Source organism: Cryptomeria japonica, chromosome 7 (assembly GCF_030272615.1).
Source record: "Cryptomeria japonica chromosome 7, Sugi_1.0, whole genome shotgun sequence".
In the NCBI taxonomy this organism is placed as follows: Eukaryota; Viridiplantae; Streptophyta; class Pinopsida; order Cupressales; family Cupressaceae; genus Cryptomeria; species Cryptomeria japonica.
Window position 1 is genome coordinate 150,328,953 of NC_081411.1, and position 72,089 is coordinate 150,401,041.

General features: G+C 35.1%; 1 protein-coding gene across 1 annotated transcript; it reads left to right on the plus strand.

Moving 5' to 3' along the window:
- The first annotated feature begins 17,665 nt into the window (after nucleotides 1–17,665).
- On the plus strand, nucleotides 17,666–21,077 carry LOC131047212 (uncharacterized). The gene is made up of 2 exons (XM_059208348.1): nucleotides 17,666–17,710; nucleotides 17,796–21,077. Exons 1-2 carry the CDS (start codon nucleotides 17,666–17,668, stop codon nucleotides 21,075–21,077), a joined length of 3,327 nt encoding a protein of 1,108 aa, XP_059064331.1.
- The last annotated feature ends 51,012 nt before the right edge of the window (nucleotides 21,078–72,089 follow it).

The window sequence follows — 72,089 nt, forward strand, 5'->3', positions numbered from 1 at the left end:
ATAATTATTACCCCCTATTACAATAGCAGAGACATGTTGAGCAAATTGATAGGTGGAATGGACTCTTCACAAGAAAACTTGCTTTTGAACTCCAGGGGGATGAGAAAAAGAGAATGTTTGTTGAAGCAATGGAATTTGTGAGCATATATGGCAACTTCTTTATTCAATTTCCTAGTTTTACTTACCTACGGGTAGGTGGTTTGAGGTTGAACCATTCAAGCTGCATAGGTATGCTTTTGACAACTATGTACTTAGAGAGGTGAGTAGGTAGCTGACTTACATTGATATAAGACTAGGAACAAAGGGCGAGTCTGGAGTTGTATTCCCTGTTGAACTCAGATACTATAGCTGCAAATCCATATGAGATGCCCTGAACCTAGAATTAGAATTTAAGAGGATGAACCTGCAACCATATATGGCAAGGTGAAAGTTTGAGAGTAGGGGTTATGCCATTGAAAACCTAAATATAGGTAGTCATTTTTGTCATGAGGCTCAGTTGGAGGATTACTGGGAGAACTGCAGTGATGAGTATGAGGTAAGGAGAAGATTTTGGTCAAGGTTAACTCTACAACAAATAATTACCATGAAGCTTCCAATTAATATATCTAGAGTATTAGAAAATGATGTTTTAGATCCTGCATTAGACACAAAGATTCAAGGAAAACCAATTCTAGAAATTGATTGGAATAAAAAAGAAGACAATATTCAAACTAGAACCTTCAATATTGTGAGAAGAACAAAAATATGGATGAGAAGCCAAAAGTTTAAGGAGGGACCTCACATGTCCTCGCATGAACTAAGAATTGATTCACACATTGTGACTCAATCTCCCATTTCTTCCACTAATGAAATTGTTAATGTTGCAAGTGTTTCAAGGCCTATTGTTGAAAAAATCCAACCTAGGAGATCAAAGAGGTCGCCATCGGGTATCACAGTTGCTTGAGTAACTTGGTCTAGGAGTAAAAAAAAGAATAGGGAGCCCATTATGAAATAGGTCATTGTAAACCTAGACCCTAGTGAAGAGATTGAGGGAACAGTGGGTCCACAAGATCTTGATGAGCCTGAGATGCAAGAAATAGATATGAGCAAGGAAGAGGAAGTCTAAGAAGATCCCATGAATACCTTGGTCATTGTCACTCCACCAAATGTAAAAACAACTCCTCCACCTAAAGAACCTGCAAACAAACCATGATGGTTGGAAGCTACTGTCTGAAAGGAACGGAGTGTGGTACCAGTTACAATCCCAATGGAGGACATGGTGAGCAGGCGTCTGGGAAAAGCATCAAACCCAAAGAAACTCAAAACACGGGCAATGCTCAAAGTAGATGAAGCAATAGGTCATTGGATGATCAAAATAGCAAAACCAATTCTAGCAAAAGATGCAAACAAAGCTACTGAGGAGGATTTTAGAGTGGAAAAGATAGATTTGGGGGTTGATTCATGCACTGTGGATGTTAGGAATTTGGAATCATCCATGAAAAGGATGATTTCAAGAACATGGAATGATGAAAAAGATAAAAGAGAACAGAAGCAAGTTGTTACTTAGATGGCTGATTATATCAATGCCATCCATAATCCAAACCCCCAACCATTGTCAAAGATACCGATATCATTTGACCCTAAATCTTCAGCCAACTAGAAAATGTTAGACCAGGTTCAAAGGAACATAGTAGTTACAAAAATGTTCAATAAATGGTTGGACCTTATTATGCAATAGGGATTAAATTATATTATTAATTTGGTGAAAGTTTATAAAGATGCTGAAACTATGAGCAAGGAACTAGAGTTGGAAATAGTGGCCTGGGAGAAAGAAAGGATCAAAATGGTGGTAGTCCTTGCACAAATGAATGATATATAAAAATATGGGGTGATGAAATTCATGGCTAAAAAACTAGTAGAGAATCTGGATGACAATGTATTATATGTGTCAAAGAAGAATGTGGAGTGGTGCAACTCGATCATCAAGCAAGGTCATGAAGAATCCACCATATTTCTCAGAGGATTGACAGACTTGATTGATACGATGCAGAAGGATCTCAAGTGCATTGACATCCAACTCATGAAGGATGGTGCCAAGACAATTGAGGAAGCTATGGACATGACCAAGATATTTCAGGAGAGGATTCAATTTATTCAGATGATGAAATCTTTGACCACGGATGAATTCTCAAAGGTGGCAAGGATAGAATCGATGCTCATTGTCTATTTTGACCATTTGGAGGTTCAGAAGGAAAAAGTAGCACAACTAAACATGGACAAAGAGGTGTGGAAGCAGAGAATCCAACACTTTGGTCTTCCTTATTTTCAAGTCATCCTGAACTTCTCAGCAGTGCACCTAGAATGGTGTGGTTTTGTGGCAAAATAAGGACAGATCTGTAACCTCTTTTGCCATAGTGGAAGCTTAGTTAATCCAAGGATGAGGTGTCAGCCTCACAATGGCTATTGATTTAGTTTTCTTTCATGTTGTTATAAATGGTTTCTTTAACATTGATCAAAAGTAAAATGTAATTTGTTTATGTAAAAACTATGAGCCTGGGTGCTACTTAAGCTGAAAAGCTTGTCTTTGTATGGGTTACAAAAAACTATGATTTTCAGGAGCAATAGATAATATTTTGGTTCTCATATGAATTGTCTAAAAATACAATGGTTGATTATCAATGAAGTGCTATGTTATGCAATCTTTGAATCTATGTGTTTGAAGATTAATAATCTTTCTTGAGAAAGTTGTTATGGGCATGATATAATTCTATGATCAGTTATCTCTATATTTTCCTCAATTCATGGTTATCATTAGTTGTTAGAATATTTGCACGTATTGATTTGCTTGAACCCCCTTTCCCTATGAGGCATGAGAGAGTATCGATCAACTTTCAGTATTGTTGAGCCTCTGCTGTGGTTTGAATTTATATAGTCAGCATGTTTTTAAATCAGAGTCTGTGAACTCTATTTAAAATTCTTTTGGAAAACTTTCTATGTTCTTAGTTTGAAGGCATTTATTTGTATTGATAGATGAATGTTAGAGCCTTTCAATGCTTTCTAGTAAAAAGTATTAGCATTTTATTTGTATAGTAAATTCATTGCAAATCATACGAGGATCTGCCCTCTAATGCAGAGGTTGAATTTTGATCAATTCATCCAACTGTTGGTAGTTTGTTTCCTTTTATAAATGGAAAAATAGAGTTATATTTTTATTTGTGGAAGATAATTGTTAGGATTTCAAGAAAGGGACAAATCTGTTTACCAACATATTTTTAGTGACTCTACTGGGGAGTCGAGTTATAAGACTGGTTGCCTAGGTACAAGACTGGAGTCAAAGAGATACACTAGGTCCCAAAGAAGGGAGGGCGTAGTTGATTCTGTCTTTCAAGAGTTACAAAACTTGAATTTTCAACCCACTTTTTCACCTCAAAGAAGAGGAAGAAATATGCCTCCTTCCTCATCACCATCATCTCCCGTGTCCTCAGTTTGCCAAGCTCTAACCTTGCATGCTATTTCTTCAACAAATATAATTAACCTGACTCCACTCAATATCATACTTCCAATGGCAGTAAATAATCCTTGGGGGGCTACTATAGGCCCACTAAACTTAGGTTTAAATCTAAATCCCTTACCCTAAGGTGCTAGGGATCACTTGCCAAAATTTAGTTGGGATGGAAAAATCACCATTGATGAGCACCTAAATGCATTCAATGGGGCATGTGGGATAATAGCGATTCAACACGAACATGTCACTATAAGATTGTTTCTCCAAACACTAACTAGAGTAGCAAAAAATTGGTTTTATCACTTACCAAATAGTGTGATAACATCTTGGCAAGATCTAAAAACACAATTTGAGGCAAGATTCAAAGTGGTTGAAGATGAACATTCTCTTCTCGCTGAATTGGCCAAGTTAAAGAAAAAAATTCTTGAGTCTATGAGGGACTTTGTAGCAAAATTTGATAAGATTGTGCACAAAATTCCAGTCAATAAAAAACCCTTAGATGATAATCTTAAGTGTTTCTTTATCAATTCTATGCCTTTAGAAATAGGTTTCCTAATTCACAGGCAAAGAGTTGCAGATTTAAATGTTGCCAAAACACTTGGAGTTGAGTTGGAAGATGATCTAATCACAATAGGTAAATGGAAAAGAGAAGTACAGACACCAATTGCCCAATCTTCTACTTCTTCTAACCCTGTAATCCAATGACTAATGAGTGATGTGATTACTCTTAAAAGACAATTTCCTAAAGCCATTACCTCATACCCATCTCCCTATCAAGATGTACCTAGGAGGAATAGAAACCACTCTTTGGGCTATGAAAACAAGAATATGCAATTACCTCCTGATCAGCAAACATTAGCAATTGAAGCACCTCCACCTAAAGAGAAAATGTTTATTTTTCATCTCACTAATGAATATGATGGTAGTTCCTATCCTATGATGGTGCATTACACGAATTCTAAAGATACCTTGAATGAGTGGGGTGAAGAAGAATATTTAAAGCAACTCGACGACTGTAAAATCCATTTTCTTGAGTACGAGTCTGATTCAGAAAGAGGAGGTGATATTTTGGTTACTTTAGAAGATCCTTCATGGGTTGTACTCACAAGAAATCAACAAAATGTAAAACCTCAGGGTGCTTCTTCATCGTCTGTTGTGGCTTTCAAAGGTAAGGGAATTGACCCAAAATTTCATAACAACATTTGATAAAAAATTGCAAGAATCCTCATTTTTAAGGTCCATTGAAAAAGAAAGTTCATTTGATATTATAGAATTTTGCAAATATTCTCAAATTCAAATTACACCTGCCAAGTACCTTAAGCTAAATCCTAAAGAACTAGATAGGCTTGTATAGTTTGTAGAAGGGAATAATGTACAATGGGCCAATGGAACACAGCAGTAAGTAAATGCCATATTACCCTCACATAGAAATGAATTGGTTCATCTTTTGGTTTATGAAAAGATACTTGAAATAATGGCTCTTCAAATAGATGAATCTATACCTCCCCTTGAGTCAAAACTAGAACCCTTTTACATATCAATATTCATAGATGGTCATAGGTTGAATAATTGTATTATAGATTCAAGTGCATCCGACAATATAATGCCTTCTACAATAGCCAAAGCATTAGGGCTATCCTTGACCAAAACCTTTGGAAGATGTTATTCTATGGATTCAAAACAAATTCCTCTACTAAGTCAAATTAAGGATGCTCAAGTAGTTTTTGCTTCTCACTCGGATAAAAGAATCAAGTTGACTATTCTAATAGTTGACATCCTAGCTAGCTATGGCATGTTGCTAAGTCATACTTTTTGTAGGGATTTAGGTGGTGAAATTAAAATGGATTGGTCTCAAGCCACAATTCCTGTTGGTAAACAATGAGTCATTATGCAGCCTGAACCAAAGTCTAAATTCACTGTTTTCCCATTCGATGACCCAAGAGCTCAAATTTTGTATCATGATTGTCAATTTGGAAACTACATGATTTTGTCTAGTAATGGGGTAGTTGAAGATTCATCCCAACCTAAGGGGGAAGAAAGCCTATGGTTAATAGAGTTTGATGGTAGTTGTGCAGCGTCAGGTTCTAGTGCAAGGGTAGTGTTAATCCTACCTTCCGACAATCATATTCCTTTTTATTTAAAATTAGAATTAAAAATATACCAACAATACGACTGAGTATGAGGCTTTATTGTTAGGATTAGCTGAAGCTAATAGATTGGGAGTGAAACTCCTATGGGTTGGAGGAGATGCTGAACTAATTGTAAAACACATTAGAGGGTTGTTTAGTGTTAAAAATGAAAGGTTGAAACACTATCAGAATAGAGTTTGGGACGAAATTGAAGATTTAGATGCATTTTCCATTGAAGCAATGCCCAGGGAACTAAATTCAAAAGTAGATTCATTAGCAGTCTCAGCTTCATTGCTTGTCCCACATCCTGAATTCATTGATATATCGGCCCAGTGTCGTAGACAACTCTAATTTTTGGTAGGTATTTGAAAGTGATAAACAAATCAATAATTTTATTCAAAGTGTAAACACATTTTCTACCATGTATTTTGAAGGTTTAGATGCAGAGTGCAAAGAATTTCTACCAGAATGAGCCAAGGAGTTGCCTGATGAAATCATGCAGTTGAAAGGAAACAAGATCCCTAAAGGGTTGGTTTCATTGGAACATTTGTTTGATTGATGCCTACAAGAACAATAAAAGTGACAAGTCCCTAGAGGTTCAAGATATTGGAGGTTATGAAAAGGTCAACATCAGTACTGAGAATAAACCTAAATATATCAATCTAGGAAATTGTTGTACGCCTGTAGAAAAGGAGAGGTTCATTAGTCTCCTATTGGAGTTCAAGGACATGTTTTCTTGGTGCTATGACGATCTTAAAAATTTCAGAGAAGGAAAATTCTAGCATCGGATTCCCCTAAAACCTAGAGTAAGCCCTTTCTAGCAAAAGCTTAGAAACTTCAACCCAAAAGTAACTGAGGCTATTTTCCAAGAAGTAGATAAGATGTTAAAAGCTAGGATTATATACCCTATCAATCATTCTGCATGGATAGCTAATATTGTATCTGTTAAAAAGAAAGATGGAGAAATAAGGATTTGTGTAGATTTTAGAAATCTAAACTAAGCTAGCCTAAAAGACAACTATCCATTACCAGCCATGGACCACATTCTACAAACAGTTTAAGGGTAAGAGATGATGTCCATGCTTGATGGATTTTTGGGATATAATCAGATTAGTGTTTAGGAAGATGATCAACATAAAACCACGTTTATTACTCCCTAGGGTACATTGGCATATAACCAAATGACCTTTGATTTGATTAACGTAGGAGCGAAATTTCAACATGCTATGGATTTATCCTTTGGTCACTTAAATGATAAAATCATTGTTGTATATCTAGATGACTTAATAGTATTCTCAAAAAGAAGAAAGCATCACCTGTGGGACCTGAGACAAGTGTTGTAGATGTGCCGCGAGCATGGGGTATCCTTAAACTCGAAGAAATCAGTGCTTGGGATCACAAAGGGTAGGTTGCTTGGTCATATTGTTTCTAAGGAAGAGGTGAAAATAGATCCTGAGAGGGTAAGATCAATTCAATAGCTAACTTTACCATCAAGTAGGAATGTCGTTAGATCCTTCTTCAGACAGGTAAATTTTCTAAGGAGGTTCATCCCATACTTTGCGGACAGTACTAGGTATATCATGAATTTGATGAGTGAAAAAAAACCTTTCAAATAGAATGAGGAAGAGAAGAAAGTGTTTGCCTCAATAAAGAATGCTATTGGTCAGGCACCTGTTCTACTTAATCCTAATTTTAGTAAAGATTTTGTTATCTACTATTATGCCTCAGAGCACACTATGCCAAGGATTTTATTACAAAAGAACGAGGATAATGATGAAGTCCCATTATCATTCATGAGTGTACCACTAAAAAAGAATGAATTGAAGTATTCAATAATGGAAAAGAAAGCATATGTGGTTGTGAAGGTAGTAAAGAAATTCAAGTATTATATTCTTCATTCCCACGTTGTTGTCTATGTGCCTCATTCAGTAGTCAAGAGCATATTGACACAACAAGACATAGGAATGAATGATAAAGCCTCTTGGGTGCCAAAAATTTAGGAGTTCAATTTAGACATTAAGCCCACAAAGTTGGTAAGAGGGTAGGATTTATGCGAGTTGATTGCTGAGAGTAAGGAGGAAGTGATAGAGGAACTGCCCTTAGTCCTGTTTGTTTGTCTTCAAGATTCCTATTTTGCAAATGTATCTTATTATTTGACATATGGAGATTGCCCAGAATATCTTTCTTCAAAAGAGAAGAGGAACTTGAGGCTAAAAGCTACTAAGTATGTCATTTTCAATGATGTATTATATAAGAGGGGATTGGATGGAACCTTCTTGCGTTGTGTTGATAAATCGCTCCAAGAGTCTCTGTTGAAAACATTTCATGACAAAGCTTGTGGCGGCCATTTCTCTTCAATGGTGACTGCCTACAAGATCTTAAGGAACTGTTATTATTGGCTAGGAATGTTCAGGGATGCATATGCATGGATGGCCAAGTGTGAAAAATGTAAGTTGTTCACAGGTAAGTCACAGCTCACCGCATTACCACTCTGACCCGTGGTTGTAGATGAACCCTTCAAGTAATGGGGTTTGGATTTCAATGGTCCCTTGACACCTACCTCTAGTGCAGGACATACCCATATATTGACAGCTATAGACTATTTTACTAAATAGGCTGAGGCCATTCTGGTATGAAAGACATCCTCAGAGGTTGTTTATAATTTTCTGAAAGAGAACATCCTGGTTCGATTTGTGGTCCCACTAAAAATTGTGGTTGACAACGCTACTAATTTCTCTTTTGCCAAAATTTCTTTATTTTTCTATGACCATGGAATCTTCCTTGCTCACTCTTTTGATTATTATCATCAGGGAAATGGTCAATTTGAATCTAGTAATAAAGGCCTCATTAATATCATGAAAAAATTAGTGAGTGAAAACTTTAAGTATTGGCATAAAAAACTGTATGAAGCCCTTTGGGCTGACCGTACATCGCCAAAGAGGGCTATTGGGATATCTCTGTTTGAACTAGTCTATGGTGTAGGTGCTCAGGCAGCACTTCCTTTGGAACTGGCAACCACTAAATTACAAACTATCTTTGAAGATGCTTATTTATAGAATTCCCTAGAAAAGCAGATTATGCACTTGTTGAAAATTAATCAAGAAAGTGCTAAACTAGTGGACTAGATAATAGAGCACCAGATGAGGGTGAAGAAGATATTCGACAAGCAATAAATGTCGCAAAAGTTCATGCTGGGCAATCAGGTACTCCTCTGGCACAGAAGAAGAGAACCCAAAGGAGCACATGCCAAGTTCGAATCGATCTGGAAAGGACCATTCTTGATTCATGACGTAAAAGGACTGAATTCATTCAAACTTGCATATCTGGATGGTACTGTTCTTCCTCTAACCTATAATGGTCAAGATTTGAAATTATATCAACTATAAATGAGAGTCCCTCATGGTTTTGTATATAGTGTTTGGTTGATTTGTATTTTCGTGTCTTTTCTATTTTTTGTTTCTATTTGAGTCCTTAAATAAAGTCTACTTGTGAAACCAGAGGTTCTGGAGTTCATTTCTAGTTCCTTCATAGTTCTAGTCCCCAGTCAAAGCGGATGTTAGTTCCCCCTTGCAATTTTCTCTTTTAAATGTTCATACTCGCGGGTTGCCTTTTTGTGCCTTTACTTTCGTCGGGTCATTTGTTTTCCTTCGTACTTGAACCGTTGAACTCTTTCAAAAAAAAAAATTCAAAAGGTTCAAGGTTCAAAGCACATTTAGAAGAGAGTCATTTGTGGTCTTTGTCATTGTGTGAACAAGTGTGCTTTTTTTTATGTCTTGAAGTTTTGAACCCGTGAACTTTTTGTCAAATGGTTCAAGGTTTGAAATGCCTTTTGTGAGTCGCGGCAATGTATCGTTGTATAACGAGCATGGGTCCATATATTTTAAGTTGGTTTGTGGTCTTGAACCTTGAACCAAATATCAAGCGGTACAAATGGTTCAAGATTCTTGTTTAATAGTCATTGTTGTCGCTCGTTCTTGGTATTGTTGTGTGTCACTCACCCACTGTTGTATTTCCTAAATGAACTTGAACTGTTGAACTTTTTGTCAAATGGTTCAAGGTTCATGAGTTCATTTCAAAACTAACTCTAAGGCTTTTTGATGAAAATGAAAGAAGCACGACAAGAAGGAATATTCCCTTATTCGACAATTTAAAATTCTAAATATGGAAAGTAATCATGAGTGCATCAATTACTTGTACGGAAGTGATGGATAATTAAGAAGGTGTCCGATTTTAGTCATTTCACCATTACTTCGCACACTTGGGTAAATCATAATGAAGTGTGTGGATTTATAGATATTTTCTCGCTTAATTGAAGGAAATGTATGAATTTATTTCCATAGTTGAGAGGATTGCAGCTACCATACTTGAGCAAATTGGAGGCACTGAAGGTAAAACCAACTCTAATTTCTTGAGGAATTTCCAATTTTCATGGTGGTAACAGGCAAGTTTAGATGATTCTTCCTAAGCTGTGTTTCTTTAAGTTTTGAAGATTTATCAGTATAGAAAGAAAATCTCTAAATTGTTGGAGTAGAATTTTGCCTTGTTTTAGAATTTCTTGGTTAGAAGTATAGATAGGAAGTATGAGGCCAATATTGTTGAAGCTTGGTTAGAAGTATATTTAGGGGATTTCTTAAAAAGAGCCAAGAACTCTCAAACCGGTTCATTGATGAAAAAAATAGTGAAAAGCAGTCTCATGGAAGCTGTTGTGTTCCCGCTTGTCGCACTGTGTCTGGATTTGGTGATGGCCTACATGAACAGATCTGATAGAGAGAACAAATGCATCTAAAATAGTAATGGTGAGCTGCTAGTCAATATCAATAGAGAAACGGTAATGGCGGCAAAGGGAATTCTGCACAAGAAAAAGTATGAGGATTGGACCATTGGGAATTCGTATGCCTATTTCTCAGAAAAGAAGAGTAAGTATAGGAGTATGATTGCTAGGAATTGGCTCCTAAAAATTCAGAAAGGAGGGTCATGGCTACCAAAGCCCATGACTAGAGAGCACTTCATCACAAAAGTGTGAGATATTTTGATACTTTTGAACAGAGAAGGGAAACTCACATTCTTTCTACTGGGAGGATTGGATGTACTTTTTCATTAAGGTGGTTTTATTTGGTGATAGGTATCTCAATTGGTCTCAGGTAATTGCAGAAGGACTTCATGAAGGTTTGAGCAATTTTGTGGGAATGTCAGCTTTTTATATGTCATCTTATCTTTTCTACATACTGGCTTGTATAAGGGATTGGCCTGGTTTGCCTAATGAACCCTGGATAGTTGGAATGAGAGTGTATAATTATTACCCCCTATTACAACAACAAAGACATGTTGAGAAAATTGATAGGTGGAATGGAGTCTTCACGGGAAAACTTGCTTTTGAACTCTAGGGGGATGTGAACAAGAGAATGTTTGTTGAACCAATGGAATTCATGACCATATATGGTAGCTTATTTATTCAATTTCCTAGGTTTACTTACCTATGGGTAGGTGGTTTTGAGGGCCAACCATTCAAGCTACTTGGGTATACTTTTGACAACTATGTACTTATAGAGGTGAGTAGGAAGTTGACTTACATTGATAAAAGACTAGGAACAAAGGGCAAGTCTGGAGTTGTATTCCCTATTGAACTAGGATACTATAGATGCAAATCTATATGAGATGCCCTAAACCTAGAATTAGAATTTAAGAGGATGAACCTGCAACCATATGTGGCAAGGAGAAAGTTTGACAGTATGGTTTATTCCATTGAAAACCTAAATGTAGGTAGTCATTTTTGTCATGAGCCTCAGTTGGAGGATTACTAGGAGAATTGCAATGATGAGTATGAGGTAAGGAGAAGATTCTGGTCAAGGTTCACTCTGCAGCAAATAATTACAATGAAGCTTCCAATTAATATATCTTGAGTATCAGAAGATACAGGAGAGGATGTTTTAGATCCTGCATTTGACATAGAGGTTCAAGGAAAACCAATTCCAAAAATTGATTGGAAACCTTAAATGTTGTGAGAAGAATAGAAATATGGTTAAGAAGCCAAAAGTTTAAGGAGGGACCTCACATGTCCTCACATGAACTAAGAATTGATTCACACATTGTGAATCAATCTCCCATTTCTTCCACTAACGAAATTGTTAATGTTGTAGGTGTTTCAAGTCCTATTGTTGAAAAAATCCAACCTAGGAGATCAAGGAGGTCGCCATCGGGTCTCACAATTGCTCGAGTAACTTGGTCCAGGAGTAAAAAGAAGAATAGGGAGCCCATTCTAAAACAAGTCATTGTAGACCTAAACCCTAGTGAATAGATTAAGGGAATAATGGATCCACAGGATCTGGATGAGCCTGAGATGCAATAAATGGATATGAGCAAGGAAGAGGAAGTCCGACAAGATCCCATAAATACCTTGGTCATTGTCACTCCACCAGATATACAAACAACTCCTCCACCTAAAGAACCTACAAATGCACACGATGGTTGGAAGCTACTGTCGGAAAGGAATGAAGTGTGGTGCTGGTTACAATCCCAATGGAGGATATGGTGTGCAGGTGTTTGGGAAAGGCATCAAAGCCGAAGAAACTCAAAACGCAGGAAATGCTCGAAGTAGATGAAGAAACAAGTCACTAGACGACTAAAATAGCCAAACCAATTCCAGAAAAAGATGCAAAAAAAGCTACTGAGGAGGATTTTGCAGTGGAAAAGATAGATTTGGGGGTTGCTTCACGCACTGTGGATGTTAGGTATTTGGAATCATCCACAAAAAGGATAATTTCAAGAATATGGAAGGATGAAAAAGACAAAAGATAACTAAAGCAAGTTGTTACTCAGATGGTTGAGTATATCAATTCCATCCATAATCCAAACCCTCAACAATTTTCACAGATACTGGTATCATTCGACTCTAAATCTCTAGCCAACTAGAAAATTTTAGACCAGGTTCAAAGGAATAGAGTAGTTACAGAAATGTTTAGTAAATGGTTGGACCTTATTATGCAACATAGATAAGATTATATTGTTAATCTGTTGAAAGTTTATAAAGATGCTGAAATTGTGAGCAAGGAACTAGAACTAGAAACGGTGGCTTGGGAGAAAGAAAGGATCAAATGGGTGGCAGTCCTTGCACAAATGATATACAAAAATATGGGGTGATGAAATTCTTGGCCAGAAAATTGACAAAGAATCTAAATGATAATGTATTGTATGTGTCAAACAAGAACGTGGAGTGGTGCAACTTGATCATCAAGAAAGGTCATGAAGAATCCACCAAATTGGTCAGAGGATTAACAGACTTGATCAAGATGATGCAGATAAATCTCAAGTGCATTGACATCCAACTCATGAAGGATGGCACCAAGATAATTAAGGAAGCTGTGGACATGACCAAGATCTTTTAGGAAATGATTCAATTCATTCAAATGATGAAACCTTTGACCAAAGATGACTTCTCAAAGGTGACAAGGATAGAATCGATGCTCATAGTCTTTTCTGACCATTTGGAGGTTCACAAGGCAAAAGTAGCATAGGTAAACATGGACAAAGAGGTGCGGAAGTAGAGAATCCAACACATTGGTCTTCCTTATTTTCAACTCATCTTGAACTTCTCAGCAACACACCTGGAATGGCGTGGTTCTGTGGCAAAGCAGGGTAGATCCATAACCTCTTCTGCCATAGTGGAAGCTTAGTTAATCCAAGGATGAGGTGTCAGCCTCATAGTGGGTGTTGATTTAGTTATCTTTCCTATTGTTATAAATGGTTTCGTTAACTTTGATCAAAAGTAAAATGTAATTTGATTATGTAAAAACTATGAGCTTGGGGGCTACTTAAGCTGAAAAGCTTGTCTTTGTATGGGTTCCGAAAAACTGTGATTTTTAGGAGTAGCAGATAATATTTTGGTTCTCATACAAATTGTTTGAAAATACAATGGTTGATTATCAATGAAGTGCTATGTTATGCAATCTTTGAATCTGTGTGTTTGAAGATTAATAATCTTTCTTGAGAAAGTTGTTATGGGCATGCTATAATTCTATGATAAGTTATCTCTGTATTTTCCTCAATTGATGGTTATCATTAGTTGTTAGAAGACTCGCACGTATTAATTTTCTTGATCCCCCTTGCCCTGTGAGGCATGAGATAGTATCGATCAACCTTCAGTATTGTTGAGCCTCTATTGTGCTTTGAATTTATATAGTGAGCATGTTTGTATATTAGAGTCTGTGAACTCTCATTAAAATTCTTTTGGAAAAATTTCTATGTTCTTAGTTTGAAGGAATTTATTTGTGTTGATAGATGAATGTTGAAGCCTTTCAATGGTTTATGGTAAAAATTATTAGCATTTCATTTGTATAGTAAATTCATTTCAAATCATACAAGGAGCTTCCCTCTAATGTAGAGGTTGAATTTTGATCAATTCATCCAACTGTTGGTACTTTGTTTCCTTTTATGAAGGGCAAAACAAAGTTATATTTTTGTTTGAGGAAGATAATTGTTAGGATTTCAAGAAAGGGACAAATCTATTTACCAACACAATGCAACCACTTATCAAACTCTTCATTACTCATCTTAGCATGGCTTTTCTAACTGCGATCATTCAAAAATTCCACGATATTAAAATCTCTGCCAATAAATTGATCAACATTGGGAAGTTCTTTGGCCATCTAGTCCAAAAGCTCACATATCTCTTTTGCATTATTATTGGCATAAATGAGCAAAAACTAATAGGGTAGCCATTAATGAAGGTCAAGGCCCACACACAACTATGTGAGGGATTCTCACCATTCATAATAACAAGCTTTCTCATCCAAGAATAAAAACCTAAAATTGTGCACCACCTTACCATCTTTATGAAGTGTATGAAAAAAAGTGGCAGTTTTCTAAACACTAGAGAGAGCAGAAGTAAGGAGAGGGGCCACTAAGTTTGACTTCTTGAAGGAAGATAACATTAGGTTTCCACTCAGCAATATTGTACTTGATGCTATACTTACAATGGGGAAGATAAATCCCTCTAATGTTCCTAGAAATAATTTTGCAATTCATGCTTGAATTGATGAGGAAATGTTTTGAGGAGCAGAAGAGTTACTTTAAGGCACAACGAATTCAAACAATTCCTTCCTTTTTCTTACTACCTTCCAACCATCCAAATACATGGCATCCTTATAAGATGACACAACAACCACGATTTCTTTATTAAAGTTTTCAGAAGAGCGATAGACATAACCTGGTTTTTAGAAGAAGGTGAATCCTTTGGGCCAAAGTGTTGATAAGGGGGTTGCACTGCTCGCGAATTGCAGGGACTGGGTGTTGTAGGTTGCACACACTTGTTCTTCATGATTGGAAAGTCTCTTATCAACTGGCCACCTTGACAACAAAAGAAACATGCATTAGGCTTATTTAACTAGACTAATCACTAGTAGAACTCAAACCTAGGACCAATTAGATTAATATTTCCTAGGCAGTTGGTTATTCAAGTCTATTTCAATATAGGCTCAAGAATGTACCCTTAAACTAGTAAATTTGTTTATGTTGTTCTTGCACAAGATAACTCTTTTGAGTTGAGAAACTAATTCCTTCAAAAATATTCTAAAGGAAAGGTTTAGAAAAGGAAGTTCAATCCACATTGGATATTGAGCTCTTGAGAGACCTTCGTGATGGAAGTCTAAGGTTCAAGCATGGAGATAGTATATTTGACAACATATTACCCAAGTCCCATATTGTAAAACAACTTGTGCGTTCTCTAGGGATTTAAAAGTACATGATACTTATCCTTTCCCTAAGTGTCTCAAGTTTTGAATCTTCCATCCCCTATTCTCCCAATTCAATTTAGCTCATCTTTAAAAATCGGCTTGCAAAGGAATTCCTCTTAAAAAAACAAGATTACAAATCTATGTTGGCAGTCATCTATAGAATCAATAACTTCATTGGGAAACATAAAGGCTAAAGTTTTACCTTCACTCTCACAATTTGAAACAACCATGGCCTTGGGCTTTCTTTTTCAACATCTCCTTCTTTGCACACATTTTGTTGGCTTCCAACATTCTCTCTCGTCATTGAACCGCAACCATCACTCTCTTTAGCATTACCCTTGTTCATTTCTAAGTATTCTCTAAATTTAATTTACCCCATCTATATAAATCGACTTCCATATGAATTCCTCTTAAAAACACAAGATTACAAATCTATGCCGACAATCATCTATAGAATCAATAACTTCATTAGGGAACATAAAGGCTAAATTTTTATTTTGAAACAACCATGGCCTTGCCATCTTTCTCAACATCTCCTTCTTTGCACACATTTTGCTAGCTTCTTGCATTCTCTCCGTTCATCGAACCACACCCATTAGTCTCTTTAGCATTACCCCTGATCATCTTTGAGTTATCCATCAAACCCTTGTCATGGTCTCCTCCGAAAAATCATTATTTTTATACTAGAAAATAAAATTATATGCTCGTATGTTGTGATTTTGAATACTTTATCATTTTATATGTTATACTTATTTAACATGATGACCTTTTATTTTTTCTTCCCTCTTTTAATTCCTTATTTCTTTGTTAAGTATAAAGATGATACAAGTACTAGAGACTAACTATTCCTTCTAAAATTGACCCAAACCTAAGACTAAGTACTCCATCTAATGTTGACCCAAACCTAACTTACGTTAAAGTTCCTTTAGAACTTCCATACACTTTTCCTTATATTTTTATATTTAACCATAAACAAACTTCAAAACCTTTGAAATTTCGTTCACCTGCCTTCCACAACTTTCAAAATTGACTGCTCCACATCAAACGGTGGGAGTCTATTCCCACACTTGAGGAGTAACATCGCATCCTTGATGTACCACCTCAAACTTCGTTCCACGTGTTTTGATGGCTTATTTTCGTCAAGAAAACAAGCCGTAGGAACCGTGTTTAAAGAAAATAATCCATATAATTTTTCGTTAACATTGGATCCAACTATAACAATGTCAACAAAACTATGTAAGTTCAAAGTGCAATTAAATTATATCCAACTATAACAATGTCATCAAAACTGTGTAAGTTCAAAGTGCAATTAAATTATTGAGTTATATTTTGATAATTTTTGATATAATGTGAATGATGAAAAATACAATCAACATTCCAAATCATTCCAAATCATTCCAAATCCAAACGATTCGTTAAGGATTTTAATTTTAGCCGAAACGACGCAACCTTCCTCCCAAAATCTGCAGTTGGCAGTTATATAACTTCAATCTCCCTCTGCAAAACACATAATTCTCGCAAATTTACAGAGTGCCATCTTTTGAAGATCTATTTTCTGTAAAGCAGTTCTCCAGAATTACATTCGGGTATGTGTCTTGAATTCCATCTGCATTATAAATTTTTCAGGGTATCAAAATAGAATATACATTTGCTGAACATAAGTCTTAATCTGTCATGGCTATAGAGATGATCATATCTTCGTCTTGATGACGGATAGATCTTTCATTTTCTGAACACAATCTGTTGTGGCTATGCATTTTCTGAAAATAATCTGACATGGCTATAGAGATGATAAAATCTTCATGGGTGACGGTGAATATTGATATGTATTAGGGTTAGGGTTAGTGTTCTCCTGATGGTAATGGCGTGCCTATTCTAGAAAGACGTAGGTTTTGTATCTCAAAACAATATAAGGTAAATGGGAATGGAATACTCTTGTGAATGGATGTGATCAAATTGTTGCCTTGCTTGTTTATCATATGAATTATAAACAAACTGGAGTTCTGCTTTGTCTTCTATTGCAGATTAGATTTTATCTGAGCCATTTTCCAGGGTTCATTTGTAATGTTTAAACAATTTTGACAGTTCGCTATCATAGTTGAGCTTCTAGATTAAATTGTGCGTTTGAGACCACATTCTGTTATCCATCATCAAGATCAATATATTGATGCAATCTAATCTAGAAACACAAGATTGTGAAAATCTGATATCATTAATTACAAGATTGTGAAAATCTGATATCATTAATTGGTTCTTTTATAACAGGGTTATAAAATATCACAGGAGACAAAAAGACATAAGTTTTGTGACAAGGTTATAACAACATGGCAAGAGGAAAGGGAAATAAAGGGAAAGGAAATACCAAACAGGTAAGAGTTTAACCTTAATTACTGAAAGAAATGTATAGGATACCATGAAAAGTAATAAGTCTACAATGATATAACGTATTTGCAGGGTCAACCAGCACCGACAAAAGTAAATACAAGTGATGATAGAGGTGATGAGGTGAAAAATTTAAAGAGCCTGAATCAAAGTTTACTCATTACAATCACCAGTGAAAGAAAACAAATAGATGAGTTGAAAAATGCATTGCAAATGAGTGATGACGCCTCTAAGAAGTTACTTGTGGAAGCCAGAAGTCTGTGGGATTCTTGTGAGGAAGCCATGAAAAGCACAATTGAAGAGCTAAAGAATGAGCTTAGTCAAACAAGAATATTGAATGACAGTCATGAAAAAATATGCACTCAATTAACTCAAGAAAAAAATGAGCTGGAAAATAAGTTGAAAGAATGCAATGATGAGAGTAAAGAATTACAATCTCTCAAAAATGAGCTTAATCAAACAAGAATATTGAGCTCGAGTCACGAAAACTTATGTACTCAATTGGCACAAGAAAAAGATGAGCTGGAAAATAAGTTGAAAGAATGCAAGAATGAGATTCAGGGATTACAATCGCTGAAAAATGAGCTCAATCAAACAAGAATATTGTGTGAGAATTATGAAAATTTATGCTCTCAATTAGAACAGGAAAAAAATATGTTAGAAAATAAGGTGAAGGAATGCAACGATATGATTGAGGAACTACGAGGAAATATGAATGAAGATATATGCTTATCGGATATGCAAACAGAAATTGTAAAGCTACAAAATAAGCTTGACTCTGTAATTAATGAAAAAAAAGTGTTGAACCATAAACACGAGGAATTGTGCGCCAAACACAGAAATGATAAAAATGAGTTGAGAAAATGCAATGAAGGGGCTAAGAAATTGAAAGCAAAGATGGTCGAGGATCAGAAATTGTGGGATTCTTGTAGAGTAAATTTAGAAGGAAAAATTACAGAGCAGCAAAATGAGATTGATGAAGCTAGAAAATTGAGCAAGAAACATGAAGACTTGTGCAGTCAGTTAATGCAAGAGAAAATTAAAATGGAAGAAGATTTGAAAAAAATAAATGATAGTTCTAAGAAATTGAATGCAAAGATGACTGAAGATGAGAAGATGTGGGATTTTTGTATGAAAAATTTGGAAGGCAGGGCTGTAGGGCTGCAAAATCAGCTTAACGAAATTCAAGTATTGAGCCAAGGACATGAAGAAATGTGCACAAAGCTAAGACAAGAAAAAAATGATTTGGAAAACAAGTTGAAAGAGTTTAATGATATAAATAAGGAATTAGAAAACAAAATTATTGAATTTGATGCTTGTAAGGTAGAGTTGAAAGGAAGAGTTGCAGAGTTGCAAGATGAGCTTAATGAAACAAGAAACTTATGCCAGGAAAATGAAAATTTGAGCACAGAATTAAGACAAGAAAATACTGAGCTGGGAAATAAGTTAAAAGAATCCAATGATGAGTCTAACGAATTGAAGGCAAAACTTACTGAAGATGGTTGCTTGTGGAGTTTGTGTAAGGCAGAGTTAGAAGGCACAGTTGCAAGGCTGCAAAATGAGCTCAATGAAATAAGATTGAAGCATGAAGAATTCTACATTCAACTAAGAGATGAAAAAATACTTTTGGAAGAAAAGTTAAAAGAGTTTGATGATGAAACTAAGGAATTGAAGACAACAATGACTGAAAATAGGTGCTTGTGGGATTCATCTAAGGCAGAGTTGGAAAGCACAATTGCAGAGCTGCAAAATGAGCTCAATGAAACAAGACTGAAACATGATACATACTACATTCATCTAAGAGATGAAAAAGAACACTTGGAAGAAAAGTTGAAAGGGTACGAGTATCAGAATAAAGAATTGCATGTAAAAATGATTGAAAATGCCTCTGTCTGGAATACTTGTAAGGCCAATTTGGAAAAAGCAATTGTAGAGCTGCAAAATGAGCTTAATGAATCAAGAATTTTGTCTCAGAAGAACCAAGTATCTTGCAATGAAATAAGTAAAGAAAAAAATGAATTGGAAAATAAGCTGATAGAATCAATTAATGAGACTAAAGAATTGAAGGAAAACCTGGCTGAAGATGGATGCTTATGGGAGATTTGTAAGGAAGAATTTGAAGACAAAGTTGCAAAATCAGAGAATGAGGTCGAGGAAGCAAGAATGTTTAGCAAGAAACATGAAAAATTGTGGTCTCAGTCAAGAGAAGAAAACAATGAGTTTGAAAATAAGGTGAAGCAATGCAATGATATGATTGAGGAATTACAAGGAAAGATAAACGAAGATAGATCTTTATGGGATGCTTGTAAGGCAGATATACAAGTAGAAATTGTAGAGCTACAAGATGAGCTTGATTCTGCAGTTAATGAAAGAGAAGTCTTGAAGCAGAGATATGAGGAATTGTGCGCCAAACACAGAAATGATAAAAATGAGCTGAGAAAATGCGATGAAGGGGTTAAGAAATTAAAAGCAAAGATGGTTGAGGATCAGAGATTGTGGGATTCTTGTAGGGTGAATTTAGAAGGAAAAATTTCTGAGTTGCAAAATGAGATTGACGGTATCAAGAAACTGAATGCAAAGATGACTGAAGATAAGCAGCTGTGGGATTCTTGTAAGACAAAGTTGGAATGCATGGTTTCAGGGCTACAAAATGAGCTCAATGCAACAAGAGTATTGAGCCAAGGACATGAAGAACTGTGCACAAAGCTAGGACAGGAAAAAAATGATTTGGAAGACAAGTTGAAAGAGTTAAATGATATAAATAAGGAATTACAAAATAAAATGATTGAAGATGGACTTTTGTTTGATGCGTGTAAGGTAGAGTTGAAAGGAAGAGATGCAAAGCTCAATGCAACAAGACAGAAACTTAAAGAATTTTTCATTAATCTAAGAGCTGAAAAGAAACACTTGGAAGAAAAGTTGAAAGGTTTGGATTATAAGAAAAGAGAATTGCAAAATGAGCTTGATAACAAAACAATTTTTTTGTGCCAGAATCATGAAAAAGAGTGCACAGTATTGAGAGAACAAAAGAGTGGCTTGCAGAAAAAGTTGAAAGAATGCAATGATAGGATCAAGGAATTAAATGCAAAATTGGGCTTGTGGAGTACTTGTAAGGAAAATTTGCAAGGCAAATTTGCAGGTCTGCTGTACGAAAAAAGGATAATGAGTCAGGAACATGATGAATTGTGCAACCATTTAACAGATGAAAAACATATGCTGGAACATAAGTTAAGTGAATGCAATGATAGGAATTACAAATTGCATGCACAGACAAATGAATGCAACAATAAGAAAACTGGTAAGGCAGATTTTAACATCTCTGTCAAAATCTCAGTTAGAAACTCGAAGAACTGATCTTACATTATTCTATTTAGCCAGTCCAGAAAAAGAAAATGTTTATCATCTTGCACTACTTAGTGGATTTCCTTATGGATGCTATGGAGGAATAGTATGATCAACCATTTATTCTACCAACTTTGTGAAAATGTAATCATTTTACTTCTCTAGCTTTTGTTGAACACTCTTAATGAATAAAAATTTGAAGCTATAATATATCATTGTTAAATTTTATTTGCTGTGAGCTTGTAATATGTACGTAAGTATGTATTTTGTAGAGATAATTCAGTGTTAATGATAGTCTCAGTGGTATCAGTTGTATTTGAAGTCAATTTAAGTTTCCGTATCATGTTGGAGCGCAAAGCAACACACCGTAAATTTAAAGAGAAGGAGTCTAATGATATGCCAAAATAAAATGAGATTATGGTGAAACTGATACTACATCTTCACTCCATGGAAACTTTGAGGGATATTAATTTTTCAGTAAAAACTCAAAATCGGGAGTTTATTTTTAATATAATAAAGTGGAGTCATGGATTGTGTTTACATAGATAGAGCATATGTAGCCAATCAACAGGTTTAAACATAAGGTTTTACAAGCACTCTTAGTATACTCAAATGTATCGATATGAATTTATATTATTGGGGGCAATGTGGTTCAAGATAAACTCGCAACTAGTGAGGATCAGATGAATGCATGTGGTGTTAGTGTCATGTGACATGAGAGGATTGGTGAATGCCTTTTATAAAATAATACACATGCCAATTAGATTGACTATTCCCAAGTGGGTGATAATGCAGGAGAGAATTTGGGATTTAGTTGAACTAGTGAGGTTCAGATGAATGCATGTGGTGTTAGTGTCATGGGAAATGAGAGGTTTGGTTAATGCAAAGGTTATAAAATAATATACAGGCCATTTAGATTGACTATTCTCAAGTAGGTGATTAATGCAGGGGGAGAATTTGGGATGTAGTTGTAGAGGTTTAGAGGAGGTAAAAGAGTGGATAGGTGGGATTGTCTAAGGTATTGCTAGTGGTTAGAGGAGAGAGAGGTGGCTAATAATGTTCAATTAAGTAGATCTATTTTAGTGTCTATACCACCACCTTCACTTAGAGGGCCATGATCAAATATAGTGTCATCATGTTATGTATATTTGATTCTACATGTGTATCAGTGTGTTATACAAAGTGTTGATGTACTCTAGATGCCTTTTTCGATGATATATATATGAAGAGAGAGTTACACCATGAGATTTATGATTTATATGATTTGCACATTATTTATGATTTTATGTGATGGATTGTGGATGCTTTATGTTTCAGTAATGTGATGATTGATTATAGTTTTTTATTATGATTTCATATGATAATTGATGTGACTTGTTGTATGATGTGGAAATGGCCTATATTATTATGCAATGGTAATGGTATATATGTTTATGGTCATGGCCAATGGTTTTTATAGGATGGGTACATGGTGTGTTTATGATGAGAATGCAATCTTGTATGTAAGGATAGTGATGTATATAATGGAATTGGTAAAATAAAATGCAAATATATGTGTGCTATATGTAAAACATATATATTTTATGATTATAATTGAGAAGAAATGATGATGATGATATATGTATAATGAATCTATTAGATAATTAAATAATATAACTGATCATTTGCACAAATTGAATTATGATTTGAAAGATAATGTAGATAATTAACAATGATTATATGGTTTTTGGAAAAAATGTAGACATGTAATTTTTAACAAAGAAAGGTCAACCCCAAGTAGGCAACTATATAGGTACAATTTCATTTTTTTTTTTCCCTAATCAATCATGATATGACATGTGCCTTAGCATATGGGTATAATTTTGATTTCAAAATTCCCATCTTCTAATGCCTTAGGTGCTCACTAATATACAAGAATGTATTGTAATGTTTTAGAAAGCCCAAAACCCCCTTCCTTGGTTACAATGACATGCGATTAATAATAACCTAATTGGCCCTAGTAAAGGCATATGAATGCGTATAAACTCATCTACAAATTTTATTATTAAATTAATTAACATCGATTTGACATTAAAATACTGATATTTTTTTCATTAAAATATAAATTTGGAGATTTAGTTTAGAGAATTAATTTAATATGATAGTGGGTTTATTATTGGTAAAACTACAGTCTTAAGATAGAACTCAAATGAAATGCCAAAAAATATATTTTAACTATAGTAATCTAGTCAAGAAATTTAGCACATTGATTTTAACATCATCTTAATGTATTTTTATCATAAATATAAACATCAATATGATAAATTAGATATTAAATAATTTAATCAAAATATCTCCATATTCATATATAATATTAAATATTTTTTAGTAATAGTAGATTCAATTCAAGTATCGAGAAAATTAGATCTCTTGGAATGAAAAGTCTCACCCTAGAAAGGCCTTAGTGTCTTTAAGCCTTACAGATATGGTGCAAATTAACTAGGAGGAAAATTTTAATATAGAAAAAAACATGTAAATAGGGAAATCACTTAACACAAATCTCTATCTAGTACAATCTTATATTAAATATGTCTTATATGCCCTTGAACACCAATTTCCATAGCCTGCCATAGCACCTTCTTCCTCAAGTGACATATTGTCAGTATAAAATTGTTGAACTATAAATGGAAATTATTATTAAAACCAAACTATCATAATAGAGTTAGTTTCTAAGAGAACTATTAAACTACACAATGAATTATTTTGACATTATAAATGATTGAGAGGTACCTATGTGGAATCTAAAATAACTCAATAGTCTTAAAAGAGAGCATACCCTCAAAAGTAAAATAGGAAAAAATCTATAGGTAAAAAATCCATCTTAATTGAAATATGTGAAAGAGGATAAGACATGAACCCCCTCCTCCAACCTTGCAAAGTGTATTGGAATCCTTACTAGATGAGGTGCATGTGTTCTTTCACAAAGAAGAGAAATCCATAATGACTCATGATACATATTGTAGTAGGTTCCTCTAAAACAAATGGTGCATCTTCTTTTTTGATAAAAAATCCTTGTTATCAAGCTACTAAATTCACACTCTAGTGGAATTTCTAGAAATGAATCAATTTCTATGGATCTAGAAGTTGCTCATGTTTCTAGACATAAAGGTGTTAAGAGAGAACAATGATGTGGTAATTAGGGAACAAGAATTATCTAGAATAGGAGATGTTATAACTCGATGTGAGATACCACCAAATAGAAGAAAAATGTCCTTAATAGTTTCATCAAGAACTAAAAGGTGAGAATCCATAAATTGATATGAAATGTCTAGTAAGTAAACCTCTTAGTGATATCAATCTTATAGACATGAAGAACCCTATAGAAAAGAATCACTTGAAGCTCTCAAAAAAGATAATATAAACTTCAATGAAGATATAGTGGTGAAGGAATGTCATGTAAGAGGAAAGTTGATTCCTCATTATATCATGTAGACATAAATGTGGGACTCTCCAAAAAAGGAAGAGATTTCTACTAGGATTGTGTCATAGAGAAGTAAATTTAAAATATAAAAAAATTTCTATAAAAAATTTCTTTAGAAATTATTAAAGAAACAAATATAAACTCTGAAGTATGAAAAATTACAAGAGAGATCTTTTAATACCTTGAATAGTTGCTTCATCTTTTGTGAAAATTTTCACTAATCCACCATCATATCTCTTGAGATTAATAAACTTGTCTTTGTCACAGGTCACATGGTTTGAACATCCAGAGTCAATGATTGACGTATTTGGTTCTATTTTAGCATGCAACATAGTCTTGATTATTTTCTCCTCTCATGGTTTCTCTAATGCATTATTCATTTCTTCAATTGCTAAAAATAAGGATTCTTCATTTGAGTCATCATCAAGTTCATCTTCAGATGTATGTTCTTTAATAGAACATAAGCCCCTTTTCTCTCTTCTATTAAATTTATGTCTTCTAGTCTTATTTCTCTTCTCATCATCATGTAGTCTCTTATAATCTTCCTTGTAAGTGCAGTGAGAAACATAATGTCCAATTATTCCATGAGAAACATTTCAGAGGTAGCTTAACTTTGTATCTTCCAGTGCTTTGTTGCAATATTCTCACAAAGTTTGCCTTAGCTTCATCTATGTCTCCACTACATTCTAGATCATCATGTCTTAAAACATTAAAGGCTACTTCTTTCCTTTCTCTTTTCTCTTCCTCCATTTCTAAAATTTCAAAGGCTACTAAGGTACCTTTAAGTAGATCAATAGTATACTTGCTTAAATCATCTTTCTTGTTGTAAAGCGGAAAATTGCGAGCGAACCCTAAGTGTTCCCTCCACCACTCCCAAGGGAAAAGGGGGGGTCACTTAGGATTGTCGGTTTTCACTTAGGGGAGACTTTACATTCAAAAGAGGGGTTGAAACCCACAAGATCCAATCCCGCACAATGCAAGATTGGATTCTAAATGAGTTTCAAGGGTTAAGACAGCAAGGCTACCCTCTTTTGTAAAGAATGTAGATAGAATGATTAAGCTAGGAATACATAAAAAGTGAGAAAGATTCACTTATAAACTGATATAGAGATATAGGATGAAGCTGTGGACCTGGAATTAGCAATAAAATGTCGAGACGGCACTGTCCTGCAAATTTGAGCGAAAGTTGACGGGACGATGGCGCCCGGAGTGCACACGGTCCTCCGAAAAATCCGTGAAACAAAGGGGGATCTATTCGTCTTTGCACAAGGATTCTAGATCTTCAATTACAGCCGCGTACCTGCAACCTACACACAGAAAAGCGGAGATGATTGGGGGGTTAGGGATTAGGGGTTTGCCCTTAGGTCAAACCCCCGTTTTGGAATTAACCAAGAAATGAGAAATGCTATAAATGTAAATGACTGTAATACAAAACAAGTACTAGTACCTTGTTGTAAGAATGTTTGTATTCTTACATGCGAAGGTGTAGATGTTGTTGTATGTTGTATGTTGTAGTATGTGATCTCCTCTTCAATGGTTGAATCCTTGTCTTGAATGCAACACTTAGCCTTGAATGGAGACTTAGAATGATCAATTGCTTGAAGGAATGCTTGAATGCTTGAATGCTTGAATGTTTGAATGTTTGAGTATCGCTTTCGCCTTTTTTTTCCCTCTTTCCAAATGAGAGAGGAAATGTAGTTTATATACTTGTCAATTAGGGTTGATAGAATGATTTTCCCGACCTTAGGCCAACCAGGAAACAATATTTTCCAAATTGCAAACTAAAAGACCCGAGGTCCCAAAAGAGACCGGGCCCAAAATAGGGCCAGGGACCAGGGCACTAGGCGCCATGGTCCTGGGGGACCAGGGCGCTGGGCGCTCTGGTCCCACCTCCCGGGACAGCAAGGTGCAAGGAGGATCAGGTCAGGGTGCAAGAAAAAATGCAGTTTTTGATGTCATGAGCAAGTTTCGGGGTCTCCATTTAGGTTCCGTGTTGCATCGCCATCGTGAAGACCCAAATGCGGTTGAAATTGCAAGTGTTGCAATTTTAGGACGCTACATTTAGCCCCCACTTTAGCGGGAGTATAAGCGTACGCTCATACTTCCGGTAAAGTACAAGGAAACAACATTGAAAGACTTTCACCACATCAAGGAGGCAAGACACACCAAGCCCCCAGTGGACTAAGGATCTTATGACTTCGATTGACAAAGTAAAAGGGAAGATCACGAGGGAGAACCATGACTGTCAGTAGTAAGGTTCCCTCACTATGAGTCATGCAAGAGAAATACCGAAGATTTTCAAGGCAAAGCTAAGTTCGCCAAGAAATTTTCAAGTATCCTGAAGGGATAGACAGGGTGTATGCCCCCCTACATTAAAGCGATCACACATGCCTCAATGAGGGTGATTTCTTTAACGTAGTGATACACATAAGAAACGAGAAGGGAAAGGAGCACGTTATCACAAAGATTTAGCCCCCAAGTGTGAGATAAACCCAAGGATAATAAACACAAAACACAAAGCACGAGGTGACTTCACTTTCCTCGGGGTCAGTATGCTGTATGATAATTCATGTATATCATATGTATGTATGCATAATTGTTCTTCATTCCCCAATCAAGGAAGGTCACCTAGAAGAAGGGAACACATGTGTCTTTTGAGTCAACATGAGAGAGACCAAAAGAGGTCGCAATGCTTTGCATCATCCTCAAGTAGACAACACTAAGGACAATGAATAGAAGAATGAGGATAACACATAGAAGAAGTAATAAAAGAGAGGAGGAGAGAATCTGCTATGCTAATGAAACTAGTCTAGCACGTCATCTACCCCCCGATCTTGCTGATCAATGTTTCGAGAAGGCAGGGAACATGCTAGAGGAGGAACATCCGACATAGCAGATGGAGCTATCACAAGATCCAAACAAGGGCTATGTTCATGTTCCAAGCCACGTTGTTCTTGTCTAGGAGCTAGGATAAGTGCTCTAGAAAATTTGTTAGATAAATGGTTATCAACATCAACAAGTTCATATTCACTATCAGAAGCAAGAGAAGTAACATTTTCATCATGAATAACATTTTCATCTATATCATCATCAAGATTTATAAAAATAGGATCTTTAACTCGCACAGGATCAAGACCATCATGCATCTTATGTTTAGGAGATTTTGGAGAGAATGGAATAATGCTTGTTGAAGGTGTTTTTGGAGATTGAAAAGTTTGAGAAGCAGCTGCTTGAGCTCTAAGACGACGCTTTCATCGGCGTTCACGTGCAGAACGGTTTCGTCTAGTCTTAGTAGGAAGTTGAAAAGATTGAGGAGGAGGAATGTTCTCATCCTTATCACTTGGGTGTATAGGTTGTGGTCTCTTAGGCTGGATAATAGGAGAAGAGGAAGGTCTCTTCTCATTATAAAAGGAAGGAGGAGGAACTGCTCCATATAAAGGAGGAATATTTGGTTTAGGAAGGAGACCAAGTCCATCATGACGAGGAGGTATAGGTCTACTTTTGGGAAGTTTATCAGACATAGACATAGTCACATCCATAAGAATGGGTTGGGAATCTTCTTGAGGAAAGACATTAGTTTTATCTTTCAAAGGAAGAACTTCCTTCTCAAGAACGATAGGAATATCAAGTTTGGGTGTTCTAGGTTCACTTAAAGATAGGATCATATCTGTTTTCCACTTTTGATAAGATTTGAAAAGAGGATCACTTCGCGGAGGAAGAGATTGGAATTGTTTAGGCCAAAAATAATCAATAGGAACGCTAGAGGTTCTTTCAGCTGGTTTAAAGAGACTATGATTGACAGTAACAACTTCACCATTATGGGGAAATTTCAAACATTTATGAATAGGAGAAGCAATAGCTTTCATGGAAGATAGCCAAGGATAGCCAAGCTTCACACGAAATTGTTCGGAGGAAGGAATAATAGCAAAGGTCACATCAAGGGATTTGTTATGGACCTCAATAGGTAATGTAATAGAACCAATTGCAGGAGAAGAAAATGCATCAAATAATTTCACAACCACATCTGTTTTGTCATAGACCACTTGATTTAATTGCAAAGTAAAAAGAAATTCCTCAGTAATAATATTAACCATGCAAGCATGATCAATAAGCACTCCACGGCAAGGTGTATTCTTGACTTTTGCAACTATGTATAAAGGACCATCAAGTGCCCTGATAGTTTCACTAGAATCAAATGTGATGGAAGGTTCTTTAGGGTTTTCTTGCTTCTCTACAAAGTTAATCACATTCGGAGTCATAGACACAAGACCATCAGATGAGAAAGAAGAATCATTAGCCTCAATCGCATTAGAGGTATGAGAAGGTAACGGATCAGTGAAAATCTGAAGATTTTGGTTAGGAGGAGCTACAGATGTATTGCCTTTATCATTCACTCCAGAAACAAAGATAGTATTATTATCAATCAAATCTTGAATTTTGCCCTTTAAAGCAAAACATTTTTCAGTATCATGCCCAGGTTGATGATGAAATTGACAAAAAGATTTGTTATCAAAATAGGGTGAATTAATCTTTGTAGGATTGATTTGCCTTATAGGAGGAAGAGTAAGCACATTTTGTTCCAATAACTTATTCATAATACTATGCAATGATTCATTCAAAGGAGTAAACTTTCTTTCTTTCTTAAAAAACTTAGAAATAGGAGGCACACCTGATGCTGCATTCACATTGTTGTTGATGATGTTTTCATTGAATTTGATGGAATCTCTATTCAGTTTAAACTTCCCAAATGGTTGTTGACTACTATCACCCTTATCACTCGGAGCCATAGGATGTGATTGTTCCATTTGACTCACAGTCAGTTGATAATTGTGAAGAGTTGCACACAACTGTTGGAAAGAAGTAAACTCAGAAAATAGAAGTTTATCTCGAATATCTTTTTGTAAATTAGAAATAAAGATTCTTTGAATATCATTGTCAGGCACTGGAAAAGAAATTTGAGCATACAAATGCTTATATCTACCAATGAAATCAGTCACTTTTTCTTTAACACCTTGTTTACAATGCATTAAATCAATCAAAGTAACTTTAGGACTTATATTATTTTGAAATTGTTGAATGAAAACATTTGCAAGTTGTTCGAAAGAAGTAATAGAATAATAAGGCAACGAGCAATACCATTGTAGGGCTTTATCTCTTAATGTCCTAGTAAACAGTTTTGCAAGCAACCTTTGGTCATAAGCAAAATCAGTACATATTGTTTGAAAAGTCTTAACATGTGTTAGAGGATAACCTTTACCATTATAAAGCTCCAAATGCGGGATTTCAACATGTTTAGGAGGAAAAGCTCGAACAATGTCAAGAGAAAGTGGGCTCGCAACATCAAATGTGGGCACACTAAACTTAGATTGATTCATAGAGGCAATTTGTTGCTGTAAAGAAGAGACAATTTGTGCAAGATTGTTAATGGTCGCTTCAGTCGAAGAGTTCATATTAGACGTGTTATATTGAGATGGAGGTGTTATGTTATTGAAAGAAGGTAAAGAGTAAGGTGGCGGGACACTATGATAGTTAGTCATAGGGGATGATTGGAAAGGAGGAACACTACAAGGAGGAATGGAATGGTTGAATGAATTGCCCCCTTGCATCATGTTCATTTGTGGATATGTAATAGGAACACTCATTGAAGGAATGAATGAAGAAGTTGGATTAAATGAAGGAAGAGGATTAATTGAAGAGGAAGGATTGCCCCCATGACTGGTGATCATAGGCGAAATGTCTTGTATAGAAGTAGTCATTATGTTTGATGTAAAGGTAGGTATGCTAGCAATAGAAGTTGTCAAAGGAATAGAATGATTGACTTGTGTAGGAGGTTGTGTATAACCTAAAGTTTCAGCACAACTCTTCATAGGCATCACATTCAAATCCACAATGTGTGCAATACCACGCAAAATATCAATTCCATTCTTATCACTTTGAAGCATAAATTTTAGACCCTCAATTAAAGGAAGAGCTTGACTATCGGGGTATTCTTGAGACATCCATTGTCAAAAATCATCAAATTGGTTATCCAATTTTGAAATTTGTTCTACAGAAACCTCATGGAGAGCTTCTTCATCATTAAGAGGATTAGAGGAATTACCCATGTCCTCATTAAAAAGGCTATTAGGTTCCATCTCCTCGGAAATTAAACCTCGGAAAGACTTAATTCTACGGCTTCGTCTAATGGGAATAGTGTAAGTAGGGCTTAATTTTATAAAACTCATGCACTAGAGAGGAAGAGAAGATTTTGAATTTTAGAGGTAGCAAATTTCAGTAAAATCAGCCAATCTTCTGGATTTAAGCTGTTAAATGCAATCATAAAAATCTCCTGAAATTTTGAGAAAAATATCAGGGACCGTGGTGCTCGGAGTGCACACGGTCCTCGCAACTTTTTTTGAAATTTTCAAGGATGAAAGTTATGATGATTTTAGAGCTAATCTGAAAAAATTGAGTGATTTTACGATCTGTAGATAGGCCAAATTAAAGTTGCAATCTCGAAATTGAACCCTACCAAGATTGTCGAAAAATGCAAAATTTGAATTTTGAAAAAGAGAGGGAAACTGAAATTTTGAATTTTATGTTTTTAGAGGGAATACCAAAAGCAATGCAAGTTTTGAATTTTGAAAATTGACTCAATTTCACGCAAAATTCAATTTTGAAAGCGAAAATCAAAGTTGTTGTAATTAAACACTTAATTTCAAAAGTCACAAATGGCAAAAATTTGAATAAAGCACTGAAATTTTGAATGAATGCCAACACACTTTTCAGATTTAGGACAGTAAGAAACACATTTTTGACACAAAATTTCAATTTCACCAATTTTTGAATGTTTAGAAGCCTTAATCCAAGCAATCCCTAGACCAACTTTGACTTTAATTTTGAAAGTGTTAGAATTGATAAAATCAGCCAAAATTCTGGATTTTAGCAGAAAAATACAGTAAGATCTAGCTCCCGAAATTTTGGAAAAAATGTCGGGGATGATGGCACTCGGGGTGCACACGGTCCTCGCAACTTTTTTCCAAATTTTCAGAGATGAAAGATATTATGATTTTATTGCGGATTCCAAAGTTACAGCTGATTTGGAGATGTTTTGATCAGTGAAATTATCAGTCAAAGGTTGAATCAAGAGGGTTTCAAAAATTAGGGTTTTGACACTTAACCACTTAATTTTCAAAATTAAAGCACAAATATGAATTGATAATTTGCAATAGAAGGGTAGATCTGAAACAAGCACTAACAATTAGACATTTCATAAGTTCAATTACTAAAAAGAAAATTTAGGGTTTTTATGCAATTAACCTCTAAAATTTTGCAAAAGATCAAACATGGAAATGTAATCAAGGCATCCAATTTTCAGATCTAACCATGAATAATCAGAAAGGATGTTCATGTAGGGTTCACCAAAATGTAAAGCGGAAAATCGTGAGCGAACCCTAAGTGTTCCCTCCACCACTCCCAAGGGAAAAGGGGGGGTCACTTAGGATTGTCGGTTTTCACTTAGGGGAGACTTTACATTCAAAAGAGGGGTTGAAACCCACAAGATCCAATCCCACACAATGCAAGATTGGATTCTAAATGAGTTTCAAGGGTTAAGATAGCAAGGCTACCCTCTTTTGTAAAGAATGTAGATAGAATGATTAAACTAGGAATACATAGAAAGTGAGAAAGATTTGCTTATAAACTAAGATAGAGATATAGGATGAAGCTGCGGACCTGGAATTAGCAATAAAATGTCGAGACGGTACTGTCCTACAAATTTGAGCGAAAGTTGACGGGATGATGGCGCTCGGCGTGCACACGGTCCTCCGAAAAATCCGTGAAACAAAGGGGGATCTGTTTGTCTCTGCACAAGGATTCCAGATCTTCAATTACAGCCACGTACCTGCAACCTACACACAGAAAAGTGGAGATGATTGGGGGGTTAGGGATTAGGGGTTTGCCCTTAGGTCAAACCCCAGTTTTGGAATTAACCAAGAAATGAGAAATGTTGTAAATGTAAATGACTGTAATACAAAACAAGTACTAGTACCTTGTTGTAAGAATGTTTGTATTCTTACATGCGAAGGTGTAGATGTTGTTGTATGTTGTATGTTGTATGTTGTAGTATGTGATCTCCTCTTCAATGGTTGAATCCTTATCTTGAATGCAACACTTAGCCTTGAATGGAGACTTAGAATGATCAATTGCTTGAAGGAATGTTTGAATGCTTGAATGTTTGAATGTTTGAGTATCGCTTTCGCCTTTTTTTTTCCCTCTTTCCAAATGAGAGAGGAAATGTAGTTTATATACTTGTCAATTAGGGTTGATAGACTGATTTTCCCGACCTTAGGCCGACCAGGAAATAATATTTTCCAAATTGCAAACTAAAAGACCCGAGGTCCCAAAAGAGACCGGGCCCAAAATAGGGCCAGGGACTAGGGCACTGGGCGCCATGGTTCTGGGGGACCAGGGCGCTGGGTGCTCTGGTCCCACCTCCCGGGACAGCAGGGTGCAAGGAGGATCAGGCCAGGGTGCAAGAAAAAATGCAGTTTTTGATGTCATGAGCAAGTTTCGGGGTCTCCATTCAGGTTCAATGTTGCATCACCATCGTGAAGACCCAAATGCGGTCGAAATTGCAAGTGTCGCAATTTTAGGACGCTACACTTGTATTGCACACCTTGTTGTTGTTTAAGTATTTCGGCAGGGTCAACAAGATCTTTTGAATAGCATCACTTTCATCCAAATGTTTGTCGATAGTTATAATACCATCAACAAGTTCAATCACTTTATTAATCTAGTTCTCAATGCCTTCATCTTCATGCATTCTCAAATATTCATACTTCTACCTTAAATTCATTAGCCTAGCCTGTTTTGTCCTTAGATCTCCTTCAAATGCCAAACATTTGTTTCATACAACTTTCACTTCTTTTAATCCTCTTACTCTTCCAAACACTAAATCAATTATACAATTGAAAATTATATCTCTATATTTCATATTAGTCTCTTTTAACTTTATCTCATCCGGAGTTTGAGGATTACCATGCGAGGGTGTATATCGGGTTTGAATGACATAACATATTCCATTTTGTAATGTATCCAAGTCTGAATTCATTGTCTCCTTTTAGTACAAAACGTTTGTGCCATCAAATATCAAAACTTTGTAATGCACGTCCTACACCCCGAATCTACTTGAAGCAGTTAAGCTTACTCAAGAGGAACCTTGCTTTGATACCAATTGTTGAACCCAAGACAAGACTGAGAGGGGGGTTGGAATCAGTCTAAACCAAAATTAATGCAACACATAAACAATTTAATCAACAACACAAATCCAACACATCAACACCAGAGTAAGTGCACCAAGATGGTGTGCAAAAAGGGGGGTATAAGTGGACACTTTTTTTTGAAATCGGGTAAACCTAATCTTGAAGGAGAAAGTTGAGATTCATCCACTCAAGATATGAAGATACTCAAAGAACAAAGATTGTAGTACTCTAAATTTAGTTTCCAAACTAATATTTTTCAAAATTAGATAAGATTAAGGGGGTCAAATCCTTCATGCATGAAAAATAAATCTTGATTTTTTCTGAAAAACATAACACAATGTTTGACATGCGCATCAAAAAAGTCATATTTAGATTTAGTATTTTGACAAATCCTTTGGTAGAAAGATAGCTAAGAGTTAGCAGTAGAAGTTGTGTATTTTTATTTTATTTTTTGTTCAGCATTTTTTTTATGATTTTTTGAATCGAGCATATCCTGAAAATCAAGTACATGTTTGTGCACGAAGCATAACTTGCACCAAAATAATAAAAAAATGATTTTTTTTTTAAATTGTAAATAATAAAGTGCATTACAATAATATATAATTTTTAAAAATTTGGATAAGTACATCAAAAAATTTTTAAAAAATGGTACACATATGTCTTTGGGAACTATGGAGACATTGGTAAAAGAAATTCAAGAATAATATGTTATTGTTGTTCAATTTTTTAAAAAAATATATGGTTAGAAATCTCAGAAGATAGGTGAAAAGATGGTAGAAATTTTAGAAATACCCAATTGATGAAGTGTAAACCTAATGATGACAAAGCCAAGCAACCAAGTTCATAAAACAAAACATGCCAAAAAGGAGGGAAATGGAGAGAAATCAAACTTCCAACCCACAAATTTGTCATACAGTGCATATGGGTTATTTTGAATATAAAGCGCATATGGGGTTTTAATAAACAAAACTGCATATGCATTTGTAAGAAGACAAACCCTGTATGGGTTATGTCCACATAAAGACAACCTAACACAAAGAAATACATATGTATGTTTAAAATGTGTTTGTGTATATATGCATATATGTATATATTATATGTACATATGTATATATATGTGTATGCATGCATGTATACATATATGTATATAAAATATATGCATATATATTGTGTTTTGATATCTTATTACATTGTATTCCTACCCTCTCTCTCTCAAGACCCCATATAACACCTAATGACATCATGTAAGGTCCCTTAGCACATATATGACCCCTTAGGACCATATGATGTCCTAAGCGGTCATATGATGTTCTAACACATGTGCGGCCCCATTAGGACCCCACATGACCCCCAATGATGCCATATGACCCCCTCGGAATATGTATGATATCCTAAGGGGTCAAATGGTGTTGTAATACATGTGTGGTTTAATTAGGACCCTACATGACCCCTAACAACATCATGTGACATCTCTCTCTCTCTCTCTCTCATTATATCCCTCCCTCCCTCCCTCCCCATTATTTCTCTTTCCCTCTCCCTCTATCTCCCTTCCTTTCCCATCCTCTCTCTTTCCCTCCCCCTCTATCTCCCTTCTCCTCTCTCTCTCTCTCTCTCTCTCTCTCTCCCCCTTAGGACCCTACATAACACCTAGTTAATGACATCATGTGACCCCTTGACACACCACATGACCCTTTAGAAGCATATGATGTTCGAAGGGGTCATATAGTGTCCTAATGGGTTATATGGTGTTGTAATACATGTGTGGCACTACTAGGACCCTACATGACCCCTAACAACACCATAAGACCCCTTAGCGCACTGCATCATCCCTTAGGACCATACAATGTCCTAAGGCATTGCATGGTATACTGAGGAGTCATATGCTGTCCTAAGAGGTCATATTGTATCCTAAGGGGGCAATGTGAACCATTATTATGATATACGACCTCTTAGGACCCCACATGCCCCTAACAACACCATATGACCCCTTAGGACACCATATAACTCCAAGTATGACCATATGATATCCTAAGGGTTTGTATGGTGTCCTAAGGGGTCATATGTTGTCTTAAGGTGCCAAGATGAACCATTATTATAATATAAAAAGCAATACCAATACTGCTTACAAAAATAACAAACCAACATGCTCCCCCTCTCTCTCTTATTCTCTCCCTCCCCACTCTTTCTTTCTCCTTCCCCCCTTTATCTCCCTTCCTTTCTCATCATCTCTTTGTCTCTCTCCCTCTCTCTCTCCCTTAGGACCCCACATAACACCAAATGACATCATGTGACCCCTTAGCAAACCACATGACCCCTTAGGAGCATATGATGTCCTAAGGGGTCATATCGTGTCCAAATTTGTTATATCATATTGTAATACATGTGTGGAACCAGTGGGACTCCACATGACCCCTAATGACACCATAAAACCCCTTAGCACACCATATGACCCCTTAGGACCATACAATGTCCTAAGGTGTCGTATGGTGTCCTAAGGGATCATATGGTGTCCTAAGAGGTCATATGGTATCCTAATGGGGATATGTGAACCATTATTATGATATATGACCCCTTAAGACCCCACATGACCCCTTAGGACCCCACATGACCCCTAACGACACCATATGATGTACACCATACAACTCCAAGTAGGACCATATGAAAAAAATAACAAACCACCATGCTCCTCCTCTCTCCCTTCCTCCATTACCCATCCCTCTCTCTCTCTTCTTCTCTCCCCCCCCCTCTTCCTCTCTTACTTTACCATCCTCTCTCTCTTTATTCCCCCTCTCTATCTCTCTTAGGACCCCACTTAACACCTAATGACATCATATGATCCCTTAGCACACCACATGACGCTTTAGGAGAATATGATGTCCTAAGGTATATATGGTGTCCTAAGGTGGCAAGAAGAACCATTATTATAATATAAAAAGAAGTACCAATAGTGCTTACAAAATAAACAAATTAACATGCTCCCCCTCTCTCCCTTCCTCCATACACCATCCCTCTCTCTCTCTTCTTCTCTCCCTCCCCACTCTTTCTCTCTCCCTCCTCTATATCTCCCATCCTTTCCCATCCCCTCTCTCTCTCTCTCTCCCATCCTCTCTCTTCTTATCTCCCTCCCCACTCTTTCTCTCCCTTCCCCCTCTATATCCCTTCCTTTCCCATCCTCTCTCTCTCTCTCTCTCTCTCTCTCTCTCTCTCTCTCTCCCCCTCTCTCTCTCCCCCTCTTCCTCCATCCCTTTTCCATCCTCTCTCTATCTCTCTCCCCATCTCCTTCTCCCTCTCACTATCTCTATCTCTCTTCCTTTCCCATCCTCTCTCTCTCTTCCTCTCACTCATCTCCCTCCTCCCTTTTCCATCCTCTCCCCCCTTTCTCTCCCCCCCCCTCTCTCTCTCTCTCTCTCTCCCCCATTTTCTCACTCTCTCCCATTTTCTTTCACCTTTTCTTTACTATAAGTAATGCATACAAGTTTTAAAATTAGACCACATATAGGGTTTGGAGAGGTAAAAGCATATACAAGGTATGTGAAATATGAACATTGGCCTGTTCGACATTTTTAGGGACTAATAGCACATACGAGTTAACTAAACATGACTCATACGCATTTTTTGGACATACTCTTAGTTTCCCAACAACTTCAACAACCTCCTCAATAGGAGTTTTTGAAGTCATTGAAGGCTCCACTACAACTAATCCTGCAATTCTATGATAGTTTTATATGTGAAAGTAAGTGAAATTTTTATTTTGAATGATTTTAAATGATTGAATTGTTGTTGTAATTAGTTTGGTCAATGTTATTGTGATTGTTTAATAGTTTTGATTTTTTAAAATAATGATAATACTCAATTTTATGGCTATTTGATTGCTTAAGTTTTTATTTACATATATATGTAATATGATTCTATTTAGGAAAGCTATTATTAATGACGGGAAAGAACAAGCGAGGAATAGTGGAACAACAAGAGGTTGAAAAGAAAAGACAAAGGCAGTGTATGAAGAAATTAAGTGACCTAAGAACAATGGGACAATAAGGTACGTCATCCACAACATCTCAATTCAATGTACCAAATGAACCTAATGCAATTTAAGAAGAAATCACAATCAATAATGAAACAAACAATGAAGATGCACCAACAACATTTGATTTACCAAATGAACCTAATGCAATTGAAGAAGAGATGACATTGTATAATCAATTAAATGATGAACATACACTGACTCTATTTGATGTAATCAGTGTACCCAATGCACACAATGCATGAATGTTAACACCTCCTAGAATCATTCATAGGAAACCAAAGTGTCTAATTGACATCAATGAGTATTTTGAACCCAATTCTCGATAAAATTAATCATGTATGCACCACGTGTTGTTGTAGGATGCATATTGAATTTTCCATGCACTATGATATTTATCGTCATATATTTTGTACTTTGCACACTAATGATGTTTTTCAAAAATGCAATATACAAGCACCTCCTAAATCACCAAAAGAATTTATTTCAAGTGTGCTATGTAAAAGAGATGATGGTTGCATTTAGTATAAGATGATGTGTTTGAAAGGTTCTTGTGCTACATGTGGTGGTTTGCAACATTTACCAAGATGTCTACATTTCGATAGCACACATGAAATTGATAAGAAACTAGTTTCTTTTGGAAAGTACAAGACAATGACATAAGGGGTGAAACATGGAAAAGAATTGAAGAGATGCAAGTTAGTTAAAAATGATATATGTGTAGCTGAATTTATGAGAACTTTTCAAGAAAAAATAGTTTATGAGTACATTTAATGCACACACATAGAGCTCAATGGTTAGATGAGCAATTCAAGTTATGTAAGGACACATTTCATCTTAATACCATTTTCTCTATCATTGATTTTGCTGAAAATTATACACAACCTCAAAATGAAGTGCAATCTATGTATTACCATTCTATAGAAGTTTCTTTTTTTATACACATATCATTCATGCATGCAGATGATAGCATACATGAGGATAGAAAGGTTGTAAGAGAGTATTACTTCTACATGAGTGAAGATTGTACACATTCATCAGAGTTTGTGCAAGGATGATTTAAAGTTTTCTATGATAATTTAAGAGACAGGAACATACGATACAACCAACACATAATATGGTCAGATAATTGCACCTCACAATTCAAGAATGCAAGGATGTTCTATTGGTTGACTAGGATGAATGTGATTAGCGATGTACAACATTTTTGGAATTTCACTTAGGCTGGACATAGAAAGGGAGAGCATGATGGTGCAGGAGCATGCATAAAAAGAGCCCTAGCTAGAGAAGAATTGAAGTATGAAGGTGGTGTTGAGTTGACAGATGCAACAACAATTGTGTGATGGTGTTACTCTACAATGGGACTAGGTAATGAAAGTACGTTAACGGTTCATATATATGTTTGTTTGATCATTGAATTTGACATTGAAAACTCTCAATATTATTTTACAGTTGCATGATCGAGTGACATGTACTCATATAGAAGTTGAAATGCAAGTTCACTAGTAATTTATACTAGACAAATTGTATGTTTTTTCTCTTCATGTATGTATTTTTTGTGGGAAGAATGTGAATCACAAGAGTGGGTTGATAAATGGTCTTGTAGACCGTTGGTTCCCATTGATACCTATCAAAATCCCAAAGCACTGCAGTTGAACCAGATGGAAGCCTCAGTTGATTTCGACCATGTATCTATCCTAGTGGAACTAGGTGATTTTTTTGCTTAATTTTATTGTAGGAATTTTTTAAGGCTCATTTTGTTACATCAAGCATTATTTTTGGTATTAGTTATCATTCTATAAAATGCAGGTCATGTGTACCAAGTTGTTGTAGAAGAGAACAATGAAGAGGGAACAAATTACTTTTTGTATCATTGTATTGAGCCTAAGAGAAAATGGAGAGGGTATTGAGTACCCAAAAGGGTTTGTTGTTGTGACAGGCACATGGATTAGAAGATACCCTATCAAGAATTCTGATGTTTGGTTGTTCAAGGACTTTGAAACATATAGACATATTCTTCGTTTCTCCAACCTTGTTGTTGCAACAAATATTCAATTGATTAATTATCGTGGTAGACCTCATAACAAGAATTTTTGGAAAGTTCGTGAATCTAACCATGAGGTAATACTTGATACAATATGGGTTAGAGTTGATCTAGAAGGCTCACTTGATTGATTCTACAATTCAAGGTAGAATGATTTTGATAATTTTGTATATATCGTTGACAAATTGTTCTATATTCATTTTTTGTATATGTAAATGCCCATGAGCTGATTTGTACATATTTAAAGACAAAATTTTGTATATTTAAATAACCATGAGCTGATTAGTACATATTTAAATGGCGATGAGATGATTCACACATATTTAAATGCCAAATTTTGTATATCTAAATGGCCATGAGCGGGTTTGTACATATTTAAATGCCAAATTTTGTATAAAAGCCCATGAGCTAATTTGTAAAACATTTTTTGTATATTTAAATAGCCAAGAGATAACTTGTCCATATTTAGAGGAAAATTTTTAAATTTAGGAGGTTGGAAAAGGTTTTGGAATCATAATATAATGAATTTTCTTTCAAATGAATCCATTCTTGTGCATTTTCATGTTGTACTTTGCAAGTTATGGCCATTTTATTAAGTGCAACTTCCAGATCGCACCGGTAGGGTGTGTCTCTCGATGTTCCGGCTCATTGGGAGGCACAAAAAGAGAATTCCTAGTGTAAGAATACCCACATGGTCACACTCATGATGCTGGTTTCAGCCCATGATGAACATAGTCAAATCTAGCCTATCGTGCAACTTTGCATTGCATGCAATTGACAATTTTTGCACCAAGTGAGAAAACACTACCATTTGAAAATGGCTTTGAGTCATAAAAAAATGAGATAGGTCATTATAGAAGAGCCTCACATGGCCCTATAGGTTCAAATAGATCAATCATATGCATCCTAAATTGCGAGAAATAGTCCGTCAAAGTTTGACATTTTTTGGACTCAGGGCACTTGAGAGATTGCCCCGATAGGGTATGGCTCTTGACATTCTGACTTGTTGGGAGGCACAATAGGAGAATTCCTAGCATAAAATTGCCCACTTAGATGGTCTTGTGATGATGGTTTATGCCCATGATGAATGGAATCAAATCTAACCTATCGTGCAACTTTGCATTGCATGCAACTAACGATTTTTGCACCAAGTGAAAAATGCTACCATTTGAAAATGGCTCTAAGTGGTCAAAAACTGAAATAGGTCATTGTAGAAGAGCCTCACATGACCCTATAGATTCAAATAGATCAATCATATGCATCCTGTATTGTGAGAAATAGTCGATCAAAGTTTGATAATTTTTTTGACTCAAGACACTTGAGAGATCATGCCAGTAGGGTATGGCTCTTGACATTCTAGCTCATTGGGAGGTACAACATGAGAATTCATAGCATAAACTTTCCTACCTAGACATTCTCATGATGCTGGTTTGTGCCCATGAAAAATAAAATCATATCTATCTTATCTTGAAACTTTGACAACTTTGACAACTTTGACAACAACTGAGCAACTTTGACAACAATTGAGAAACTTCTACATCTTTAATCCAAATGACCCCAAACTTTCAAAAATGACTCCAAATGTCATTAATGGTCCCAAATCACCTTATTGAGATGAAACAATAGAAAACAAGACAAAAACTCAAATTTGACCATTGCGAGCATGAGGGTACTCTCGCACCACTCACATTGACAAATATAAAGGAAAGGAATAAAAAGCATCTAGTGATCATTACCATGGATCACTAGTACATTCGGGGATGATTTTCGACAACCTATTGTCAGAATTTTGACTACTTTTTGTCAAACTACTGACAAATGAAGCCATCAAAAACTTGTCGTTGGGCATTTCGACGATGCCATCTAATGTCAAAAATCCAATGACATCCTAAACTCTTTCGACAATGGCCATGATTGCTCATCCGACCAAAAAATATCATTGGATGGACATCTGAATTTTGACGCTCACTAGGAATATGCATCGACTACAACTATGATGATCATCCAACAAGAAAGTGTTAGTGGATGTACAACATCCTCATCAGATGTTTCATCAATTGGCATCCAAATTTTGATGCCTATTAGAAACTTTGCACCAAAGAGGATGTTGTTGGTCCGAAGGTTTGGTTGTTGATGCAAAGTTTGGTTACCGTTGGAATTCCAATGATGACTTATTTTAAAAAAAAAAAAATACGCATGCCAATTACAATGGTGCTTGTTGGTTCCCTTTTAGCATGTGGGGTATGATTCAAACCTTGACCTCAATTTTGAGACATTAGGTATTAGAGGCTATTAAGCCTATTAGATGGGGTCTTCAACCTATCCATTCCCAAACAACTCAGCTTATGTTGTTCTTGGTACAAGTTGATAAGCATTGGGTCTATCTGGTGTGTATGCATCTCTGAATAACCGACATGTTAATTTTAGGATCAGATTGTAGCAAAAAATAGCAATAATAGAAAGCAAAACAATGTGGACAAGAAACACCAAGAATACCCTAGGAAAATCTCCCTCTTGAAGGTGAAAAGCCCAACTATAGATCTCAGATCTTATTATGCAATAATTAGAAGTATCTTACAATATGGCTTCAACACTTGAAGCAATCAGAACCAATAAAATATGCACAATAGATAACGCCTTCAACCAAGGATATACAAATGATAAACTTATCTCTACGCATAGGGTATCTGTTGTTAAGGGGGTTTGCTACCCCAGAGATAGTGTTCACTGCTCTAGGATGAAGATCATTGTCATCAATGATAGTTCAAAGCTTGTTTTCCACAAGATGAAGTTCGCTACCCTTGAGAATATTTTGTTGTCTCTAGAATGAAGATTGTTGTCACTGCAAGATGGTTCTCTATCCTTAAATTATAGATCACTACCTCAGAGAAATAATTTGTTGAATGAGGGAGATAATTTTCTGATTGAAGATAATTCATTGAGTGTGTGTGGATACAATGACTAAGCCTTTGTATGTGTATGTGACTCAGCCTACCAATTCACTCTAGGTCAGCCTTTCAACTTGGCATCAAAACATAGGGTTAAGATTACAAGATACATAAGATAGGGCCTGCCCTATTCACAAGTTACAAGTTATATTCAATATAGGACCACAAGTTACATCGCCCAATTAGGGTCAGACCAAATTACAAGTTACATTTATAGCACTTGTCCTATCCACAAGTTACATTATATATAGGTCTTTCCCAATATTCATAGCAAGACATAATTACAAGTCACTTGAATTTGGGCCCAATCCTAAGTGGTTTGGATTGCATGAGAGGTAATACATAAGAATTTTAATTATCATTGACAACATTAAAATTCAATAGTCAGGTATCTAAGCTAGCTACAATTTTCAACATACAATAGAGATCACTTCTCCACTAAGGTTTAGATTGCAACACTAATAATAAGGTTGTTGCCTTAGTTGATAATAGGACCACTCCTCAAAGACAATGATATATACCTTGATTGATGTGTATATATCATTGTTTGCATTAACAAAGGGTCAGATTGATGTTTGGGCACTATTTGAGTTATAGAAAATTGTGAAGTCTTGAAACAAGACAATTTTCCCTTATTAGAGATGGTGTGAGTCTAGTTGTCATGGCGGGGACATGATAGAAGCTTACACATGAGAGTTAGAGTTGAAATAGTTTTCTATGTAAGGGTGGGAAAATGTTGCATTTTGGTTCTAAGGGGAGATAGTTCTAACTTCGTATGGCAAATTAAGATATACAACCATGGTGAAAAACTTGAAGAATCTATTCATGTTCTAATTAGCCTTGGGTGTTAAGAACTTCTATAATTTCATTAAATATTTGTGATTGACAAAGTTACCTAACTTACCTTTGGTCAAGTCATGGTGTTAGATTTCTTGGACAAGAGTGTTTACTAAAGCTTATAGTTCAACTATGGAATGGAATTTAAGAAGATTAAACCATTCTAAGAGGATCCTCCAATATCCATGGCCATGATGTAGTGAGCTAATGACTCATTTTGTAAGGTTTTTAGAAGTTTGTTGCATATTGCAGATTGTGTAATTGATCTCCCATTATCTATTAGGGAGTAGGAGACACTGATTATGTGACTCCATTGATTTGTTTAGGTCGATTTGACATTTATTATTTATATGATTTGGGTTTGTATATGAATAATTTGAGTATTGATTAAGGTGCATGTTGGCTGTGAATTGTGAATGTGAGGGTCATAATTCCCAATTGTATAACACAAGTAGTAAAAATATAAAAAACATCTTATCAACCCAAATAGTTATGAGAGTTGCACTTTAGACTAGATTTAGTTGTAAAGTCGATAATGAATTCAAATGATAAAAAAATTACAAGGAATTCTTGTTATCTTTCACGCTAGGGCAATAGAAGATCATGTACAATATATAAATAATTAGTTGTATATATATTTTAACTTTTCTCCAATCCAATAACAAAATATCCTTGTGATTGACAAAGAAAAGTGATCTAAACCTTAGAAACTAATAAACTTATCCTGATGTTAGCCAAAAATAGTGATTCAAAACATTAAAACATTAATCTTTCCTTGATGATTTCCAAAGAAAAGTGATACCGAACACTAGAAATAAATAAAAGTATATGCATTTTATCTATAAAGTCTACAATTATTAACTAAAGAAATATGTATATATAGTGGAGAGCATCTTTCAAAAGGAATTTAAATCTTTCACCAAATGAGGAGAGGAAATTTAGATGTATGGGTGCCATTAAGTTTAGAGCAATATCATTTTGTAGGAGATGTAATTCTAATATTGTGGTTTGGAATTCTCTATTCAGTAATGCTCATTTGGATTTTGTGTGTGTGATATGCTTGTGTTATAAATCTCTTAATTACAAAATGGATACCTACAGTTTGACCTTAAATATAGAAATGTTGTGCACACTGAATGATGACAATAAGGAAAAGGAATACCTGAACTTTTTCCTCAAACCCAACAAAGCCAAATTGATCAATATTATCAGATCCAGCCATGTCTACTAGCAGCAATCTCCCTCCCACGACAGGTACATCCTATTGGTTAATGGATTGGATCTCTCAAAATTTATAAATAAATACTCCTGTAGCCCAAATAGAAAGCCAATGAGAACCAAAAGTTGGGTAAATAATTATTATTTTACCCTCTGTATAAAGGTACAACTCCCTATATGATATTCAATGAATCTTAAATAGATTGAATCATGTAATTCACTTTTAACTAGAAAGCAAACAAAAGGCTTCAACATTCACTTGTCAACACAACGTGAATGCTTAATGATAGATAATGAAATTCATAGTAAGACATTAGGTTTCAAATGAAGATTAACTCATAGGATGATCAAAAATATTTGAACTCTAGTTGATACTCACTCATGACTCATAGGACAAGGGGAATCAAAATATTCAAATGCTTTCAGCTAATTTCATTTACCAAATTGATTCACAGACTTCAATTGAAAAATCAGAGATAGGAATCAGATACATGAACACATAACTATTCGAACAGAAATTTTTTACACATTCAAAACACACAAGTTTTCAAAAGCTATATCATATATTCCATTCCATTCAAAGATGGGTATTTCACTAAAATTACAAGTAAGACCAGTCTGTTCCTCAAAATTTTACAAAATTTTTATATATATTGCCAAAAACATCCAACCCTAATATATCTATAGCCGCCAGGCTAAATTGTCTTTTTTTTAAGAAATGAAACTAAAATTCAAGAAACAACTGTCTGTAACTAAAATTAACTAAATGGCCACAAGCCGTAAATAGAGCTATAACGATAAGAACAGAAAATGGCTTAAATTGTCTCTGAGGTGTGCGTAGTGCCACTATATTTCGCCACTCCATATGAGCCATGGAGAAGTTGTGAACAACCTGGTAATGTGGGAGCCTAATGTGTAGGATGTGTTGCTTCCAAACTTCTTTGTCCATACCCACTTGCATAACTTTAATTTTGTGCACTTCTAAGTGATCTGAATAGACAACTAACATAGATTCAATTCAAGCTACCTTGGTGAAGTCATCTCTGGTAAAAGACTTTGATTCTTTAACCGAATTTATTTTTCCTTTGAAACTCTGCACCATATCTACTGCCTACTTGATGGTCTATCCATCTTCCTTAAGAAGTTGTACATCAATGCACTTTAAGTCTTTCTGCATCATGACAATGAGTTCTTTCAATTCTTTCAATAGCTTAATGGACTCTTTGTGACCTTGCTTTATGATTGAATTTCTCCATTCAATGTTTTCCTTGGCTACATACAGTACCTTGTCATCCAAATCATTTACTGCCTTTTTTGTGAGAAAGTTCATGACACCATATTTTTGCACATCTTTCATCTGAATCAGTATTGCAGCCCATTTTTTCCTTTCTTTCTCCCACACCAATACCTCCATTTCAAGCTCTTCAGTTATAGTAACAACATCCTCATACACTCTGATCAGATTGGTGATATACTCTGTTCTTGCTGAATTATGGATTCAAGCCACTCCTCGAAGGTTTCTGCCAACACATGATTTCTCTGAACCTTATCCAACAAATTTTGGTTCATGGGTGATTTAGGATCAAAACTCTGAGAAACAAGTGACAGAGGTTGTGGACTAGGATGATGTATGGCATTGATGTACTCTGCCATCTGCTTAACAGTCTATTTCAACTCTCATTTGTCCTTCTCATCCTTCCATGTTCTAGACAACATTCTTTTAGCGAAGGACTCTAGGTGTTTTGCATCAGCAGCCCTTGAAGCAGTTCCTAAATCAATATTTTCAACGGCAAAATCCTGCTTAGTAGCATTCTCTAGGTCTTTGTTTGAAATCGGCCTAGCCACTTCAGCTACCCAATGCCCTGTATTCTCATCCACTTCCAGCATAGCTTCTACTTTTAGCTTCTTAGACTTAGGTGTTTTCTCGAGATATTTACTCACCATATCCTCCATGGGTACATTGATAGGGACTACATTACATTTTTTACTAATTGACGCTCCCAACCACCTTGAAACATTTGGAGATACTTTTGCTGGTGGCGTCTGATATTCAGATGAATCCATGGTAGCCAAAGTAGTCACTTGATTGGGGCTATCCTCATGTTGCTCCTTTTCTTTACCTGCATCTTGAGCTACAGTGATGTGTGCTTCTAGTTCACCCATAATCACTTGCACCTCTTCACTATCAAGAATTATGATAGCTTCATTTCCTAAAATTTCTGCCCCTTTCTTTTTACTCCTGGAATAGGTGACTCGAACTGTTGAGGGGCCAAATAGTGGTTCTTTAACTCTTCTAGTTTGAACCTTCTCACCTTGTGTATCAGTGACACCTACAATATCAACAATAATGTTAGAAGAAGAAATTGGTACAATAGCATGAGATTGCTCAACTGATTTCTCGGTTGAGGTAGTGGTTAGTCTTATTCTAGATCTACGGTCTCTTAACCATTTTCTATTCTCCTTATAACATTAAAGGTTCTAGATTGAATATTTTCTTCTTATCTCCTATCCCAGACAATTTCAGGAATAGGTTGCTCATGAACTCTTTCATTGAACTTCAGGTCCAATACATCTTCACCTTCCTCTTCTTGTATTTCTACTATGTTCATTGGCAATTTCAAAGCAATGATTTGCCATAAAGTGAACCTTGACTATAATCTTCTCTGATCTTCAAATTCATCATAGCAATCTTCCCAGTAGTCTTCTAACTGGGGTATATGTGAAAAGTTCACATCAACATTCAGGTGCTTCATTGCATATTCTATGCTGTCAAAACCCCGTCGAGTAGCATAAGGCTACAAATTCATTTTCTTGAGCTCCACTTCTAAGTTCAATGCATCAGAAATAGTTTTGCAACTATAATATCTGAGTTCAACTGGGAAAATTGTTTCAGACTCACTTTTCATCCCTAATTTCTTATCAACATGAGCTAGCTGTCTGCAAACTTCTAAGAGTACATAACTATCAAGAGTATATCTAGGCAATTTGAAAGGTTCATCTTCAAAGCCACCAATTCTAATATAAGTAAATCTGGAAAATTGAATAAAACAACTCCCATATGTGCTGATGAACTTTAATGGCTTAGGTGACATTCTATTATTCAAATTCCCTTGCAGTTCAAAAGTTAATCTTCCCACAAAAACATCATTCCATCTCAAGAAGTTTTCTATGTACCTTTGCATCTGCAAATGTGGATAGCATTCATAGACCTTCATTCCATTAACCCAAGGTTGTTGATATAATCCTAGCCATTCTCTGATATAGGCTAAAATATAAAATAGGTATGAAGTCATATGAAAATTAGCTATTCCAACAAAATTACTCAAACCTTCATGCAATCTCTCAGCAATTACTTGCACCCAGTCAAGGTATTTCTCACTAGCTAATAATACCTGAATGTAAAAATACATCTAGTCCTCCCAATAGAAGGCATGTGAATTCCCCTTAAGCCTATTCAAAAGAATCACAATATCCCTAACTTCTGTAATAAAATGCTCTCTTGTCAAGGGTTTAGGCAACCTAGAACCTCCCTTCTATATTTTAAGGAGCTAGTTTCTAGCAATGACTCTCCGATAAACACTTTTCTTCTTAGAGAAAAATGCGTATGAGGTTCCTATGGATGAATCTTCATACATCTCTTTGTGAGGAATTCCAATTGCAGCCATTACTATTTCTCTGTCAATCTGCACTAGAATGTCTCCATTATTGGCTCTAATACACCTATTACTAGCATCATATCTGTTCATGCATGCATATACTAATTTTGGGCAAGGAGCAGCAATTGGGAATGCAGCGGCCTCAATAAGACCACTATGAACTATCTTTCCCATCATGGAATTGGCTGTTGGGTTCTTAGCCCTCTCTAGAAAATTATCTAACTTGTCTTGAATGAAGGTTGTATCATCTAACTCAGGTAGGGTACTAATCAAGCATGATGTTTGACCCAATTTTGGAAGAGTCGGTCTCATTTTTGCTTAAAATTGCATCAATCAGACAACATTCAACTCCGAGGCAAAGAATTACACTTTTCCAATTTCAGAACTAAAACAGAGTAGGGTAAAATAAGCAATTGAACTCACCTATCTTCAAAATCAAACTGTGAAACCCTCAGAATAACTGAGCTAAATTACCTTCTACATCTCCACTCTTCGCCAATGGCAACAATAATTGTCTTACTTGACAAGCCTCATATTTAAGGATGGAAAATACTGAAAAGAACCAACACACGCTTCATCCCAGCTCATTCATCTGTGTAAAACCACTTGTGATTTGATATAGTTTTGACATGCTTATTAATTAGAAATCAATTTCACACAGTCGGCATGCCTTCTCATGATTGTTTCCATAATTGCAATTTGAAAACATGAAAACCAAGGAAAATTCCATTTCGATCGCATCGCCTTTTCTTCCTAAACACCATCGAACTGATTTGAAACGCCACTTTGAACCTTGAACTATTTAAAAAAAAATTCATTGGTTTAAAGTTCAATGACAAAAGATCAACATTTGCTAACAGGCAGAAAGAGAAAAGGAACATTCAATGACACGGGAATGAACCTTGAACCTTGAACCATCTCAAAAAAAGGTTCAATGGTTCAAGTTCAAAGCGACCACAAGACTAGGACTAAAGAGACAGCTACAAAACACAAGAGAAAAGACCGATTGAACCTTAAACCGGAAAGGTTCAAAGTTCAAGTTCAACAACTATGCTGATGAAGACTTAGAACTTAATGGATTGCATTTCCTTTGAACCTGAATTTTGAACTTTATAAAAGGTTCAACAGATGAGTACGCAACTCGATTGATGATGACTGAAGCTCTGTGAAAATGGTGACCCTTATTTTTTTTGATGGGCTATAAGCGGAAAAATAAAAGGGGGTAACACATCCAGAGTTACCAAATAAACATGATAATGGAAGAGAGAAAATATTTAACCGTACAAAGATCCACTAGAATAAAACAAACTTAAAACAATAAAAAGTGTATTAAAAATAATTGCCCACCTTGAGAGTGTTTTATTTGTTAAGAGTTGCTCAAGTCCAACAATTTCAGACTCATTTCTTTGACTTTCCACTAGGCTGACTTCTCCCTCTTTATCAATCAATTTTATTAGCACAACATTTTGCAGACATATAACAAGTAATCAAACCAATTAAGAATGAAATATAATAAAAAACAAACTCAGAAAATATAATTTCACTGCCAGTCATTCCAGTACTCCAGCCAGCAGTATTGTAATTGACAACTCATCTAATGCTAAAGTGTTGCAACTGTATGGGATGTTACTCTAAAATTTGAACATTAGAGTTGATTGGATTACATAATTGAATAAGACCTTCCAGTTAATTAAGACATTACTTTACACAAGCTCCAATATTAGAATTTATTCCATTACAAAGTTGAATAAGACCCTCAACCTTCCAAAAGTGCAGACAGTCAACTATACATGTTGTTGTCCAATTAAAGGATTCAATATTTTAAGTGAGTTGGGGAGCTATGCCAACACAAGTTGCAAACCAACCTTAACAAATTAAATTTTAGCACCATGAAAATTTAGTTACATTATCAACCACTCTCCCATTCAAGTTGATCTTACAAAAATTAAGGTGATATGATACCTAGCATACCCATGCAAACTCAAATAATTGCACAAAAACATGAGTATGCATTAGGGAGGACCATACATCCATGAAGTATTCATGCTGAAAGCATAACAACATGAGTCAACCCCATAAAGGATGAAGTATTTACATAAAGTATGAAATATACCTTTGACACATATAGTGCGCAAGACACATGAATACACATAAGATACCAATCAAACGTAAATCTTGGATCATACCAATAAAGAAGTATATATAAATACATGAATATATTTAAGGCATGATTTGATTAAGGATCATACATTGGAATATATGTATCTTATAAAGCATGGGATGTTCATTGTAACATGTAGAGTGTCCATTAATTCACTTAACTACACATGTTGTGCATGGAGCATGAAGAATACACTCAAAAAATGAGGAATACAAATGAATACACATGAGTCATAAGGCATACATTAAATGAATACCTTGAAGCATGAAGCATACAATGAGCACTTAAAGAATGAAGCATACAAACAAATGAATCCGTAAAGCAAGAAGCATAAAGCAGGAAGCATACATAAAGCATGAGGTATCTAGATGAATCCACTAAAGTCATAAAGAATACATTTGAATATATGTAGAGAATGAGTTTTCTTAAGTCATGAAACATACATATTGTTACATGCAAGGCAAGAGCACAAAGCATTCAGGCAAGACATGGAGTAATACACACAATACCCCCTAAGGTACAATGCATATATGAAAAAGTACACGTATAAATTATACAATGAGGAAATCATGTTGAAGGCACAACAAACATATTAATATCCACAAATTATCAGGTATATATACATAAAACATGCAATTAAGAGAAATATACATAAGGCACATGGATGCACTTAAAGCATGAAGTATGCACATAAAACATAAAGAATATATATAGAGAATACACATGAATATACTTGAGGAAAGAAGCATTCATGCAAAACATAGAGTGTACACATAAAGCACAAATACATGTAAAGCATGAAGTGTATGCATGAATTCACTTAAGGCATGCAACATACACATAGCATAAAGTATACATAAATACCATAAGATGTGCATACATGTAGCATAAAGTATACATAAATACCATAAGATGTGAAGTGTACACATAAGGAATAAGATAATGGATACATGTAAGCAAAGAATCAACATACATGAATATGTGCAAGGCATGAAGTAATTCTCATAAGGCATGAAGGAACTATGTAAAGCACAAACCATACATATAAATACATGCAAGGCATGAATCATACAGGTAAACCATGAAGTAATACATAAATACACATAAGGTACAAGCATATATGAGAAAGGTTCTCATGGAGTGGACATATTGAAGACACATCAATCATGAAGCATACAAGAGAGAGGTGTTCATGGAATAGACATCTAAAAATATCTCATTCGTGAAGTAACACAAATACATATACGATATAAAACACATATGCCAGACACATGACAGACATGGTGCAAGCACAAGGTATACATGAGAGAAGTGTACATATAAAACACCCATGGAGTAGGTATACTCAAAACATATTAGACACTTAGCAGTTCAAGACATACTCATAAGAATGCAATGCTGGCTAAGATCAATTCAATTTTTGATTTATTTAAGAAGGTGGTTGAATTATTATATCTAATTGAGTAGTTGTTAAAGCGAGTTCATCCAATAAATTAGAAGAGTCATGCTCTGAATATTGTCAATTATGTTTGACAATATAATTTTCATGCCCTGCATCACAATGCTCCAATGTTGACCCTACCTAATTCTTTGTTGCTCATTGAAGCTTGCACAAATGCTACTGAGGATGTCATGGGAGCCATCTTGTTATAAGATGGTAAAATAGATGCTACTATTCAAAGGTTTTCTTTTCAACAACGAGGGACTATCTAGCGTATGATAGATCTTTATGCATTAGTCTAGGCGATGAGAAAGCGTATAAAAAATAGTATGAGAAAGACTCAAATTATGGGGAATACAAATAGAAAGAAAATAAATGATCATTGAGGGAAAATCTAAGATTTGTTGACAAATATAATATAGCAACTATGCAAATCATACAACAATGATAAGGAGAATGCCTAAATAATAGTCCATTTGAATCACCAAGTAATAGCAGCATATAGTCATAATAATCCTCACACAGAGCAACCATGGAGTCAAGTAATAAAAACTACAACAATAATGTAGTACCCCTTCTCAATTGGACTTATTAGACTGACATTTTGTTGCAATTTACTTTTCAGTTGATACATTTCTGCTGAACATTATTAAGACATATTTGATATTATTTCATGTTTATTTAGATATGAGATGCATGATTTATTTATAGTATTTCAGTTTTTGCGATTGTAGAATTTATGGATTATTGCATTGTATTGACACTTTACTGTATCTATGCGATGTGTCATATATATGTTGCGTGTTTGCAAATGTATTGGATGCAAGGAGACAATTTTCCTTTAATCACTTTGGTGAGACTGGGAACGTCACAATTCTCCTTTATCAGTGTATGTGTCGTGTATTTTATATTTATATACATGCATGTGTGATTCGATGATGCAAGATATTTTAGGTACAAGTACTGGGTAGGTACAGAGTATCGTCTCCACCTAGCTTCATAGGTCTAAGCAAGCCTTATATGTCCGATGGGAGTGGAGGAGATAATTGTTGACCCTAATCCTTATCTTCAATCTACTCATGTGAGTGTCATTAGTTGGTCGTCCATTCCTTTTGTTCAGCCTTCGAGTCTTGTTCATTTGGCTTTGTCAGAGTCTTCTTGTATTTTTTCTTGGTTTGCATGTCATAGTGGGTGTGATTATTTATTTGAGTTTAAGTCGTCATTTCATAGTTGGTATAAGTAATTTATGCATTATTATGCCTTTGTGTTATGAACTTAGCTTATTGAGTTAATTTATTAGATTTAAATCAATAATTGATTTATTTTGGAAAAGTAACTATATTTAATCATATAGAAAAATAAAATAAATAAAGTTGATTCTATTGCTTTTAGATTTAAAGAAAAATAAAAAATAGAGTTAAATTATTGATTTTCACTTTTGTTGAAAAGTTAATTAAATTTCATGATGGGAGAAATGTATTTTTTTTCAAATAAGGAAATTTCCATTTACTTTGAAAGAAAATAGATAAAGTCAATTTGATTATTTAAATATCTTTTTTTGGTGAGAAAAATATTTCAACCTAAAAGTTTAGGTTAAAATATTTTTCCTATTTATCCCTATAAATATTTTTGGAAGAGGATGCTTGTTTTTGGGAGGAGGAAAATTCTGGAAAATTGTTTTGGAAGGATGATTTTGGTTTTGGTCTGGTAATTTGTTGAAGGATAGAAGCTCACAAATTTCTTCCAAGAGCTCCACAGGTTGGATGGTTTCTACTTTGTTGTTTTAAAAATATATGCTTCTTCCCCTTCTTCTAGGTGTTGTTAAAAGTTTGATTAAATGAGTGTTGTGTTATGGATTTAGTTGCTATGAGGTTTATTGCAAAATCTCAATCAATTTTGTTATTAAAATGCAACTTCAAACTCTCCCAAATCAATTTCATGAAAAGTTTTGGTTTAGAATCCATTTCTTCATTTTGATTATGCAAAGAATTTCATTTCCTGGTGATTGTAGCTTTTAATTTTTGTGATTTTGGGTAGAGTTATGCTGGCAAAATTTTGCCAAGAATTTCCCCTTGTGTCTTCATTTGCTTAAATAAAAATTCTTTGGTAGTTTCAAAATTGGAGAAAATTCTAAGTTAAATTCTTCTTGTCCCATTCTTGTTTTGGCGAAAAAAAATCCAATTGGAGGATGGCAATCAATTTAGTTCCCAGCTAATTTGACTATGGGAATAGATTTGTTTGTTTTGTAAAACTAATTTGTATCTTTGTTTTGTCTCAGAGATTTTGCTTGCTGGTAAAATTTCATTACTAGTGATAAAATTTGATGTTTCAATTTTGTTCAATTAAAAAAAAAAAAAAATTATGAAATTGAGATTGTTTAATTATACTCTGTTGTCTCAGAGTGTGTTTTTTTTAACAGAGATTTTTATCTCTGTGAATTTTAGATTTTAAAAAAATTAAAAAAGGCATGTCAGGGGAGGAGGCAGTGCCTACTACCCCCGGTAGCAGTCTGCTATCGTATGGTAGTGCCTGCTACCGTGAGGTAGCAGTGCTACCCTAGGGTAGCACCTGCTACCGTAAGATAGTGCTGGCTACCTTGCGGTAGTAGTAGGTAGCCACCATACCCAGTTAAAACCCAGTGCGCCCCCCCCTCGATTTCCCATAAATTTTATACTATTTTTTTATTATTCTTTTTTTTTTAAAGTTTAAAAAATATATATATTAACTAATAAAATATAAATATTAATAAATAATATTTATATATATATATATATATATTATTTTGTGTTATTTGTTATATTTATATATTTTAGAAAATAAATGGATTTTGCAAAATTTTTGGATATAAATGTGTTTTTTAAATTAGATATTATATTTTAATATAATATAGTCATATAATATTATATTCATTAAATATATATTATATTGAGATTATTTTATATTATTATATATATATGTAAAATTGGAATTAAATATAGATTATGGCTTTAGTCAATTTGGGTAAATTGTGATTTAATCATAATCAAATGATTGGGGGATTAAATTTTAAATGTGGGTTTAATTAACCTTATTAGACATGCGACTTCAGTGTTTTCCTTATATTAATATAGATGTAATTTCTTTATTTCTGGAAAATCTTTATTGCAAGTATTTTATGTTTTTTGACTGCTTTAAGAAAAGATTGCCTGTTTAGTATCTTGTGTTATAGTAATTGAAGTCAAATTTAAAATTCATTGCAATTCTAGTGAGTTGTCATTTTTTCATATGATGTATACCCCTTAGTCAAGTGTCGTTGTTTAAACCCTGTGGATGTGAGCCATTATGTGTTATGTTTCCAAATGGTCAATCCTGGGTTAGTGACTGTGAATCCTTCACCTGTGTTATGTTAGGATTAGAGATGGCTGTCAGTTTCGCCATAGAATTCTCATAGAGAAACATTTACTGTTAGTATCCTAGGAGAGAGAGAGAGTGGCTTTCAAGCAGGGGCCGCACCTGAAGTGGTTGGCAAGATAACCCCTCAAAAGTCAGTTAACAAGTGATAACATAAAAATTGATTAGGGGGTGGGTATTTATTAATTTAATTAAGATATTGTACCCCGCACATGGTTGAATGCTTGTATAGGCTCAAGGTGTTGTGGAAAGGCCTAGAATGGCAAACCTACCACCTTGTGTAATGCCCCACCAAGAAACCCCAAAGGGATAAAGCTACAACATACAAATGGAGTGCAATAATTTTTTTATTTAAAGATAAACACAACATTAGGATACAACGAGATATCAAAATTTAGATTACATAGCGGAAGACATCAACTAACACCTAAAGAGTTTCCCAACGTGATTATTTAATTCCACAATTCACTTAACTCACACTAATAAATCCAATAAGCTAATTATCTTATAATGAGATAATTCTTAAACAAGGATAATTTCTTTCAGATAGATGAATTTATAGAACACAATATAAGGTTCATCCATTAAGATTTATCTATACCCTTCATTCAAACTTATCATTAAAATTTAAACCATGCATATAATTTAATAACACACTTTAATTTCATCATAAACTAATAAGTTCTTTCCATGCACACTTAATTTCCTTAACAATAACTGAATGTATTCCATTATACTAAGCTACATTCATTCATGATCCAATTGACTACATCTAAGAGAGGACTACATACATGCATTTACAATTAATTTCATCTTATCCACTTATACATTGTATCAAAATGTAATTCATACATGCTAACACTAAACATGAAACATAAGAACAACAACTTCACATAACACCAATATGATCTCGGAGTTCACCCCTAAAGGGCTACATCTCCAGGTCTGCTCAACTGCAAGACCCCTCTAATAATTAATAAAGTTCATAATACATAAGGTTCTCATAATTTACAATCCTGCCATCAAAGTGAAACATAATCAATATACAAATGACCACATCAGTCAATAAATACATAAATGATCCCTGAAAAGGAAAGGATCCAACTAAACATAATCAAAGCTAATACAAAGGTCCGTTAGAGCATCGACACAACTGAGTCATTGCAACCCAAGGTCTAACATGAAACTGGTACTCACAAGGGCATAAGCAATAGGATGACCCACAAACGTGCTTTTATCAAGACAATACAACTACACACTAGCAAACATAGGGACAAGTGTCATCACACAACCTGGTATGGTTACCATGGCAGGTCTTCATAGGTTCCGACCCCATACACTAGGTTACACTAGCAACCTAATCTGAACCTCTGGCCCATCCAAGCCTCATGTGGACCCACACATCCTCTCGTGAAGACATGGATGATGGTTTGCCATTTCAAGCCTTCTCACAACATGTCATTTCTGTGTTAGCACTCGTCCCATGTGTGAGGCACAATTATCTTACTTAGAGATTAACATTCTAATCTACTGTTAGGTTATCACTTATTAGACTCACTCTCGATGGGTTACCCAACAGCCACTTTGGGCATGGCACCCAATCAAAAGCCACTTTCTGATATGACACTAGACCATACTCAACGAACTCAAAATCAAGGAATATACATGGTCAAGCAAACAGAGTTCAAAATGGAGGGAACAACCATTTGGTCAACCATGACCCACATGAGGTACACTAACTGATAGTACTCTAACTAGAGATTTGACCAACTATGGTCAATCACAAATCATCATTTGACACTCGCATACAGGATATGACCAAAATGACATCACAATAAAATAATAGTCAACTCGAGACCAAGGACAGAAATAGGTACCCAAATCAATCCATATGACAGGGTCCAACCAAACAAAGCACAACTTGCCATTACTTAAGCAAAAGCGAATACATAAATTAAACTTGCATAGGCAATAACCAGCAAGTACAATCTTTTTCGAAGTGATTTAAACATTAAATGTCGATCAAGTTTTCTAAATGATCTAGGTTAGATTGCAACTAACTTCTTCATCTAAGTACAAGATGTTCTTGGTTTTCTAACTCTCTAAGGTTCAATTGCATCGAACATACATAAATGCATCACTATGAGTTCTTAAACCAATTTCACATGAATATAATAAAACAACCGTTAACCAACTAAATATGATATTTAATCTTCAATTAAAACATCATTGCCATACTGGTTCGAAAACAATTTTCTCCAAGTTCATCTATCTAGAACCAAGTTATACTTTCCTGATTAAGGAAATATACACATATTAAGGAATCCAAGTAAAGATTGTCCATTCCTAACTTAACAATTATTCCCTTACGCATATAGAAAAGGATGCCAAAATTAACTATTAATTAATATATGCTTATTAATCCATGATTAATAGAATATAAACAATTAATAATTAATAACACTATTAACAAATCAAGTAATTAATTAGAAAAATATGCATTTAATAATAAAATAGGATTTGAAAAAAAAAATATGAAGAATGTGAAAATAATTGCGAAAAGCAGAAACTTTTCTGTGAAACCCCAATGACATCTCTACGGGCAAGAGACGTATCTTGGGAAATGGCAAAACAGTTTTTTTCCTCTGGTGGCGCAGGATTGTGTTACCCGCATGGAGAATTGTTCCAATGCGCTAATCCCAGAAGGTACAGGGGCTAATTTAACAACTCTAAAGCTCAACAAAATTAGCAGAAGGGCCCTTGGGGCTTTGACTGACCGCTCCATAAAATATTCAGAAGGCCCCTTCACTTCTCCGACAATGAATGTCTGTAAGCAATCTCTGAGAATGGTATAGTCTCCTTGTAAAATTTAGGGAATCACTCTATCTAAGAAGAAGGAGGCCCTCGTCAATAAATCAAGGGTTACATTGTCATCTGGATGCCCTAATAAAAAAAGAGCTCCTCTCTTGCGGACAAAGACTCCTGCTTAGAACCATGAAAATGTGGCTTTTCGAGCAAACATAACCAAACTAGGGGTCTGAAAACCCTCCTCATCTATCTCAAATTTCTCCACTAGGAGAAGGGGGTATTTTTACCCTAAGCAACATCCTTTAATCATTCAAAAGTCATCTATCTTCAATACAAATAATATTATGATTATAAGTAACAAACATACCGATGAATTGTGGGAGTGTTACAAGGCCTGTGGGCTCTTTGGCAAATGGTTCGGTTGTGGTGCTTTGATCTCTGAGATCCTGCAATGGCTGAAATCCTTCATGGGAAATCAGATAAGTATCACAAGCTTAGAGAATGATTTTTTATTTATCAATTGCAATACTGTGGATCTTAAAAACAATTTACTTAAAAATAATCATAGATATTTTAAGGGCTATTGCTTCAAATTTTTTAATTGGAAACCTAATTTCTCCCCTAAAGATGTTGAGAAACTTAGGGTTCCAAAGTGGTTTTGATTTCCTAATATGCTGGTAGAATTAATCCATAGTCATGTCCTTAAAAAATTAGGAGATTTTCTAGGAGGTTTTGAGGGTTTGGAGGATAATTATCTGGAATCCTCTGATATTAAATTTCTAGCCAATACTGAGATAGGAAAATCAACATTTGATCCCATCAAAATTATCACAAACCATTAATATATGAAATTAAACCTGAGATCCTTGCGGAAGAATTCATTCCTAGGATTGTAATTCCCCCTTTTCAGGAGTCAAAGTTAATATGCCGAAAGGCAATGGAGGAGGTGGAGTTGAACATAAAATTCAACCCTACGGGTGGTTTTTTGTTTAACAAACTAGATCTTGGGGCGAAGGAATCAATAAACACACATAGAAAAATAGAATGTAAAAGAAATGAACACACACTTATTGTACTAGTAGAGGAACATATGAGGATAGCTACTACGAATATACAGAGTTTATTGCAAAATTCTATACCAGTAGCCGATATGGTTCCTATAAATTTCAGTGATGCAGGAGTAACTAATTGCTCCCTAATTTTTGAGACCGACCCCATTGATCAGTAGGCTTTACCAGCTCTAAATAAGATCACATTGGAGGAAGATAAAACACTAAGCAACCTTGCTTCTATCATGGAAGACAGGGTTATAGGTCTAAAAATAAAGAAAAAAAAGAATAAGAACAAAAAAGGCAAAGGAAAAAATAGAAAACGAAAGAATAAAAAAGGAAAAAATCATATCACAGACAACAACATTAAGGAAATGGGTGCGGATGCTAGTAGAGAACTGGAAGATAAGTGTATACTTGAGTATGTTGGCAACTCTGTCACTGATAACCTCATTGAGTTATTTATTGATGAGATAGCTGATGAGGAAGAACTTGCATTACAAAAAACACTATTAGCCAGAGAGTTATGCAAACCTAACACAGAAGATTTGGACACTCCCCCCTTTGGTGTTGTGGCAAACAAAAAAATGGAATGCCTGGGGATTGCTAACAACATGAAGTATTGCTCTCCCCCAGACTTTTCCACTGACCTAAAAAAGTGGGGGAGGAAATCCATTTATGAATTGCTCACCAGGGCTGGTAGTGCGGCAGGTCAGACTAAAATTACTAACCTTTTTGAGGTAGGGAAGGGGAAGCTCCTTCCTAATGAATTATGAAACTCCTTACATGGAATGTTAGGGGCTTGAATGCTCCTAACAAGTAGTGTATCTTAAAATGATGCATTGCCAAATACAACCCGGAATTACTCTTAATACAGGAGACCAAACTAAATAACAGTGAATTAACAAAATTAAAGAGAAAAATAGGTATCAGAGAACTTGAGGATCAATCTACCTTTGGAGCATCTGGTGGTTTGGCCATCATATGGAACTCTAGGAAACTTTCCTTCAAACTTATAAGGAAGAATCAGAATTGGATGTGTGGAAAGGTTTTAAGTATCAAAAGTAACTTAAACTTCATTGTAATTAATATTTATGGCCCCACCCATACATAGGCAAAAAAAAAAGTCTGGGATGAAATTGAGAATTTCCTTCTAAGCGATAATGAACAAACTTACCTAATTGGTGGGGATTTCAATGCAATTTTGGACTCCAGGGAAAAGTGGGGGTGACAACAAAAAAATGACTCAGTCATGCTTAGATTTCAGGAACTGGACGCATAAATGTAATTTGCTGGAATTAAAAGCCAGGAATGAATCCTTCACCTAGAATAATAGAAGACAAGGCTTCTGCAACATTGCAGAAAAACTTGATCATTTCTTCCTGTGTGGAAATTTGACACAGTCTTCTGAAACCTCTATCCTCCCACTCTCTGGATTGGATCATTTCCTAGTCTAATTAATAATAATAGAAGCACTTAAACCGACAAAAACTCCCTTTCGCTTTGAAAAGATGTGGGTCAGAGATGAAAATCTATTACAACTTATTGAAAAATGGTGGAATCAAACTAAAGTCATAGGTTCCAAAACCTTTAAAGTAGTAACCAAACCTAAAAAGATTAAGCAACAATTAACAACTTGGAACAAAGAACACTTTGGCAATATCTTTACACAAAAAACAAAGATTGAGAAGGAGTTGGAGATTATCAATAAAGAGGTGATCAAGTATGGGATGGATAACATCTTATATCAAAAGGAAAAAATCAATTTGGCTCAATATGAAGAAATCTTAGCTCGTGAAGAAATTTATTGGAAACAGAAATCTAGGGATCACTGGTTTGAGTTTGGTGATAGAAATACAAGTTTCTTTCATAACAACACAAAATAGCGTAGAACTATAAATAGAATCAACAAGATCAAATTGGTATTAGGGGACTTTACTGAAAATCCTGAGTTAATTGCTAGTGCAGCAATGGAGTATTTTGAGACTATCCCTAACAATAGGGAGGGCTCCAAATGGACTAAGGAGATTGAATTTTAAAAAAAAATCCCAAAATTAATATCAAAAGAACACAACCTAATGCTTAACAAAAAACTAACTGTGGAAGAAGTAGAATCAACCTTATTCCAAACGGGACCAGATAAGGCTCCTAGTCCTGACGGGTTCCCCACTCACTTTTTTTAGAAATGTTGGGGCTCCATGGGCATGGAAATTACTAAGGCCTTAGAAGGGATGAGAAATTCAGGGAAAATTCTCAAAGAACTTAACAATACATTCATAGCCTTAATCCCAAAGAAGGAGATTGTGGATAGTTTTGAGGACTATCGCCCAATAGCCTTATGTAACACTCTCTATAAATTACTCACAAAAACAATGGCAAATAGATTACTTACCCTCCTCCCCACAATAATTAGTGAAGAATAGACAGGTTTTGTGCCTAATAGATCCATTTATGATGGTATAATCATTGCTCAGGAGGCTATCCATACAATACAAAACAATAAGGTACCAAGTATGCTGATTAAATTAGATATTAAAAAAGCATATGATAAAGTAGATTGAAACTTTCTTTGCAAATGTCTAAAGTCTTTTGGGTTTAATAAGCAATGGATTAATTTGGTCTTTGAATGTATTGCTACACCCAGGGTTTCAATCCTAGTCAGTGGGGCCTCAGAAGGATTCTTTGAAATTTCTAGAGGCCTCAGACAAGGGGATCCCCTCTCCCCCTTTCTCTTCATTATAATGGCTGAATCACTAGGGATAATGATCAATGGGGCTAGAGAAAAGGCTCAGCTAATTGGTATTAAGATCACCTCTAACATGGAACCTATTACCCATCAACAATTCATTGATGACACCATGTTGTTTGGGTCGAGCTGCTCGTTTGAGGCAAAAACAATCAAAAAAATCTTGAATAGCTACACCAACATCTCTGGTCAAGAAATTAACATTTTGAAGTCTAATATAACCTTCTTTAACACAAATAAAGAACTTCAAATGAGAATTCTTAAAATCCTTCAATATAAAGTAGGAGAATTGCCATGCAAATACTTGGGACTCCCCATAGACAAAGGTACTAGATCTTCCAATCTCTGGAATCAAGTTGTCTCCAAAATTACAAACAAAATTTCCTCATGGAAAGGGAAATGGCTTTCCTCTACAAGGAAGGCCACTATGATCAAGGCAGTCCTCTCGGCTATGCCTATTGACCAGCTCTCATGCATGGATCTCCCTGCATCCAAGAGGAAGGAAATAACAAAACACATAAGAAATTTTTTCTAGCAAGGCTCTGGAGACAAATTTAGACTTCTGTTGATCGCTTGGGATAGGATATGCTTACCTAAGGAGATGGGAGGCTTGGGCACCAAAGACCTTTTCATCTAGAGCAAAGTGCTGGGGGCCAAGTTAGTATGGCGTATGTATTCTAACCCTAATGCTAAATGGGCACGCACCCTATTTAACAAATATCTGCATAACCTAGATCCTATATGCATCTTCAGGACTGCTCAACCCCCTAAGGGCTCTAGAATATGGAACTTTATGCTAAATTATAGAAGCATCATAATAGACAAGCTAACTTGGTGTATTGGCAATGGGCAGGATGCCCTTTTTTGGAGAGACTCTTGGGGCACCTATCCCCCCCTCAACACTCTTCATAATTTCAATACAATCATACCCACCCTTGAAGGACTCTGGGGTATTCTTGTAAAAGATTATATGGAAGAATTTAGCATTGGATGTTTGAAAAAATGGTGATGGAAATCAATGGATCATCTTAACATTCCGGCCCAAGAGCGATCCCTCCTATCTAAGATCCTTGCCTCAAGAAATGTTGCCCTATCTCCTGATATAGAAAAATTGATTTGGGATGGCTCCAAAAAGGGAAGATATGAAACAAAGGATGGTTACAAAGATATGCTAAATAAAAATCATAATCCCCATTCCAATCTACCCTTAACCCTGTGTTGGGATAAAAGGTGCCTTTCGAAAGCAAGTTTGTTTGCATGGTTGGCTATTCAAAACCAAATCCTCACCACTGACACCTTTAGGAAACTTGGATATGAAGGATTGAGTAGGTGTCCTTTATGTGAAAAGGAAGAAGAAAATTCCAATCACCTCCTGGTAACTTGCGATTATGCTCATAATTGCTAGGGTTGGTTAAGAAATTAGTTGACATGGTATTCCCCTATTCCTAATAATATTTTTGATCTATTCCACACCTGGCCAATCCAGAACATTGGATGCATGTTTGAAACTTTATGGATCATTGCCCCATCCATCATGATCTGGAAAATCTGGAAGGAAAGAAATAGGAGGATCTTTAAAGACAGTAAAATGCAGTGGTATCAATTGACTTGGAAAGATCTAAAGATTCCTCCCTTCATTGGTAAAGGCCCCCCATCAAACTGGTTGTTACGTAAGGATTGTAAGTGGACCCCTTCTAATAGCAGATGGTTTAAATTAAACTTTGATGGTGCCTTAAGGGGTAACCCTCGGAGAGCAGGTCTAGGCTGCAGCCTCCATGATTCTAATGGGGACGAGGTGGCCTTTATGGCTCTACCCTATGGTATATGTACTAATAGTGTAGCAGAAATGCAAGCACTTGTTGTAGGAATAAATTTAGGCATTATACTTAATATTAAGAGGATTGTCATTGAAGGAGATCCAGCCATTATCATCAATGCCCTTAGAAAAGGGGCTATGCTTGACTGGAAACTTAATGCCTCCCCGACAAAAATAATGACAAACATAAAAACATATGATAGGGTCATCTTTAATCATATATATAGGGAATGCAACAAAAGAGCTGACTCCCTCGCTGACATGGGAGCTGATGGTAAGATAATAATTCATGTAGCTCCCAGCATTAACCCTTAAAAATTATTACAACTAATCATTAATAACCTCCATTCTACATGTTGGATGTCATATAAAAGGCTCTTACTCAAAAATTAGTAGGAGTCTTGTCCTAATTCCTCTTATTATAAGTATCTATGGCTCCATAGGAACAATCTAACTTTCTTAACAACTTTATCAAAACCTTCTCAATCTTTGAAACCTCCAGTTAAATTATCAGACAAGTCAAAATACACACGTATCAATCTATGTATATATATATAGATCCAGATTTATATATAAACACAAATATATATAGACATATTCTTAAAATCATATATACTCATATTTATATATAAACATCATCTAACTCATGCATATATACATATCTATATTTATATACATATATAAAAACATTTATATATATATATAGATATATACAAACATATATATACATATATATATATATATATTTAAACATATATATATATATATATATATATATATATATAGGTATATATATTTTAATCATATATTTTTATTATACAAATTTATTTATAAACATATATTTTTAAAATTATTCATACAATACAGACAATATATATATTTGTATGTATATATATGGGGAGGGATATATATATATATATATATATATATATATATATATATATATATATATATATATATATATATATATATATACAAATATATATATAATCTATTCATAAAGAAGTATATTTTACATAAATATTAATCTGGATATCCAAATTTCAGAGTTATCCCTCATGGCAATTATCCGAAACTCATATCAAGATTTTAGACACTCATATACTCATTCTTATAATCTTCAGATACTTACATAAATATAAATAGATATTTTATATTCATATATATTTAAAAAACTCATAGCACTAGATATATATATATATATATATATATATATATATATATATATATATATATATATATATATATATATATATATATATATATGATCTCATTTATTCATTTTTAACTCGTAATCAAAATCTTTAATTAGTAAACTTTTTCATGTTTAAAATTTACTCTATCTCAACCAAAAACAACTTTAGAACTTTTCAATTTTAACTTGATTTAATTAAATTCTCATCAAGATTAAGGATTAGCATTTAATCATGAGTACCATGCCTAGAGGCCTATACGTCCTTTAACTCATATATCAAAGGATGATCATTAATTTAGTGGCCGGTGATACTCATATTATGGAGTAATTAACCCACAGAGAGGAGCACTTGAACATTATAGCTAGCAGGATCCCCACGAAATCCTAATAATAATGATTGTCAAGGCTTCAGTGTGAGGCATACTTGCTTATGCTTCTACCAAAATTAATTTGGGCTCCTCGAGATGATTTTTCCACATACGGTGCATCATTCAAGGATATGTGATATTTTGTATCCAATGAGATCCATCCATAGTGGTTTTGGCATGCATGTTTTTAGAAAGAATGAGAAAACTTTGCTCTTTTACATCATGAACGCATTCGGCCACTAACTAAAGCTTCAGATTAAATAGAAGGTTCTCTGTAATAACATAGACTCCTAGAAGTGAGGAAAATCAAATAATGGATACCTCGATCAAACTTTGTAGTTCAAAAAGGCAAATGGCTTTTGAAGGAGCCATCACTAGAGACCGCCTCAAGCACATCATGCATCTTCCCCATACCTTAGTGATTGATGTAGTTGAGAACATCCTGGGCTCAGACTTTCTTACAAATTTAGACAGAACCAGGGCCAACACGGATGTGGCCGCTATGTTTATTGTTGTGACTGTGAGCTCCACCAAAAATCATGAGGAAACTAGTGCTTTGTGTAAAGAGGTATTCACTGCCTCTATCCTAGGTGATCTTGAGAGGGTTTTAGTCAATATTGACAATGAGTGGAGTATCCCTAGGCCGTGGAATTATGATATTCTCATTTGAAATAATAGGTCGGTTCCTCGTCTCCCTATCATCTCGATGGATGGTGTGCCTATCTCCAAGGAAAGGCTTGAGGTAATCAACAAAAATGTCAACTTTTTGCTCTTCTTATTTCATGTGAGACACCCTCCAAAACCCACTTGGTTTGAGGACTTCCTCAAAGCCGAGGGTCTGGTTCTGGAGGATGAGAATGCTTCTTCCTCATCTTTTGGGTTGGAATGATTTGGCTCAGGTTTTTGGGAAGTGCTTGGGTCCATTTTTGAAAATTAGTTAGAGTTATTTTGCATGAGATATTGTTGTAACTAAAGACTTGGATCATATTACATTATTGTTTCTAAGTAAAACAGGGTTTATTTTGTAGTTAACAGAGACTAGGGCATAGATAGCAAGTAACATCGAATCTTAAAAAACAAACTAAAGTAATATATAGGACACTAAATTGGTATGATATTATCCTAAAAATTACTAAGACTTTATAGGTATGAAGGAATATCTATTATATAGACATATATCAACATTTTGTTATGAATACCTAGCAATTTGAATAGATACTCTAGATATTTACAAGCATTTGGATGCATGCATCTATTGGTATTTATTCACATTTGTAGTGATGATATTAGAATGAGTAATTTTGATTTATTTTGAACTGTAGCACTCAAAATCCACCTGCTGAAATTATCTATTTTTGGACATCCCCCTATCATAGCTTAAGATGGTGGATTATAGGTGGCTAACATGCAAATTTGAATATTCATTTATTCCATCACCTTCTTTGCTATAAATCTATTGGGTTGGGAGGGTCGGTATGACTGAATCTCCTTTTCCAACTCTTGTTGTTGTAGCCTAGATCTTATCCTTTATTAAGGACAACATCCAGGAGCATAAACAAGAGTTGGTAGACTAAAGATTATTTGGTTGGTTAGGTCACTGGTCAATCTTGTTCCAGCCTAATCATAATCAAAATCTCAATTCTGTTTCTTAAATTTCTTTATTTTATGATCTGAAAAGATTGGTTTTCACAGGAAATTGCATGATGGTAAGAGTCTAAATTTATAGATGAATTTTCATATGATATAAATGTTTGGATAACACTAACAAATCTACCAAGTGTTTGAGATATAACAATGCAGGCCAAATAGGTTATCTCGGGCAATTAAGGAGAGACTATAAATAACCAAAGAATAACTTCTGACCCAAATCGCTGAAAGCTAAGGAAAAGATTAATTGATTATTGAAAACAATACTTTTGGGCTTGTAAGGGAAGGGAAAATAAAACTACCCCCCCACCTGATCACCCTGGCCCGAGATGATGATGTATTAAATCTGAAACTATTATAAATGATTTGTTGGACTATGGTCCTGGGCAAGGCTGGAGGTTTTCTCGCCTCCACTCTTTCCTACTGGCGCCCGCATGAGTGGAGTTTTGTATAATTTCAAAAATGATTAATAAAATTCTTGGCCTCTACCTCTTATCGATCAAAAAATAAATAAATAGGATTTGAATATTAATTAATGTATATTTACCATTATATAATTAATTAATAATAAATTAACCATTAATTCCTACTTAATGAACAAATTAATCATAATTAAAACTTAATTAAAAATATATTTATTATAATATTAAATTAACATATATTATATATATATATAAATTAAAAAAATATTAAAAAAATAATTTTTAAAATATACAAAAAGGAAGGCAGTGGCGAGGGTGGTCGAGCCCACCTCCCTTATGCCGGGGTCAGGCGGTCGTGCCCTAGCTACGACGGTGCCACTGCAGTGGAAGCAGGTCCCGTGATGCCCACGCGGCCACCACGGGGGGCCCTGCGGCCACTGCGGGGGTTGCAGCACCCTACAGTGATCGTGGGGGTCACAGTTCCCTAAACCACTGCGGGGATCATAGCTTGCTATGGCCACCACCAACTGTGACCTACGTAGGGGGAGGAGGCAGCAGGTTGAGCCTCTGCTCCCCACTCCTCCAAACCCCAAAATAAAAATATATTTTGATTTTATTTTTATTTTTATTTTATCAACAATAAACATTTTGATCCTCTTTTTTTTTTTTTTATATTAAAAACAAAATGATATTTTTATAAATTTTGATTTATAATTTTCTTTTCAAAAGAAGAACAAACCCCCATTTTTGTTTAAAATAGTCTCATAATGAGACTTAAAATAAAAATTTTCCAGCAAGAAAGAGATTTCTAAAATTTGAAGAATTTGTGGAAATATGATCCCAATAACTAATCTTTTTGGGCACAAGAAGACTCATTTTTCATGCAAGGTTTCAAGCAATAAGCCAATATTAACTAATTTCCACAATAATTCATAACCTTGAGGGCCATCAATGGAGAAGTTAAAACCAAAATAGCATGAAGAACATCCAGGCCCATTCTTTTTGGTAAACAAATTCCTACCTCAACAAGCATTTCTAGAAAGGATCTGACGGAGAGCCCCAACCTGCAGCTCAAGAAATCTTTCTCCTTCCAAAACCCCTAAATTTTTCATCCAAAATATTTCCCAAAAATATTTTTCCAAAAAAAATTTCAATCTCCCATATTTTCCAAAAGTCTAGGTTAAATGGAAGAAGTTTGACCAAAATTTTTATTTAAAATTAATCACAAAAATCATTCTTTTAAACTATATCAATAAATTAAATTTGCTTTTCAATTTAAAATTTATTTTTTTCCAAATAACTGAATTTAACCTTTCTATTTACAAAATGCCAAGAAGATAAAATTAATTCTATTTCAATTAAATTTAAATCTTTCTTTTCATAAGCATAAACATAACAAATTTAACATTAAAATTAACTATTTAATTGAACTTGCTCCCAATTTAAATCTAGCAATTCAATTTAACGATAATTGCATAAAGAAGCCTTGTTTAATTTAGTCCATTAATCTTTAATGCACAACACATAGTTAATCAAATTAAAGATTAAGGATTAATTACTCAATTTAACCACACACACCAAACACACAACCCAAGAAAGCCACATAGACAAACGACTCGCAAACCCAACCAAAGGGAATACCGACAATGACTGAGGATGCTCACTTGAGCAGGACTATGGTCAAACGAGGATATAACGACCACCTAATCCAACTCTAAGGATTAAAGATGTACACTCAAACTTGTGAATCCAGGTGAAGACGAAGCTTGCACCCATGCGACACTGTACCTGAAATATCCCGCAACCAAGAGTCATACATGCATACATATATAAACTTAATGAAAGCGTTAGCTCGAGATAATAACATGAAATAGGAAAACTAATAAACTTGCATACAAACTAGTATGAAAACCACATTAACAGGTATGCACTAAAATCAAAACATCTGACTATAACACTATAATATGATAAACTAACTCAGTTCAAACTGAGATTAGAAATTGATTAGGGCAGGGGTACTACATTCTTCCCCCTAGGTTCCGACTTACTCCTAGAAATCGTAAGGCTAGACGGAGAACATGTCACATGCCTTAGCCTTGAAACTCATTCAACAAAATCAAATTGCATAAAGGAATCTTTCCATAAATAAATGAAACATTATTGCTAAATCCTTTACGAATGCCATTACCCATTGGCAAGATACATCTAAATCCATACATTTCTTATAACATTATAGGAATTATCCACAATCATAGCAAAGAAACAATAATTTTCTCCCTTTCATTTCACCAAATTAAAGCATTAAAAGAGGTACGCAACAATTACCATACTTATCTATCAAACATGACAAGAAAACATGCCACCAAGATCAATTTCCTTTACCAATACATCTTTTTCACAAAATTTAATCACATAGAACTAGCTTCAAAATTTTAATTTCTACAACCAAGTTAACTTTCATGAAATAAGAGCAACGTAAATAACTCAATTGTTTACACTGGCTAGGCATAAGAAAATCTTTCCAAAGACTATGTCCCATAACATAGTGACAAGTTAACACAATTTACTCCATGATACAAATAATAACCACCCACAAACTGGAATGTATAACTCAAAAGGCCACATGTGAGCATGTCTAATGCTCGATCAAAGAGAACGTGCATGATCAGCATCACTATGCCTGATCTCAGAACTATAACATGATCATAAATATCCAATATCTCACTCAAGGCTAGATGGTTCTAGGCACACCATAGCGGTGCTACCTTCCATACAAGACCTTTGTGAACATCCCTTGTTGAGTAAGGTGGTTAGCCTCCAAGAGATAGTCACCACACATAGGTAGGTAGTGGATCCTAGCTACATCACAGCCTCACATACCCCCATCCTCAAGGTTCCTTACGTCTACTTCCTTGTACACACTCTACCAAGATAGTCTCATACATCCTTGGAGAGGAATTTCACATTTCAACACAAGACCAACATACGAAAATAATAAGGATAAATTAGTTTAGCCACCAAAGTACAGATGCATAAAGATAATAAATCATCAATTCCAATAGTAAGGCAAGAAAATAATCTGGATTTTGCAACACCAAATCAAGAATACAAAAGATCAGATGATCATGGCTAAACCTTCAAAGTCAAAGTAAAATAAATTTCTAGTCCCCAAAGAAATAAATAAGAATATCACAACTGCACATAACATCACTATGTGACTAGCATCTAGCCACCAACAAGGAAGGAAGGAAAAATCATCTAGCTATTGCAATAGCTCATCATGTGGTGTGACATAGTCACACTACCCACATGGCATGGCGGTGTGCACCTTGACATCACCCCACATCATGTTGTCACGCAGCATTGCAATACCCCAAGTGGAGAAGACACGCAACGGACGTATTCCGCATGGTAGTGTACCTCACAGAAACAAGCACGCACAAGTCACATCCTGCATAGCGACATGTCTATAAGGATACTCATCGTAAGCCAGAGGTATACATGACTAAGGTCCACTCACATGCCCACCAACACATACTAACTGGAAGCTCATGTGGATAAACCTACCTTTCATGAAGACAAGGCAAAGGATCCTCCAAAATACACCAGCGCTATGCTCAAGAAATGCCATCAAAATGCTCAAATAAAGGAAAGGAGTATGCTGCCACACATAAACTTATAAATAGATTCATCAAAAGGGAAAGTATTGTTAGGTCCCGAAGGCAACTGAGAGGGGGGGGGGGGGGTGAATCAATTGTCAAAATAAATTCAAACCAGAACAACTTAACCAACTTAATGCTTAATACTAGTAAACCAATTTAATATGCCAGTAGACATTTTTAATAGTTAATTGCTATACCACTAAGGATTAGTGCATGAAACATAAAGACAAAGTCATCCACAACACATAACACCAATATTTGAACATGGAAACCCTGTAAGGGGAAAAAACACGGTGGGAAACCTTACCCACAATTAGATGATACTACTGTAGATAGTAAGTGTACATAAATGGGGTCTGCACATGCAGAAAGGCCAAGCACCTAGAGCTCATTGCTCAATCACAAATGGGAATCACACTGACTATAGTTGGATGGTTAAATCCAATAAGAATGTACTACACAAAATAGCATCTTTACATGCCGGATTCAGCACCGGTGTAGTTTTGATTGTCTTCACAAAAACCCTCCTTCAATCTTCAAATGATGTTTGCATGTATATCTCTACTTATTCTCACATATACCTTTACACAACCCTTTTTCACATTCCACATTTGATCTTACCAATAAGATCTTACATTTATACCATAACCTAAGACCAATTTAGTAGGTCGGCTCTACAAGATATTACAATAAAACATTTTACAAACAATACAATATCTGGTGCAATAACTGATTGAACATGTCAGCTTATTTACAACAATAATTAATCATCTCCATAGCATGCCATGCTGATCTGGAAAAGATAAACCTGCCGGTATAACACTAGACCTATTTGCCAGTAAGAGTAAATATGCAAACATGGATATACCAATAAAGAAAAATCTAGGACA

Coding starts and splice junctions, on each gene's coding strand:
- LOC131047212 (XM_059208348.1), top strand. CDS start 17,666: ATGGCAAGAGGAAAGGGAAATAAAGGGAAAGGAAATACCAAACAG. Junction 17,711..17,795: donor GGAAAGGAAATACCAAACAG/GTAAGAGTTTAA, acceptor ACGTATTTGCAG/GGTCAACCAGCACCGACAAA.